This window comes from Heliconius melpomene, unplaced genomic scaffold (assembly GCF_056956725.1).
Source record: "Heliconius melpomene rosina isolate 202511_hmr_F unplaced genomic scaffold, ASM5695672v1 ptg000031l, whole genome shotgun sequence".
Lineage (NCBI taxonomy): Eukaryota > Metazoa > Arthropoda > Insecta > Lepidoptera > Nymphalidae > Heliconius > Heliconius melpomene.
In genome coordinates this window covers 622,056-686,353 of record NW_028181865.1, presented here as the reverse complement: position 1 = coordinate 686,353, position 64,298 = coordinate 622,056, and the positions used below count along the sequence as shown (strand labels likewise).

Here is a 64,298-nt window from a genome sequence, read left to right as displayed (position 1 = left end):
CTTACCTTTAAAAAACGCCTAAAAAAACACTTTCTAGCCCTTTAAATCTTTTTCACCGTACTTACTTAAGATAAGTGTATTTTTTTTTTTTTTTTTTTTTTTCTTTTTTTCCTTGTTTCTATACTATTAGTATGTATCCATATGTTAACATAATTTATAAAGTGTGTGTATGTATGAATGTATGTAACTATGTATGTATTTATATATATGTATGTATGTATTTATGTATATATGTATCTATCTTTGTGTTGGTTTATTTATTTATTTTATTTTATTTATTTATTTTTATATAGTTAGTACTATTCACACCCTACTCACTATTTATTTGTTTTTTGCGATTTCCAATGCCTCAAGGTTGCCTGGAAGAAATCGCTATTTCAGCGATAAGGTCGCCTATTGTACCATTTTGTTTTATTTGTATTTTTCTATTTCTTTTTTGGGTGTACAATAAAGAGTTTTTATTATTATTATTATTATTATTATTACAACACTAATATTACAAATACAATCTTATTTATTAAAAATCAAAATAACTATCAATTGAAGTTTAAATAACTAGAAACTTATATAAAACACCAACAACATTCGAAAACACATATAGGTATTTACTCAGTGTTAATTATAGCAGCTCTTTTAACCAATTCACAATATTTATTAATTAAAACATTTAAATTACTTTATAACTTGCTAATAATGATTTAATTTTAGATTTAGAAATGCCAGGTACTCTCGTACGCTGTTTGAGACAGCCACAAAGATGCTTCACCTTCCAGTGCCTTACTTACAGCAAGCTCGAGTTGACTGCCTCTCGGGGAGTTTGTCAAAAGCACAAGTCAGCCGTTGCGCACCACGATCTCGCGTCCGTGTCTTCTTTGTCAGGATCATAAGTGGGTAACCACATATACCTCCCTGAATTAGCCTCGGTGTATACAGGGCTTCGAACATAGCACGCCAGTGGTTATCTCCATTGTTCTCTGTGCCAACACCGATCGCACTTCTGATGTCGGAGTTGGGTGGATTTCCCTCGCACATAGTTTTGAGTGCCCGGTCTACTGTGTGCTTTAGTGGATAATGTTGGCATGAGTAAACACAATTTGTGATATTACGAATTAATTACAACACCGTAATCAATACACAAGAAAGCAGCTACCGCTATCCCAGTAGGTAGATACACAACACGGAACGCGGGACAGTTTCAGTGTCGTCTGCACCGGCCGACTGCCAAACACAAAGTGAGTCGATGTCCGTCGGCCACGCTTCGACTCGCCCCTTCCATACCAATGCATAACACTAATTCTGTCGTCACTTACCGCCGGCACCTTCCCGCGCATTCCCGCGGGTTGTATACCACCTTGAAGGCCCCTCGGAGCCCGAACGATCGACACCAGTTTCAACTGAATCCGAGCGGGGAAAACTGAAAAAATCGGTTTTCGCCACTTACCGCCCGCACCTTCCCGCGCATTCCCGCGGGTTGGAAAAAATCGGTTTTCGTCACTTACCGCCGGCACCTTCCCGCGCATTCCCGCGGGTTGTATACCACCTTGAAGGCCCCTCGGAGCCCGAACGATCGACACCAGTTTCAACTGAATCCGAGCGGGGAAAAGTGAAAAAATCGGTTTTCGCCACTTACCGCCCGCACCTTCCCGCGCATTCCCGCGGGTTGTATACCACCTTGAAGGCCCCTCGGAGCCCGAACGATCGACACCAGTTTCAACTGAATCCGAGCGGGGAAAACTGAAAAAATCGGTTTTCGCCACTTACCGCCCGCACCTTCCCGCGCATTCCCGCGGGTTGTATACCACCTTGAAGGCCCCTCGGAGCCCGAATGATCGACATCAGTTTCAACTGAATCCGAGCGGGGAAAACTGAAAAAATCAGTTTTCGCCACTTACCGCCCGCACCTTCCCGCGCATTCCCGCGGGTTGTTTACCACCTTGAAGGCCCCTCTTTCAGTTTTCCCCGCTCGGATTCAGTTGAAACTGGTGTCGATCGTTCGGGCTCCGAGGGGCCTTCAAGGTGGTAAACAACCCGCGGGAATGTGCGGGCGGTAAGTGGCGAAAACCGATTTTTTCAGTTTTCCCCGCTCGGATTCAGTTGAAACTGGTGTCGATCGTTCGGGCTCCGAGGGGCCTTCAAGGTGGTATACAACCCGCGGGATACCGACAGGCATGCTACTTTACGACAGTGTTCGAGGCTTTACAGCTTTGCCTCAACAATCGCTGTGTCGCCAATGATCTTCTTGGCGCGATTTTCAATCGCGTCTAAGGTCGCTAGCTGATATTTAGCAGATCCGTCCCATAGGTGACAGCAGTACTCCATACACGATCGGACTTGAGCTTGATAAAGTTGAAGAAGCTGTCCCGGTGTGAAATACTGCCTAACCCTTGAGAGGACACCTAGTTTTTTAGCTGCTGTAGTAGCCAGAGACTCGATATAACGTCCAAAGTTCAGATCTGACGTAAGGTTCATGCCAAGAAGCTCAAGATGGTCAGCTATCGGCACGGGTACATCTCGGAAAGTCGGAGCAAGATCGAAGGGGCTCCGTTTTGTAGAGAATAAACACGCCTGAGTTTTGGTAGCGTTAAACCTGACAAGATTAGCATCACCCCATTCGGAGACGCCCTGAAGTGCCAGATTCAGACGACCGATCATAGACTCCCGACAAGACCGGATTTGGTTCCGGTTGGCCTTCGCATTAGACAGATATTTGTCAACAACCGTGCTGTCATCAGCGTACCCAACGATACCGGGTGCTAACATATCGTTGATGTGCAGCAGGAATAGGGTTGCGGACAGAACAGAACCTTGAGGAACACCGGCATTTATAGCCTGTTGATCAGATACGCGGCCATCAAGGACAACTTGTATCGATCGCTCACTCAAGAAGTCTGATATCCAAATGCAAAGGTCAGGCGGTATTCCGTATGCGGGAAGCTTACTTATGAGGCTTGCGTGCCAGACCCTGTCAAATGCTTTAGAGATATCGAGAGACACGGCAAGGGCCTCGCCATATCTCTCGACAGCCTCGCCCCAAACGTGAGTGACATACACAAGGAGATCTCCCGTCGATCGTCATTTACGAAATCCGTACTGGTTATCGCTTAGGAGATCATTATCCTCCAGATATGCCACAAGCCTTTTGTTCAGTACACGCTCCATAGTCTTGCAGAGTATGGAGGTGACCGATATCGGCCTGTAGTTGGCAGGGTCAGCCCGACTGCCTTTTTTGGGCACAGGTTGCACGTTTGCAAGCTTCCACAACTTGGGCACTACCCTAGTCTCTAGTGAGAGTCGAAACAGGCGTGTCAGAACAGGAGACAACTCAGGTGCACAGTTTCGCAGCACAATCGCAGGAATGCCGTCTGGGCCGCTCGCCTTATTCACGTCTAGATTTTGCAGGGCTACGCGTACCTCTTTTTGGCGAATGTGGACAGCTGCCATAGAGCAGTCGGCGCGGGGTAATGATGGTGGTGTTTTACCAGCATCATCTAGACGCGAGTTATCCGCAAACATAGAAGCGAACAAGTTCGCTTTCTCTTCCGCAGTGTGAGCAAGCGAACCATCTGGCCTCTGCAAGGGCGGCAAAGAGGGCCGACAGAAGTTAGTTTCGACCGCTTTCGCAAGTGACCAAAATGCCTTACTACCCGCTGGGTACGAGGCAAGCTTAGCGTCTACTTTACGAATGCGGTCGAAACGAGCTCTGCGTAGTTCTTTTTTACCTAACCTGGAGGCCCTGTTGAAGTTTTTCTTCAGTTCACGAGTATTCGGAGCTTTGCGCGTGCGAGCATCAGCCCAGGCAGTGTACGCCTCCTGTTTCCGCGCTTCTGCACGGTCACAGTCAGCGTCAAACCATGGGCGAGCTTTACCACCAGAAGGAATATCAGAGTATGGTATGAAATACTCCATGCCCTGCCGTAAGACTTCGGTTATGGCTTCTGCGCAGCTCGACGATTCTCCTGAAGAAAAACAAGATCTCCAAGGATAAGCTGAAAAGAAGTGGCGCATCTCATCCCAGTCTGCTGACTTGTATCGCCACACCCGTCTTATACCGCAAGGGCCCTGATCGGGTGGTGAGTACACGGATACAGACTTCACCAGACAGTGGTCAGAGGAGCACAACGGGGCCGTAACTGCCACAGAGCATCGGTCTGGATCTGTAGTCAACAGAAGGTCTAAGCAATTAGCTGTGTGGGACCCAACATCGGGGACCCGCGTCGCACAATTGACCAGCTGGGAAAGATTTTGCAATAGTGAAAATTTGCGCGCTTCACGTCCAGCGTGGTTAGTCGTCTGGTATGGGAACAGCCACTCTTTGTGGTGAGCATTGAAGTCCCCCAGGATGAATAACTGTGCGGCTGGATACCTCTGCTGAATCTCCTCAGCAGCTTCGTTGAGATGACCAAAGAGCCTGGTTGTCTCCGAATCCCCACTGTGCGAGCGGTAGACACCAGCATACACATTTTGTGTTGCTCCAGTATCGACCAGTACCCAAAGTACAGACAAACCCGGTACCTCAAGGTTTTTGAGACGCTTGATGCATGCTTCATGTCATCGCGAACGTTCACGCAGACCCCTACTCGCAGTTCGAACCTGTGTTCCAAGGAGTAGCCAGGATAGTTGACGTACGAAGCGTCAGCTGGACATTTGATCTGCGTCTCAGTTAGGAACAGAAAATGCGGTCTTTCGGTCTCTAGGTGGTGGTGGACGGCGTTGATATTAGACTGCAAGCCTCGAATATTGGTGAGGTGCACTTTCAATGGGCAACCGCTGCAACCACTGTTTAACCTTGTTTCTGTTTCTGTGAATAGGGAGGAAGAAGGCAGTTGTGCGAGGCATCCTGACTCGTTTAGCCAAAGGAGCGAGCTGACTGCGACCACACACAGAAGAGGCTGACTTGGAGACCGCGGGGACGCCCGAACCCCCCCGGGGATGCTCATCTGGTCCTCCCATCCGGTCGCCAACCGGCAAGGTGGAACAACCCGGGATTTTTCGTCAGGTGGCGGGGCAGCCTTTCACGGGTGGCTTTCCCGCTACTTGGGCCCCCAACTGCCTACGGTCGGCCAGCGGTGCACCGTGCTTCGGATCCCGCTAGCCTCCAGAGCCAGACACCCGGTGCCGCGACAGTCAGGCGCTCCAAACCGCTTACTGTCAAGATGCAACTGCACAGACCCAACCTCCATATGGCTACTACTAGGTGCGTACCGGAACGCGGTGATACCGTTTGGCGGTACGATTTAGTTAGTAGGGTGGTAACCAGCCACGGCCGGAGCCTACCACCGGAAAGAGTGTTGTCCATTTGGCACTGCCCAGGGGTCACGTGTAGGGTAGGTTTAGTGTTGCATGACCTGATACCCTCTTCTCCTTTCCTATCAGCAGAGCACTAGACGTAGGCTGGGGTTTCACCCAAATGTTATCGATGTGCCTGCTTCTCGTACGCAGCGCTTCGCGTCCACTTTCCTAATGCGAACAGCTAAGGAGTGGAACTCCCTGCCTGCTCACCTGTTCCCCGTTAAATATAACCTGGCCGTCTTCAAGGAAAGAGTGAATAGGCATTTTCTGGGTAAGCATGCTCCACCATCGTTCGCATCGTCACTTACCACCAGGTGAGATAGCGGACAAATGCTTACCCATCTTGAATAAAAAAAAAAAAGCTGTACGCCGATCTCGGCTCAAGAGCACCGCCCCGGGCTTGGATGGCATTCCCGGCCGGGCGCTAACTCTGGCCCTCAACACCTTAGGGCCCAGAGTGCGAGGACTATTCACTGCCTGTCTGGCTCAAGCCATAATTCCACAGCGGTGGAAGACAGGCAGGTTAGTCCTCATCAAGAAGGAGGGTCGCCCGGCGGATTCAGCCTCCGCCTACAGGCCCATCGTGCTCTTGAGCGAGATCGCCAAGCTCCTTGAGCGTGTTGTAGCCAGGAGGCTACAACACCATTTGGAGGGGACAGGTCCGGACCTCTCGGACCACCAGTATGGCTTCCGTAGGGGGCGATCGACGGTGGATGCCATACTGGAGGTAAAGTCCTATGCGCAGGATGCGGTGGCCCGAGGCGATGGAGTCTTGGCGGTGTCTTTAGACATCGCCTTCAACTCCCTGCCATGGCCCTGCATAAAGGAGGCACTGTTATACTATCGTGTGCCTCCATACCTGCGCCGCGTCAACGGGGCTTACCTGTCCGGTAGGTCTGTGACCTTTCCAGCTCCTGGAGGAGGTTGGAAGGAGTTCGTTGTGTCGGCCGGTGTTCCACAAGGATCGGTGCTGGGTCCGATCCTCTGGAACATCGGATACGACTGGGTGCTGCGGGGCGGCACCCTGAGGGGGATAAAGGTCCTCTGTTACGCCGATGACACGCTGGTCTTGGCGCAGCAGAGGATCTATCGAGAGGCGGCGGTCCTCGCGACTGCTGGAGTTGCGGAGGTAGTCGGCCGCATAAAGCGGCTGGGCTTGGAAGTCTCCCTCAACAAGTTGACGTTGAAAATTGACGTTGCCCGGAGCATGAAGTACCTCGGACTTGTTCTGGATGGTCGGTGGAGTTTTCGGGGCCGCTTTACATCTTTGGCCCCGAAACTGTTGAAGACAGCGGCGGCACTGGCGCGCCTTTTGCCCAATGTGGATGGGCCGAGCGCCTCTAGCCGTCGGCTGTACACCGGAGTGGTCCGATCCGACCGGCACAACATCACTCTGCTGCGACGTGCGCAGAGGGTGATGGCCATCCGGGCGATACGGGGGTACCGGACCATCTCCGGTGAAGTGGCGTGCGTGCTGGCTGGAGTCATGCCGTGGGACCTGGATGCTCTTTCTCTGGCGTCAGTCTATTGCCGGCGTCGAGGCCTAGCGTCCGGGGAACCGGCAAGCCAAGCACGCACTGAGGAGGCGCGGGTAGCCGCGGTTGAAATGTGGGAAACTCGGCTGGCAAATCCATCTGCCGGCCTGAGGAAGATCGAGGCTGTTCGTCCAGTGTTCCGCCAGTGGTTAGCGCGGCGTCACGGCGTCCTAACCTTCCGCACGACACAGGTGCTCACGGGGCATGGCTGCTTCGGGGGTTACTTGTGTCGGATCGCCGGGAGGGAGCCCGACGCTCGCTGCCACCACTGCGACGACTGCCTCGACGAGACGGCCCAGCACACGTTGGAGGTGTGCTCAGCCTGGGCGTCTCAACGTCGCGCTTTGCGCGACGTCATAGGGGACGACCTTTCCCTGCCGGCCGTGGTCAAGGCTATGGCCGGCAGCGAGACGTCGTGGGATGCGGCAACTCCTTCCTTTCTGCCTAACCACTGGCGGAACACTGGACGAACAGCCTCGATCGTCCTCAGGCCGGCAGTTGGTGTTGCCAGCCGAGTTTCCCACAACTCCATTGCGGCTACCCGCACCTCCTCAGTGCGTGCCTGGCTTGCCGGTTCCCCGGACATTAGGCCTATTATTTCTTCATTTGGTTCATATATTTCATTATTTTCCATAATTTTAATTATTATTATTATTTGAGAATCAATAATTAATCAACGAATAATCCTATTTTCATTAAATATACCATCCTCTATTGAATGATATCAAAATTTACCTCCTTCTGAACATTCTTATAATGAACTTCCTATTTTAAGAAATTTCTAATATGGCAGATTATATGTAATGGATTTAAACCCCATTTATAAAGGAATATCCTTTTTTTAGAAATGGCAACCTGATCTAATTTAAATTACCAAAATAGAGCTTCTCCATTAATAGAACAAATTATTTTTTTTCATGACCATACATTAATAATTTTAATTATAATTACAATTTTAGTAGCATATTTAATAATAAATTTATTTTTCAATAATTATATTAATCGATTTTTATTAGAAGGTCAAATAATTGAATTAATTTGAACTATTTTACCAGCTATTACTTTAATTTTTATTGCACTTCCATCATTACGATTGTTATATATTTTTAACCGACTTCTGTAAGAAAAGGAGGTTATCAATTCGACTGTATTTTTTATTTTTTATTTTTTTTTTTTTATGTTTGTTACCTCATAACTTTTGACTGGGTGAACCGATTTTGATATTTTTTTGAAAGGTGAAGCTTCCCGAATGGTCCCATTTTTTTTGGTCCATGTCTGACAATGGTATCCATGAGAAAATCACATAAGTCTTAAATTTGCATTAGGTATGTGCGCGACAAATAGACGCATAACTTAATGTCGCGCAAACTGATTTTGATGATTCTTTTTTTATTTGAAAGGATACACTTCAAGGATAATTTGGTGAAAGTTTGGCTAGGTTCCGATTATGGAATACGGTGAAATTTGAGAAAGTTTGTTTTTTTTGGTAAAAAATTGATTATACTGTAATAGTTACAAGCAAAAACTTTTTAACTCGATGTCAGAAGTGAGATTCCTGATCGTCACATTTCTTTTCAACCAACCTTAAAAAAGAGAATGATCTCATTTTCAACCAACTTCAAAAAAGGGAGATTCCCAATTCGCCCGAATACTTTTTATGTATGTTCTTGTCAATATACCAAAATGTTACTTTGCGCAAAAATAATACCTAATTAAATGAAGTTTTACATGGGACAACCACAACCACTCGTTGACAACCACTACCACCACCATCACCACTCGTTCAAGAAGCATCATTTTAAGATCTACCCATCACTTAAAATCGTAAAATAAATTAATTTTTAACAAAAACAAAAACCGACTTCTAACAACGAACTAAAAAGTGAAAAATAATTTTACAAAGATTTTATAATTTTGAAGTCGGTGCTCAGTAGAACAAACAGGCTTAGTAATTAGATATTGTAGTAAAGGTGTTGTGTTAGCATTAGCTTGACACCGACTTCAAAATTATAAAATCTTTGTAAAATTATTTTTCACTTTTTAGTTCGTTGTTAGAAGTCGGTTTTTGTTTTTGTTAAAAATTAATTTATAGATGAACTTAATAATCCTTTAATTACATTAAAATCAATTGGACATCAATGATATTGAAGATATGAATATTCTGATTTTAATAACATTGAATTTGATTCATATATAATTCAATCTAATGAAAATTTAAATAATTTTCGACTTTTAGATGTTGATAATCGAATTATTTTACCTATAAATAATCAAATTCGTATTTTAGTTACAGCTACAGATGTAATTCTCTTCTCTTGAACAATTCCATCATTAGGAGTAAAAATTGACGCTAATCCAGGACGATTAAATCAAACTAGATTTTTTATTAATCGTCCTGGAATTTATTATGGTCAATGTTCTGAAATTTGTGGGGCAAATCATAGTTTGCCCTATTGTTATTGAAAGAATCCCTATAAAAAACTTTATTAATTGAATGAATAATTATTCATTAGATGACTGAAAGCAAGTACTGGTCTCTTAAACCATTTTATAGTAAATTAGCATTTACTTCTAATGATAAAGAATTAGTTAATAAATAACATAAATATGTCAAATTTAAATTATTACTTTTTGTAATATTCTTTTATTCCTCAAATAATACCTATCAATTGAATAATTTCATTATTATTTTTTTATTTCTATTTTTATTAGTTTTATAATTATAAATTATTTTATTTTTAATTATAAAATTAATTTTAATTTTAAAAAAAATAATAAAAATAATTTCAAAAAAAATTTTTGAAAATGATAAATAATCTTTTTTCAATTTTTGATCCTTCAACAAATTTATTTAATTTCCCATTTAATTGAATTAGAACATTTATTGGATTATTATTTATTCCTTTATCTTTCTGATTTTTTCCTAATCGTCATTATTTATTATGAAATTTTATTTCTAATAAACTTCATAATGAATTTAAAACTTTATTAGGACCAAATAGAATTAATGGATCAACTTTTATTTTTATTTCATTATTCTTTTTTATTTTATTTAATATTTTTTTACGTTTATTCCCATATATTTTTACTAGAACAAGTCATCTTAATATATCCCTTTCATTATCTTTAACATTATGATTAAGATTTATAATTTATGGATGATTAAATAATACACAACATATATTTATTCATATAATTCCTCAGGGAACACCAACTATTTTAATACCTTTTATAGTACTAATTGAAACTATTAGTAATATTATTCGACCTGGAACTTTAGCAGTTCGATTAACAGCTAATATAATTGCAGGTCATTTACTTTTAACTTTATTAAGTAATACAGGTATTAATATACTTAATTATTTATTAATTATTTTAATTATTGTTCAAATTTTATTATTAATTCTTGAATCTGCCGTAGCAATTATTCAATCTTATGTAATTTCTATTTTAAGAACTCTTTATTCTAGAGAAGTAAATTAATGTCTAATCATAATCATTCCTATCACTTAGTTGACTATAGACCTTGACCCTTAACAGGAGCTATTGGAGTAATAACCTTAGTAACTGGTTTAGTAAAATGATTTCATAATTTTAATATAAACTTATTATTTATTGGATATATTATCGTATTATTAACTATATTTCAATGATGACGAGATATTTGTCGAGAAAGAACATTCCAAGGAAAACATACTATTATAGTATCAAAAGGTTTACGGTGAGGAATAATTTTATTTATTATTTCTGAAATCTTTTTCTTCATTTCTTTTTTCTGAGCATTTTTTCATAGTTTCATGATATAAAATTATCTGGGTAATCAGAATAACGACGGGGTATACCAGCTTATCCTAAAAAATGTTGAGGAAAAAATGTTAAATTAACACCAATAAATATGGAAATAAATTGAATTTTTAATAAATAAGGATTTAATAATAATCCAGTAAATAGAGAATATCAATGAACAAAACCCCCTAAAATAGCAAATACAGCTCCTATAGATAAAACATAATGAAAATGGGCTACTACATAATAAGTATCATGAAGAGTAATATCAATTGAGGAATTAGCTAAAACTACACCTGTTAATCCTCCTACTGTAAATAAGAAAATAAATCCTAAACTTCATAATATTGAAGGACTATAATTAATTTGTGTTCCATGTAAAGTTGCTAATCAATTAAAAATTTTAATTCCAGTTGGAACTGCAATAATTATAGTAGCTGAAGTAAAATATGCTCGAGTATCAATATCTATTCCTACTGTAAATATATGATGAGCTCAAACAATAAATCCTAGCAATCCAATTGCTATTATAGCATAAATTATCCCTAAACATCCAAAAGTTTCCTTTTTTCCACTTTCTTGAGAAATAATATGGGAAATTATCCCAAATCTAGGTAAAATTAAAATATATACTTCAGGATGTCCAAAAAATCAAAATAAATATTGATATAAAATAGGATCACCTCCTCCTGCAGGATCAAAAAATGAATTATTTAAATTTCGATCAGTTAATAATATAGTGATAGCTCCAGCTAAAACTGGTAAAGATAAAAGTAATAATAAAGCTGTAATACCTACGGCTCAAACAAATAAAGGTAATTGATCAAATGATATATTATTAATTCGTATATTAATAATAGTTGTAATAAAATTAATTGCTCCTAAAATTGAGGAAATTCCAGCTAAATGTAAAGAAAAGATAGCTAAATCAACAGAGGAACCTCCATGAGCAATATTAGATGATAAAGGGGGGGTAAACAGTTCATCCTGTTCCTGCTCCATTTTCTACAATTCTTCTTGAAATTAATAAAATTAATGATGGGGGTAAAAGTCAAAATCTTATATTATTTATTCGAGGAAAAGCCATATCAGGAGCTCCTAATATTAATGGAACTAGTCAATTTCCAAATCCTCCAATTATAATAGGTATAACTATAAAAAAAATTATAATAAAAGCATGAGCTGTAACAATAGTATTATAAATTTGATCGTCTCCAATTAATGATCCTGGATTTCCTAATTCTATTCGAATTAAAATACTAAGAGATGTCCCAACTATTCCTGCTCAAATTCCAAAAATAAAATATAAAGTTCCAATATCTTTATGATTTGTTGAAAAAGGTCATTTTCGCTAATAAAATGGCTGAGTATATAAGCGATAAATTGTAAATTTATTAACGAGAAATTTCTCTTTTATTAAGTTTTATATTCAAATATGATTTAAAATTGCAAATTTTAAGGTATAGTAAAAATTATTAAAATTTAATAAATTAATTTAAGGCTTAAAGAATTTCTTTATAAATAAGTTTGAAGATTATTAGTTTATTTAACTTAAAACCTTAAATTAAATAAAAAATAAAGTTCTAGTAATTATACCTAATAAAGAAAGAAAATTAAAAAAATAAATTAAAAAAAATAAATTATTTTTAATAAAAATTTTAATTCATTTTAATTTAAAAGAAAAAAATATAAATGAAAAATAAATAATTCGAATATAAATAAATAATATTACTAATCTACTTATAATAAAAAAAAAATTAATAATAATAAGATTATTATTAATTAAAAAATTAATAATAATTCATTTAGGAAAAAATCCTAAAAATGGAGGTAATCCCCCTAATGATAAAAAATTAATTATAATTGAAAATTTAATTAAGAAATTATAATTAAAATTAAATAATTGATTTATATAAAAAATATTAGTAATATAAAATAAAAAACATGAAATAAATAAAAATATTGAATAAAATAGAAAATATATTAATCATAAATTTTCTCTAATTAATAAAGCTGAAATTAATCAACCAATGTTATTAATTGAAGAAAAAAGCTATTAATTTACGTAAAGAAGTTTGATTAAATCTTCCTACAGCTCCAATTATTACATTAAAAATTATAATAAAAATTAAAAAAATAAAATTTATATTATAAGATAATAAAATTATTGGTGAAATTTTTTGTCATGTTATTAAAATAAATCTATTAAATCATGATAATCTTTCTATAATATTAGGAAGTCAAAAATGAAAAGGAACAGAACCTATTTTTATTAATATTGCAGAATTTATAATAATTGATAATAAATCATTAATAAATATTTTTATAAGAAATAAATTCAATAGGATAGAAAATAAAAAAATAATTGATGCAATAGATTGAGTTAAAAAATATTTTAAGGAAGCTTCTGAATTTAATAGATTATTGGGGGAAGAGATTAAGGGGATAAATCTAAGTAAGCATCCTAATCATGAATTTGATGAAATAGAAATTATAGTTCTGAAAAATAAAATAAATAAGAAAAATATTTTATTGGAATTATTAATTAATAAAATAAAAAATAAGAATAAAATATTCTAAAGATGAATTTAAATTCATTATAAAAAAAATATATTTTAGTGTAAAATGCACAATAATTTTTGAAATTATTAGATATAGTTTAATTCTATAAAATATAATAAAGGTAAAATATTACATTATTTATCCTATCAGAATAATCCTTTTATCAGGCACTTTATTTTTAAAAAAAAGGGATTTCCTTTATATTTGGGGTATGAACCCAAAAGCTTTAAATTATATATATATATATATATATATAATATTTAATATAAAAAATATTAAACATGGTTTAATATATATTTAAATAAAATTTATATTTAAATAAAAAAATAAAAAATATTCAAATATACACGTGTGTGTATTTATAAATATATATAGTTGGGAGACTTCTGTGCTACAAATGTCAACTGTCAAATATAGTACTGCAATGTGTCAATGTCACTGTTAATGTCTTCCGCTCCCGCTCTTTTCATTTTCGTAGTTTTCGCTGACGTTTGTTTTGGTTAACACACGTGTTCGTGAAAATATCTTTTTTTAGTACTGAAAATGTTTATTTTACATAGTGGAAACAATATATAATAGTGTAAATAGGTCCATACTAATAAGGTGATTGGTAATAGTAAGTAGTTGTGTTGTCTTATAGATTAGATTAGTTTTAGTTAGGTTATTTTTATTCTAAGATGGATCCTGATCCTCCACCTGACCCCCCTGATCCTGGGGGGAGTAATGTAAATTCTACAGTTAATAGAAAAAGACAAGTTGAGGAAACATCCTCAAACCAAGATGTTATTAAAAAAACGATCATAGACCCAGCCACTGCCACTCCTTCCATCCAGAATGTATGGACCCACCCTGCCTTATCCGATGCTCCAAAATCCTATATTAGTACTGATAAAGGTCCCTTTATTGTGTATGTGTCAAGGGAATCTCCTGATCCATCTGCAGGGACCTCTATAAGAGCCATTAAATTTGGTCAATTTCTCCATACTAATAAAATCACTGATATAGTTAATGATGGAGTTAAAAATGTGGGTCGCAATAAAATCAGTGTCCAATTTACATCTGCTGATGCAGCAAATAGATTTTTGAATAACCCTGTTCTTAGTCTATGTAAATATGTTTGTGTAATCCCGACATTTAATATTACAAGGATGGGAATTGTAAAAGGAATTCCCGTTGAATGGTCTTTGGAAGAGTTTGTTGGCTCACTGATATTCCCTAGTGCATGCGGAGAAGTTATAAAAGCAAGACGAATGAACCGCAAGAATGTAAGTGAGGGTGTAGTTACATGGGTTCCAACTCAAACTGTTGTAATTACTATACGTGGCCAACAATTGCCTGAAAGAGTGTTCTCCTATAAATCTGTCCTTAATATTGAACTTTATAAATATCCTACAATCCAGTGCCTTAATTGCTGTCGTTTTGGTCATGTTAAGTCACAGTGTAGATCAAAGCCAAGGTGCTATAGGTGTTCCCAGTTTCATACTGGTGATGCATGTGACATCCGGCAGGAAAATTCAACCTGCATCCATTGCACAGCTAAACATTTTGCAACTGATAAAGGGTGCCCTGAGTTTGTAAGACAACAGAACATTAAGACGGTTATGTCGCAAGAGTGTATTTCCTATATGGAAGCATCCTCTCGGTTCCCATCTGTCCAACGTTCCTATGCAGATGTTGCTATAGAAATGTTCTCACCTCCTGTTTTCACAAACTCCCAATCCCAACAAAGCAGACCTGCTACTTCCTCTAAATCCTATTGTAAAACAGTTTTCCAAGCTCCCCGTCCCCACGCTCCTATGGCAAAGGGATACAATAGACAAGCTCACCAGTCCATTATTAGCAATTGTTCCCCGTCCCTTCCTAATGGTTGTGCTCTAAATCAAGGTTCTGACAGTCCAGCAGAATCTACAAAGGATCTGTTAATTGCTTTGACTGACACTCTTGTGAGCATAATCTCAACTGCTGATGAACTTCCTTTACCGTCCTACGTTGCCCAAAACCTACTCAAAATCTTTAAAATCCTTAACAATGGCTCCACTATTCTTCCTGCAGTGGAATAGTAATAGTATTCATGCTAAAAAGCATGAACTACTTTCTATTATTTCTCTGCATAATCCTGTCATTATTGCCCTCTCAGAAACATGGCTGGTGCCTGACTCCCGATTCAGGGTGCCAGGTTTCGCCTGTTTAAGGGAGGACAGAAATGACGGGTATGGAGGTAGTGCTATCCTCATCCAGCACTCTTCTCCATATTCCCGTATTCCTCTCCCTTCTCATAGTCAACAGTTGAATGCTGTTGCTGTGAGGACCCTTGGTATTTCCTTCCTTTCTGTTTACATCCCTCATCCTTCCCCTTCCATCTTTCTAGAGCTTAAGTCTATTATCTCTTCGCTTCCCGGCCCTGTGGTGGTCCTGGGTGATTTTAACACCCATCACACTTTGTGGGGGTGTTACTACTGTGATGGATTCTCTCCTTCGTTGGTGGAAATGATTGATGATGTGGACCTCTGCATTCTCAATGATGGGTCACCGACTCGTAGGGTTAATCCAAATCAGAACCCTAGGTCTGCTATTGACCTTTCCTTATCTTCTCCTTCTCTTGCTTCCCAACTATCATGGTCTGTACTTCCATCTACCCATGGTAGTGATCATTTCCCGATTTTGCTGTCCTTAAATAATAGACTTCCTCCCACTCCTACTCCTTCCCTTCCCCATAAATTTAATTTAAAAAAGGCCAACTGGAACGAGTACGCCGACTCTGTGGATTGCATGTTGTGCAATCTTTCTGAGTCTGGTAATTATGAGAGTATCTCTGTTTACTATGAAGGGTTTGTCTCTGCTATTATGTCTGCTGCTGACCTACATATCCCCAAATACCGCTCCATTCAGAATTGGATGCATTTCAATCCCTGGTGGGATCAGGAATGCTCTGATTCTGTCCTTTGGCGAACATCTGCCGAGGAGTCATACGCAGCCTGTATGACTATGGAAAATTTTATCGACTACAGACGCAAGGATGCGAAGTTTAGAAATTGCATTTGGAAAAAGAAAAAACGTGGTTGGATAAGTTTTTGTGAATCCCTTAGTCCTCGTTCCTCGTCTTCCCTTGTTTGGACAAATGTTAAGAGATTTCGCCGATCTCTTAACAATGTCAGCAGTCCCAATTCCAATAATCCTTCTGTTTGGCTCAACGATTTTGCAAACAAATTGGCTCCCCCTTTTGTCCCATCCCAAGATTTATTTATATTCACGCCGGTTGAATCTTCGGAGGAAATGGATCTTCCTTTTTCCTTTGAAGAACTTTAAAACGTCTTAACGGATTTAAAGGATACCAGTCCAGGTGAGGATGGTATTTATTACTCCTTTATTACAAAATTAAATGATAACTCTAAACACCATTTTCTAAACATGATAAATAAAATATTTCAATCAGGCAATATACCCAACTCATGGAAGTCCCAAATTGTTATCCCTATCCTCAAACCTGGAAAATGTCCTTCAGATTTTAATTCCTATAGACCCATTGCCCTGGCATCTACTATATCTAAGATTGTTGAACGGCTTTTGAAAAATCGACTGGAATGGATAGTGGAAAGTAGGAATATCTTAGCGCCCTCTCAGTTTTGCTTTAGAAAGGGGCTAAGTACTATTGATAGTCTCAGTATTCTTACTACAGATATTCGACGAGCCTTTGCCAAAGGAGAGTATTTGGTTGGTGTCTTTTTAGATGTCGCATCTGCATATGATAATGTTCTTCTTCCGGTGCTCAGGCAGAAATTGCGTCAGCTGAGTATTCCGCCGAGGATGTCCCATTACATATGTAATCTGCTGACCGGGAGATCGGTATCTGTAAGACATCCGCTTCTTACTATACCTTCCAGACTTGTCTGGAAAGGTCTTCCTCAAGGTTCAGCTCTTAGTCCGCTGTTGTATAACATATACACACATGACCTTGAATTATCTGTTAATAATTTCTGTAACATCCTTCAGTATGCTGATGACATCGTCCTCTATTACAGCTCAAATTCTGTGGAGGACATAACTTTTCGTTTAAATACTGCCTTGCACTATCTTAACCAGTGGCTCTCTGAGCATGGCCTGGCATTGTCGGTAGATAAATGTCAAGCGGTCGTGTTTACAAAAAAGAGAGTAATTCCAAATTTTAAAATTGAGTGTGATAATATTCCCATTCATCTAACAGAAAACGTCAAATTTTTAGGCATAATACTTGATAAACGATTGAACGGAGTTGCTCATTCTGAATATCTCAGCAGGAAATTTGAAAAAGGCATTAATGCTTTGAGAGCTGTGTCTGGTGTGTGGTGGGGCGCACACCCTTATACTCAAAAACTGCTGTACAATGCTATAATTCGCAGTCATATTGACTATGGATTATTTGTGTTAGACCCCTTTAATAAATTACCTAATGAAAAATTAAACCGAATACAATATAAATGTCTTCGGATTATCCTAGGTGCGATGAAGTCTACTCCTACCAATGCATTGCAGGTGGAGTGTGTAGATCCTCCACTTCCTATCCGCCGACAATTCCTTTCCGATCGATTTGTGAGTAAAATGTTGCAGCTGTCTTCCCATCCTCTACGGTCTAAGCTATCTAAGCTAGCTGATCTCATCCCACAAGGCAAACTTTTACCATACCTGCTTGATAGCTTCCTTAGACTTACCTCTCTCCCTAATCCTTTGACTTGTTTTCCTTCTAATCCACTATTCCTTACACCGTATAACGCCCTAGTTCATTCTCCTTGTATCGTCACAAATCTTGGCCTAACCAAGGGAGATCCTGGCACCAACACAAAATTTCAATCCATAGTAAATGAAAATTTTTCAAATCACATCCTCATCTTTACAGATGCATCAAAGCTTTCAAAAGAAAGCTGTGTTGGTGCAGCTTGCTGGATACCAAAATTCAAAATTATATTACAATTTAAATGCCCTCCCGAATCATCTGTGTTCACAGGCGAGGCTGTTGCTTTGTTAGAAGCAGTCCTGTTTACACATTCCCACAATTTTAAACAGACGGTTATTTTTACGGACTCACTAAGCTGCTTAATGGCCTTAAAGGGAAGCCCATTTTATAGTAGATTGAGATCTTCAATTGTTTTAAGGATTCGTAAAGAATTGTACTCTTGTCATCTAAAGGGTTTGGATGTTACTTTGGTGTGGATTCCAGGACATTCTGGAATCAGTGGGAATGAATCTGCAGACTCCTGCGCTAAATCAGCTATTCAGTGTGGCACATTAGACCATTTTTCCAATTCCGCCCAAGATCTGATGTCCCTTGCGGATATTCATCTGCATAAGTCCTGGAATAATTCCTGGAGTGAGTCAAAATCCCATAAAGGTAAGTATTACGCCCTTATTCAACCTGATATTCCTAGGCGACCTTGGTTTTATTCTCAAAGGTTTATTGAACGGAGGATTATTACAACAATCTGTCGCTTACGTCTTGGGCATGCTTCTACTCCTGTACATCTAGCTAAGATCAGGGTCAGGGACCACTCTCTGTGTGAATGTGGCCTGGACGACGGCTCCCCTTCCCACATCCTTTTCTCTTGTCCTAAGTTAACTCGTCCCTTATATGATGTCCTCCCTCATAAAGTCCCTCGTCCTTTAAATGTTCAGTGTTTGTTAATGTTTGTGTTTAGTCCTTTATGTAAATTTTTATGTAAATATATTAAACTTAACAAAATAAAACTTTAAATTAACCCCCATGTAAAATATTATTTATTACTAATCTAATGTGTTGTGTATATATTGTAAATTTGTGTTTGTTTTGTTTTAGGTGAAGGCTGTACTAACACAGGATCTCTTTTGGTTACATGTATTCTATAATTGTGTATATTTATCTTTTTTATTACCGGTCAATTTCCTTCGTGTGTTTTCCATACAACGTGACATTGGCGAAATGAATTGTGCTCAACTGGCACGCTCGAAACGCCATATTTCGAGAAATCAATCAATCAATCAATTCATTTTCGTCAAACGTTTGTTTTGGTTGACACACGTGTTAGTGAGAGTTTCTTGTTTTTGTGTATATTATTCATAATTTTTTTTGTACAAATTGTAGTTTCTTAAATAAAAGATCTGTGTTATTAAGGTGGTAGGTTTGTGTAAGTGTTTGTGTTGTTTTTGTAGTTAGATAAGATATATTAAAAGGTAAGTTAGGTTAGCTAGTTTTAAAATGGATGCAGAGCATCCACCCGATCCCCCTGACCCTGGAGGTGGCATAGGTGATTTGCAAACGACTTCCCGAAAAAGGCAAGGTGATGATACACCTATTAATAATAATGAAATTATTAAAAAAACAATTATTAACCCGGCCACTGCGACTCCATCCATTCAAAATTTATATGTCCACCCTTCCCTATCTGAAAGTCCTAAGTCCTACCTTGATACGGACAAAGGCCCTTTTATAGTATATGTGTCAAGGGAAACTCCAGACCCTGCAGCTGGGACTTCCATTAAACCCATTAAATTTGGCCAATTCCTTCACATAAATAAAATAACAAATATCACCAGCGATGGTGTGAAAAGTGTTGGTCGCAACAAAATTAGCGTTGAATTCTCAACAGCTACTGCAGCGAATTTGTTTTTATCCAATCCCATACTCAGCTTATGTAAATATGTTGCTGTTATCCCAACGTTCAATATTACTAGAATGGGTATTGTAAGGGATGTCCCAGTTGATTTTTCACTAGATGAATTTGTAAGTTCCTTGGAGTTTCCCTCTAGTGGTGTACAGGTGATGAAAGTAAGGCGTTTAAATAGAAAGTGTGTCAGTGAGGGTGTGACTACATGGGTCCCGACTCAGTCGGTTGTAGTCACATTCCGTGGTCAAATGTTGCCTGAAAGGGTCTTTTCATATCACTCATCCCTCCCAGTTGAACCCTATAGATACCCTACTATCCAATGTTTAAATTGTTGTCGATTTGGTCATGTAAAATCACAGTGCAGATCAAAGCCAAGGTGTTACAAGTGTTCAGAGTCCCACAATGGTGAAGCATGTGACAGAAGCAGGGAAAATTCTTATTGTTTATACTGTGAGAGCAAACATTTTGCCTCAGACAAGGACTGTCCTGAGTTTGCAAGGCAACAGTCCATCAAAATTACAATGTCTCAGGAGTGTATATCATATATAGAGGCTTCCGCTCGTTTCCCTCCTGTCCGCAGATCCTATGCCGATATGGCTAAGGAAATATCCTCCCCACCCACACTTTCTAACACCTTATCACCAAACTCATCTGCCCCTGTCACTCCATATAAATCCTACCGAAAGACAGTTTTCCAGTCTCCCTGTCCCCGCGCTCCTTTAGCAAAGGGATATAATAGACAAGCTCATCAAGCCCTAATTGCCAATTGTCCTTCTTCCCTTCCTAATGGTTCTGCTTTAAACCAAGGTGTTGACAGTCCAATGGAATCTAGAAAAGATCTATTGGTTGCACTAACTGAAACCCTTGTGAGTATCTTCCAAACCGCTGATGAACTTCCTATACCGTCCAACGTTGCCCAGAATTTACTAACAATTTATAAAATACTAAACAATGGAGCCACTGAGCTTCCTACAGTGGAATAGTCAAAGTATTCGTGCCAAAAAGCACGAATTACTTAACATTATTTCTCTGTATAATCCTGTCATTATTGCCCTCTCGGAAACATGGTTGGTGCCTGGCTCCCGGTTTAGGGTACCAGGTTTCGCCTGTTTAAGGGAGGACAGAAGTGACGGGTATGGAGGTGGTGCTATCCTTATCCAGCACTCCTCTCCTTATACCCTTATCCCTATCCCTCTTCACAGCCAACAGATTAATGCTGTTGCTGTGAGGGCTTTCAATATCTCCTTCCTCTCGATTTATATCCCTCACCCCTTTCTCTCTCTTTTCCTTGAGCTAAAGTCTATTATCTCTTCTCTCCCTAGTCCTGTGTTGGTCCTGGGTGATTTTAACACTCATCACTCATTGTGGGGGTGTTATTACTGTGATGGATTTTCTCCTTCGTTGGTAGACATGATTGATGATGTATCTCTTTGCATTCTCAATGATGGCTCTCCGACTCGTAGGGTTAATCCAAATCAGAATCCTAAGACCGCTGTTGACCTTTCCTTATCTTCTCCTTCTCTTGCTTCCCAGCTATCATGGTCTGTTCTTCCTTCTACCCATGGTAGTGACCACTTCCCTATACTCCTCTCTATACATAATAGACATTCCCCTGCTCCCCCTCTAAATTCTTCCGCTAAATATAATTTAAAACAAGCTAACTGGAAAGAGTATGCCGACTCTGTGGATTGCATGCTGGGCAATCTTCCTGAATTCGGTAATTTTGAGAATATCATTCTTTGCTATGATCGTTTTGTCTCTGCCATCTTGTCTGCAGCTGACTTGCATATCCCTAAAAAACACTCCATTCAGAATTGGATGCATTTCAATCCCTGGTGGGATCAGGAATGCTCTGATTCTGTCGATCGGCGAACATTTGCCGAAGAATCATATGCTGCCTGTATGATTATGGAGAATTACATTGAGTACAAGCGCAGTGATGCGAAATTTAGAAACTTAACTGGGAAAAAGAAAAAACTTGGATGGACTAATTTTTGTGAATCCCTTAGTCCTCGTTCTCCTTCCTCACTTGTATGGACGAATGTTAGGAGATTTCGTCGTTCTCTTAACAATAGTTCCAGTCCTACTTCCAATAATCCCTCCCTATGGCTTAATGATTTTGCTAACAAACTTGCTCCTCCCTTTGTACCATCTTATGATTTATTTGTATCCCCACTGATTGAATCTTCGGATGAAATGGATGCAAATTTTTCGTTCGAAGAACTCAAAAATGTCTTAACGGATTTAAGAGATACAAGTCCAGGTGAGGACTGTATCTCTTACTCTTTTATTGCTAGACTAAATGAGAAGTCTAAGAGGCACTTTTTAAATTTAATCAATAACATATTTCAATCAGGTAACATCCCCGAATCTTGGAAGTTCCAAAATGTTATTCCCATCCTAAAACCTGGAAAATCTCCTTCTGATCCTAATTCATACAGACCCATTGCTCTAGCTTCTGCTTTATCAAAAATTATGGAACGGCTTATAAAAAATCATTTGGAGTGGATAGTGGAGAGCAGAAATATCTTAGCACCCTCTCAGTTTGGCTTCAGAAAGGGGTTAAGTACCACAGATAGTCTCAGTGTTTTTACTACAGACATTCGACGAGCGTATGCCAAAGGAGAGTATTTGGTTGGTGTTTTTCTAGATGTTGCATCTGCATATGATAATGTTCTTCTTCCGGTACTCAGGCAAAAATTGCACCAGCTGAGTATTCCGCCGAGGATGGCTCATTTCGTATGTAATCTGCTGACCGGTAGATCAATATCTGTGAAACATCCACTTCTTACTATACCTCCCAGACTTGTCTGGAAAGGTTTGCCTCAAGGTTCTGCTCTAAGTCCTCTGTTGTATAATTTATACACTCATGACCTTGAATTGTCTGTCAATAGTTTTTGTAACATTCTTCAATACGCTGATGACATCGTCCTTTACTACAGCTCAAAATCTGTGGAGGACATAACTTATCGTCTGAATACTGCTTTACACTATTTAAACCAATGGCTCTCTGATCATGGCTTGGCACTATCAGTAGCAAAGTGCCGGGCGGTAGTATTTTCCAAAAAGAGAGTAACTCCTGATTTTCAAATTTATTGCGGTAATAATATTATCCAATTAGCAGAAAATGTTAAATTCTTAGGCATGATTCTCGATAAAAGACTGAACGGAATTGCCCATGCTGAACATGTGAGTAAAAAATGTGAAAACGGCATCAACGCTTTAAGAGCTGTGTCTGGTGTGTGGTGGGGTGCACACCCTTATACTCTCAAACTACTGTACAATGCCATTATCCGTAGTCACATTGACTACGGATTATTTGTTTTAGACCCCTTTAACAAAGTTGCTACTGAAAAACTCAATAGAATCCAATACAAATGCCTACGAATTATTATAGGTGCAATGAAGTCTTCTCCCACCAACGCACTGCAGGTTGAGTGTGTTGATCCTCCCTATCCTATCCGTCGCCAATTCCTGTGTGATCGGTTTGTTGGTAAAATGTTACAGCTGTCATCCCACCCTCTATGGTCCAAGCTATCTGATTTAGCGGACCTCATTCCTCCGGGCAGGCCCCTACCCTACTTGCTCAATAGTTTCCTGAAATTTACTTCTCTTCCCCATCCCTTGTCCTCTTCTCCATCTAATCCTTTATTCTGTACACCTTATAAAGCTTTAGTGCACCATCCTTCTGTTATCACTAATCTTGGTCTAACCAAGGGAGCTGCTGACACCAACACAAAATTTCAATCCATAGTAAATGAAAATTTTTCAAATCACATCCTCATCTTTACAGATACATCAAAGCTTTCAAAAGAAAGCTGTGTTGGTGCAGCTTGCTGGATACCAAAATTCAAAATTATATTACAATTTAAATGTCCTCCCGAATCATCTGTGTTTACTGGAGAGGCTGTTGCTTTGTTAGAAGCAATCCGTTTCACAGACTCCCATGACTTTAAACAGACTGTTATTTGTACTGACTCTTTAAGTTGCATATTGGCTATAAAGGGAAATCCATTTCATAGTAAACTAAGGTCTTCAATTATTTTAAGGATTCGTGAAGAACTGTACTCATGTTATTTAAAGGGTTTGGATGTTACTTTGGCATGGATTCCAGGTCATTCTGGAATAAGTGGGAATGAATCTGCAGACTCGTGCGCAAAATTGGCCGTCCAGTGTGGTAATTCAGATCACTCTTCTATTTCGGCCCAGGATCTGTTGTCTCTTGCATTAACTCATTTGGATGTGTCATGGTCTGAATTCTGGGAATTGTCAAAATCTCAGAAAGGTAAATTCTATGGTGCTATTCAACCTAATATCCCCAGGCGACCTTGGTTTTTCTCCCAAAGATTTACTGAACGGAGGATTATATCAACTATTTGTCGCTTGCGCCTAGGACATGCATGTACGCCTGTGCACCTAGCTAAGATCAGGGTCAGGGACCACTCACTGTGTGAATGTGGCCTAGACGACGGTTCCCCTCCTCACATCCTTTTCACTTGCCCGAAGCTAATCCGTCCCTTATACGACGTCCTTCCTCATAAAGTTCCCCGTCCTCTTAATGTTCAATGTTTGTTAATGTTTGTGTTTAGTCCTCTTTGTAAATTTTTATGTAAATATATTAGATATAACAAAATTAAATTATAAGCTAACCTTTGTATTATATTTCTTATTACTAATTTCTGTGTTATGTATATAATGTATTATACTAATTTTAACTTTATTTGTAGGTGAAGGCAATTTTTAACTGGATCTTTTTTTTTCTACATGCATTTTCCTATCGTGTAACATTGTCTATTTTTTACCGTACAACCTCCTTCGTGTCTTCTCCATACAACATGACATTGGCGAAGTGATATGTGCTCAACTGGCACGCTCGGAACGCCAGATTTAAAGAACCATACCATTTTGTTATTAAGTTACTAATTTAAGCGGGAAGACATATTTGGCCCTCATCAGGCCCGGTCGACTTCCTCAGGAGCTTGGGCGACATACCTACGGGGGACCCGTGTCCAGTTGCTATATTAAAGTAAAACTACTAATTAGTAGTTTTTCTAAGAATATTTTTCTAAGAATTTAATTTTAATTCAAGATTTAGTTACTTAATGTTTAATAAATAACTTTCTTCATAATATTTCATGTATGTAAGGCACCGTGATAAAATGTTTTTCGATATGAGAAACATTTTATGTAACCGGTATTTAAAGTACAGTAGTAGGATTATGTTTTGATATGGCAATGGTATCATTAGCATTTGCAAATGGCGAACTTACTACTTGTTTTCGGCGCTTAAACAAGGAACCTGTTTTTAGCATTTTTGTTTCTCATTGCTTTTATATTCCCATTTCTTTTAGAAAAAGTACACAACTATATCGAAAATATATTGTTAGTTTTTTAGGTAAATGTTAGTGATGTGGGTGATAATATTATACTGGATACATTAAAGGATGAACCTCAACCGGGCCCTTCTGGTGTGTTAAATAAGAAAATAACAGAACTAGATCAAAAAGTATGTAGATCATCTTCTTAGTGTTTTGTTCTAATCTACTATTCTAAATAAATATTTTATTACAATTTCCTTTTAAGTACACGGATTTTTTTCAGACATTGCCTGTTAATGATCAATCTACAATGAGTAAAAAGAATTATATTATATATAAAAAATGCAGAAATTATGTGAAAAAAGTGCATAAGCTGAAAAACCAAATTAAAAACATCAAATTAAAGCATATGTTAAACATCCTAAACGATAATGAAGCAGTACAAGGTTTAATAAAACACCTAACCCCATCACTAGCATTACTTCTACAAGGGGAACTAAAGAATGCAAAGAGAAAATATGTAGCTAGAAGATGGGACACTGATCAAAAAATTATTGCACTAAGGCTTTACAAGAGATCACCATCCACTTATCAATTATTGCGACGACTTTGGTGCCTTCCAGCACCATCCACATTAAAACACATTTTGAGAAAATTTCACTTGAATGTGGGCATAAATGAAAAAATTTTTCTTAATTTAAATAAACATTCTAAAAAACAAGACCCAGTTAATAATGAATATGTGTTAATGTTTGATGAAATGTCAATAAAAAAAACATTTGTCATATAATGTTAAAGAAGACAAAATAGAAGGTTACCAAGACCATGGCAAACATGGTAGATCTCCAAATGAAGTTACACATGCACTTGTGTTTATGCTGGGAGGCATAAGAAGGAAAATTAAACAGCCTGTTGCATATTATTTGTCAGGCTCCAATGTGACAGCAGATAGATTATCTGTTCTAATAAAAGAAGTAAGTTCTAATTCTCATATATCAAATATGCCTATAAGTGAGAACTTGATTTATAAAATTAGTTGCTTTATTTATTATTTGTATTTTTGTTTCTAGATTATACAAAAATGTTTTGAAAATGGTTTACATATAGCAGCCACAGTTTGTGATATGGGCGGTGTTAATAGAAGATCACTAAAGATTTTGGGAGTTTCAAAAGAAGCTCCTTATTTTATGTTTCAGGGAAAAGAAATTATAACAATATTTGATCCACCTCAGAAACCTTCAGAAATTTATTTTTAAAATACAATATAAAATGTAATACTAATATTACATCAAACAATGTTGAAGGACAAGGTAATTTTATGTTATCATAATTTACATAAAAATTACATTTTTTTTTAAATTTATTACTATCAAAAATATGCATAAAGCACAAATATGCATAGTCCTGTCAAAAGTACGAGTTTCTAGTTACTAATAGTTAAATGAAAGTTGAAAAAAATATTTTTTAACATAAAGTCTCATTTATTACATTATAGGTATAGCCAAATGGGAACACATAGTAAATTTCTTCCAAATAGACAATGGTGATGGAAATTTTGTATTCGCACCCAAATTAAAACAGGATCATATGTGTCCAAATGCTAAGCAGAAAATGAGGGTGAACCTTGCTGCTCAAGTACTAAGTCACTCAGTTGCCGCGGGGATGTTTGCCAAAACATCTCAAGGTATTGTTTTAACTTTTTTTTCTGTTTATTGGTTCACAAAACAAATAACAATCTAAATAAATTCACATAAAGAAGAAATCACAAACATGGTAATTACACATGAAAACCTAAAATAGATAGATATATATGTAAAAATAAAATATTAAATATTAATTAACATTTTTAAAACATAAACACAGAGAGAAATTTAAAAAAATCTTATAGTTACGACTAAAATTGAATTAATCTTAAAACTAAACCATTTCTTTAATTTTCTTTTAATTGCTTAAACAAGAAGATTCATCTAACAATGACATGTTGATTTTAGTTTCTGTAACATGATCTTTATTAGCTCTTGTAATTTTCAGGATTGCTACCTGGAGAGGCAACAGTCACTGCAAATTTAGTATCAAATATGGATAAATTATTTGACTGCTTAAATAGTGATTCTGCAGATCGAAAGAAAGGAAAGCCACACTGTACCAACATGACTGACAATTCTCCCCATTTGGATCATTTGAAGAAAATGTATGACTTTTTTGAAAATTGTACATTTGTAGGATGTCATAGCTCGCCCCCATCTAAGGAAGGTTGGATATGGACAATTAAAGGTATCCTAAGGTTGTATAATAATTTAAAAATAAAACATAAAATAAAAGCTTTATGTACTCGCCGTCTTCAGCAAGATTCTTTAGAAGATTTGTTTGGCACTATTAGAGGGAATTGCGGATCAAATTATAATCCAACTTCAGAGCAATTTGTTGCTGGCCTGAAGACGGCGATTTTATCCAATCTTGCTCATTTGGGGTCAGGAAACTGTAAAATAGATGATTGTAGTTCTATGTCAGATTACAAGGAATTTTTAACCACAACCTCTCCCACAGGCACATGCACAGAATCAGAAAGTCAAATTGTTTCAGAGATGCTCTCATTTGTGGAGTCATCCTTTCAAGAAAGTGTATCTGATGCACAAGAATTACAAGCTTGTGCATATGTCTGTGGATTTTTATTAAAGAACCTTGGCAATAAATGCAAGGTTTGTGATTCAGTTTTAAAACTTAAACATACCGATAATGTATTATTGTACACTTTCATGGATTTCAAAGAATATGATAATGCTAAAAAGAAGTTAAACTCTGAAGATTTTATTAGATGTGTTGAGAACTGTGCCACAATGTGCAATAATTTATTCGAAACATTATCATATTCTTTAAACCTCAAAAAACTGGTAATTTGTAAATTGGAAGAAGATGTAAATTTTAGTTTTCTTGCCCAATGTGAAGAACATTTTAAAGAAAATGTTCATTTTATATGTAATAGTGTCTTCCACATAACAGTAAAAAGATTTTGTACAGTTAAAAATAGACAATTTGCAGATTATCAGTAATCGTTAAAAAGGAAAATAGATATATTAAAAAATAAGTAATGGTATATTAATGTTAGATTTAAATCAAATCAGCTTCACGCTGTATCCCGCACATAGCAGGGTAAGCAGAGGGAACCTGGTGTTAAGACACTTTGTTCCCCACTGTAGAGTGACAGAACGCAACGCCGCGCTTTGCCTCGACTGTATTAAATTCATTATATCTATTTTATTATTTTTATCATTATCTGTAATTGTTTTGTTATTGTTTCTAACATGTAAGGGCAAGTTTGTCTTGTTGCAATATTGTTATCATTAGCAGTTTATTTTAATTGTTTTAATTGTTGTCTATTGAATATCATGCAAGATAGCTGCCAGCTAATGTAATAGTTAAATATACTATTGACTCTTCTCAGCAGAACTGCCTTCCGAACCGGTGGTAGCTTTTTGTTTATATGTCGACGATTCAAAAGTGCTTATAATTGTCTATTTAAATGTAAAATATATTGAATTTGTTTATAAGCAATAAAAAACATTTATAGTATTTATTCGTTTCATTTCTGCATTATTTTTTTATTATTGTACCATAAATTATTCAGACTCTTTCAAAATCATTTGGAGGTATTACATAATTTAAATAATAATACTTCCAAATGATTTTGAAAGAGTAGTAACTCTGGCTTTTGAATAAAAATCGATTTAAAGCCAAATTTTGAATTTCCCGCAAATTGTGTTTTGGGGGCACGCACAGAGATGGCAGCAGCATCGTTTTGTCACCCATTTTTTAGTATGAAGTAGACATGGGCCGTAACGTCTTTTAAGCATAACCGGTGATCACTAGTTTCGGGGTTACGCGTAGCTAGTTTCAGAAACTAGTTATTTCTGTAACTAGTTACAAATGTTTCATAAGCAGTTGGAAGTTTAATACAATTACTTTTATAGTTATGATTGAAAACGTTTTAGGTTAAATTACAATATCTTGCTACTAAAATGTAATTATTTATTAATTTATTTTATATACAATTATTTTTATATATTTTTTTATATACACTTTATTATATTATATATTTTTAATATATAGAATTTTATATAGTTTTTTCGCTGATCGTTTTTTAATAATATTTGATATATTTCATTACGGAGTGAAATTAAAATTCCAAATAAAGTGAAAACAAAAAATTTACACACAAAATACATTCAAAAAGAGTAATTTTACACTTACAGAATGGAAAAAGAAATTTAAAAATACAAAAAATAAAACATAAACGCGAAACTGACACGTAATAGCAAAATATTATGGTTTAAAATTGGATGAAACTTGAGACCAAACTTGAGGTAAAAACCAGATGGTTATGGGTTCAATCCCCACTCGAGGAGATGAAATATTTATTTAAATTAATATTTTCATTTCTTCGCTCTGGTGTCGAGGTAAAGCGCGGAGTTGAGTTCTGCCACTCAACATGCAATGCCTCCAGAATTCGGCAGAAAGTGGGGAACCTAGTGTAACAGAGTGTTACACTAGGTTCCCTCTGCCTACCCTGCTGTGTGTGGGAAACAGCGTGAAGTTGATTTATTTATCTAGTATTTAAATTAAAATTAAATTTTAAAATTTTACTACTGAATATAAATAAATAATAAATAAATAAAGCCTTTATTCGCTGACCATTTCAGAATTTTTGTTTGCATAATTAACATAAAGTATACAATAAAAATTTAAAAGACTTAAAATTAAAAACATTTAAAAAGTAATTAATTTTAGCAGCCTGCATTATTGCTATATAGCTAAACATAAAACAAAAAAAAATAACAAAATACAAAACCAAAATTAAGATCTTAAAAAAAGTTAAAAATTGTAAGCTCAGTTATGGATTCTTTATTACGTATATAAAATATTTTTTCTGTTGAGCTTTATACAAACGTAAGGAATTATTAAAAACATCAAATTCAGATTTTTGCGCTAATTTATTATCAACATTCAAAGTTCTATTAAGTGATGGGTGTAGGCCTCAATTTTTTGTAGCGAACCTCGTTTCTCGGAATTCTTAAAAGTCTTAGTAGATCGCATAAAAAATCCCAATGTGCTTAAGATATACGAGTGTGAAGTGAACGTCGCAAGCCATTGTAACCGAACCTCTTTTAATAAATAATAAACATTAGGAAAGCTACGTCACGCTAAACAAAAAAAACTCGGAATTGGTTAAAATCCACCGTCGTGGCGCAGCGGCACAAGGGCGTGGCTGTAACGCGACGGTTGCGGGTTCGAGCCCCAATCGAGGAAACTAAATATTTATTTACATTTATTTTTTCATTTCTTCGCTCTGGTGTCGAGGCAGAATTTATTTTTTAATTATCGATATAAAATAATAATCGATCAAATTGCATTAATGCATACATATTAAATTACTGTCGTCACTTTTTTTCTTGCGGTACGTACTAAAATAGAGCAAGATGCAACTACATAAGTGTCAATGTAGCTAATAAAAATAATATGGTTTTTTCTTGGAATTTTCATAAAACTATAAATAATATAGCTTAACTTCTGCGTTTAGTTTAGAATCGCTTTTTAGTTTCATTGGGTGTATAATACAAAAAAGTACGATGTTTGTAGCTTTTCAATGAAATTCGCCTATTCTCGTCTCTATTTTTGTTGCGGTACGTACTATAATAGAGCGAGATACAACTGTGCTAGTGTCGATGTAACTTGATTAGTGCTTACTGCTTACTCTGATGAAACTACGTATGTGAAATAATGGCTATGTGTACAGACACATAACCATAACGTAACATGTGTGTAGTTTCGAATAGCCGCGTAGCTCCGAATCACGGCATAGCTAGTTTCGACGACAGCCCGAAACTAGTTATGCCGTGATTTGGCTTGTAAGCAGTTTCTGAAACTAGTGACGCTACGTAACGCCCATGTCTAGTATGAAGTGAACATTCTTTGAGTAAATGTGTTCTGTGGCCCTCATATACTTGAGGTTACACGTGTGGTAGTCGATGTGATTTGTTACTAGGTTGTTAATAGATCATTATTAGCAAGTTATAAAGTAATTTAAATGTTTTAATTTATAAATAATGTGAATTGGTTAAAAGAGCTGCTATAATTAACACTGAGTAAATACCTATATGTGTTTTCGAATGTTGTTGGTGTTTTATATAAGTTTCTAGTTATTTATACTTCATTTTATAGTTATTTAGATTTTTAATAAATAAGATTGTATTTGTAACATTAGTGTTGTGTAGTTTTATTTTCATATTTCACTTCTGAAACCTAATTTCAGAAGTGGGATACCTATCTAAGCCCATCAGGCCAGATCCTTGTACCTTATAATTTTGTTATTTTTGTGAAAGCAAATAAAGCACCAGTTTCATCATTTCTCTTTTCTTAAATTATTTATTGCCTATAATAGAAATACAGTGTTAAATATGGGTGATGCTGGAAGTAAATCACAAAACAAATCACATCGACCGGTCACGACACGTGGTCGCGGTTAGCGAGTTAGGTTAAGTCATTTGTGTTGGACGAACCAACGAATCAGACACAAAATCCAGCTTTTGCAATGACTTTATTTATACTTGTTCTTCACAATTCACTTCGCGGTTCGGAAGGCAGTTCTGCTGAGAAGAACCGGCAAGAAACTCAACAGTTGCTCTTTTCAAAATATATACACTCGTAGTTACAATATTTAAATACTAATTCTAACAACAAGTTGCCTTGACAAAATCTTAGAACGTAATGGGCCCGGGACTTCTTGAATTTCTTTCCTCCAGCGCCATGGCGCTGGGAAACGGCAGCTGGGCGGATGCCCTCTCGCCGTGGTTTCTGGCGGCGGCCATTACTATGACCGCGTCATTGTGGTGGGCACTAGGCCCGGTGGAGTTGTGTCTGCCAGGGCAGGCACAGTGCAGAGGAGGCAGGGGAAGGGGGGATGAGCATATGCCACCTGGGCGGTCAGCCCAGCCAGGTGAGACTCGCGGTTACCCGCGAGAGGCCCAGCTTAGGCGACCAGCGACCGAGGTGACTGCTCAGGAATTGGAATGGGAGGGAGGGGTGGGGATAATATCCCTCGGCAGGCGTCTTCTCTCGTCTGGCGGTCGGGTGTGGAGTGGCGCGATGCTACGAAGATGCAGATGGTCCGATGCATCGGCACGGCGGAATGCGTTGGACGCGAGCCGGCCGATGTGAGCCTCCAGGCTTTCCATTTTGAGGTCTTTATGGAGTGTTGAGTTGCGAACATAATATGGTGCCTGGGTCACTCGCCGTAAGGCGAGGTTCTGGACCACCTGCAGGATTCTTCTCTGGTTCTCGCTGACGAGGGCGTACCATGCCGGGCTAGCGTACGTCAAGTGAGGCCTGACATACGCCTTGTACAACGACAACTTTGTTCTTAATGGCAATCTTGATTGGAATAGCGGGCGCAACAGGATCAGCGCGGTTTTCGCTGCGGTGGCCGCTTTCTTGACATGCCCTGTCATGTTGAGTCTCCTGTCTATCACAACCCCCAGGTAGGTTGCTCGGCTGCTCCAGGGGACCTGCTGGCCCTGCAGGATCAGCGGAGGAGGCTGTCTCCGGGTACCAAAGCTGATCGCTTGGGTTTTCGCGATGTTCAGCTCTAGCCTCCACTCCGCCAGCCAGTCCGGCAGCAGGTCGAGGGCGCGCTGTAGCTTCACGGCTGCATGTTTGGGGTTGAGCGACTTCGTAAACAGGGCGATGTCGTCGGCATAAAGTGCCAGCGTTGTGTCCTGTTGGATGGGGATGTCGTCGGTGTACAAGGCGTAGAGGGCTGGTGAAAGAATGCTGCCCTGTGGAACTCCGGCGGCTATTGGGTGGCTGGATGACCTCACACTCTCCACCCTTACCCTGAAGGTCCTGCCGTGGAGATAATCGGCCAGGATCTGCGCGACGTAGTGGGGGATGCCTGCGTTCAGCACTTTGTACAGCAGCCCCGGATGCCACACGCGATCAAACGCGCGCGACACATCGAGGAAGGCTGCTGTGGCACTCTCCTTCCTGTTGAACGTTGTGGTCGCGTAATGCACCACTCTGGCTACCTGAAGAGTGGTGGAGTGCCCGCTACGGAAGCCAAACTGTTCGTTGCGCGGGTGGAAGTGCGCCTGGAGAAGCGGTAGTAGCAGCTTCTCGAACAGTTTGGCCACCGCACTGAGGAGGGTTATGGGCCGGTAGCTGTCTGGGATGCGGGGGTTCTTCCTTGCCTTGGGCAGCATAATGACCAGGCCCTCTTTCCACGCCCGGGGGAAGTATCCAAGGCGCAGAACGGCGTTGAAGAGCCTGGTCAGGGCGGCGATAAACTTGCGGGGTAAGTGGCGTAGAGCGCTGTTTGTAACGCCATCCAAGCCTGGGGCCTTCTTCAGCTTCAGCTTCTTCACCGTTTTCATGACGAGCTCAGGCGTGAAGAACGGAGGTGCAGGGAGTGGTCGCTCTGGGTTGGCCAAAGTGCGGGCGACGTCGGCCTCCATCCGCGCATGGTGGGCGGGTCGTTTGCTGGCGTTTGGTTGGAACGTGGCTGCCAAGTGTTCCACCAATATCTCTGCTCTCTCCTCCGCGGAGTACCGGAGAGAGCCGTCTGGGTGCACCAAGGGATGAGTAGCAGGCTTCTTCTTGGTGAGTTGGCGACACAGACGGTTGAGGGAGGGCTGGTCCTCATCAGCCTCCTCAATCCGGCGCTCCCACGCGTCGGCACCGACGTCGACGAGCGCTTTGCGCACGCGCTCTACGAGGCGGTTGAGCCGGGTTTTCACTGCTGGGTCCCTGGTTTGTTGCCACTCAGAGTGTACCTTCCTCTTCCGCTCGATGAGGGCGCGGACGCGTGCAGGGATGGGCGGCAGAGTACGAGGGGTGGCGGGCGTTGAGGCTTCCTCCATCGCTTGTTGTATGGTCCCGGTGAGCCTGGCCTCGAGCCGGTCGATGTCCGCAGAGTCAACGATTGGCTCAGAGATGGGAGGCGTTAGGTGCTGAAGCTGCTCTTCCATGTTGACTTCGAACCGCACCCAGGAGATCCGCCGTCCGGGTGGTGGGCCGCTGGCCAATGTCAGCCTGCCCCTAAGTGTAACTAGGACAGGCTGGTGGTCGGACCCGAAGGCATCTGGGAGGGTCTCAATGTCCATCGCGTCGAGCCCTCTGTGCACTACCAGGTCAATGGTGGTGGGCTGGTGGGTGCTGGCGTGGGAGTAGTGAGTCGGCTCGTCGGGACCCACCACTTCGTAGCGATGGCGGATGGAGTCTTGATGCAGGCGGCGTCCGGTGGTGCAGGTCGTCCAGCACCTCCATGCGGGGTGCTTGGCGTTCCAATCCCCGGCCGCGAGTGTGGGGATGGAACTACCGAGCAACTGGTGCACCTCGCTGACTCGTAGGCGGTTGTTTCCGCCGGGGCGGTAAATGGCGTACATCCGTATGGCTTTGGAGCCGATGTGCACCTCGACGCCCAGAGACTGGAACGACTGGGCGTCGAGGTTGGGCAGCTGGTGGAACACGAGGTTGCGGCGGACGGCTACCAGCAGCCCGCGCCATGGATTTTCTGCCGGCGCATCCAACCGCAGGACGTGATACCCTGGCAAGTTGGAGGGGAGCGCTGGGTGGAGGTGCGTCTCGTTGATCAACGCGACGTCAACGCTGTTGTCGCGTAGAAGGTGTCGGAGAAAGGGCAGGCGACGGCGGAGTCCTGCGGCGTTCCAATAGAGTACGCGGGGGGCCTCAGGCGTGAAGGAGAAGGTTGCTCATCCCGCTTAGCACGCATTGGACAGGGTCACGACCCTCCTGCAAGGCAATGAGAACTTCCTTGAGGGTGTCGATGGCCCTGACGATGATAGCGTGCGTCGGCTGGCGGGTTGTGGCCGATGTGGTTCTAGGCGCGGCATCAGGGGCCGCGGCTGCAGTCTTCAAGGGGGCAGCGAGGGGAGGGGGGGGTTCGCTGGCCTTTTGTCTCTTTGTCCTCTTCCCTCCCCTTTTCTTGAGTCTTCTGCCACCCTTCTCCGTAGCGGGATTGGCGGGGGCCATGAGAGTGGCGGCTGCGTTCTCCGCTCCGACCGTGTTGGAGGAGACTAAGGGAGCTGAGGTCCTGGGTTTGCGGGTGGAATCTTCTTTTGTGAGGGCGACTGTGCCCGCCCTCTTGTTCTGGAGCTCCCTCTTGTATTGGGGGCAGGCTGAGTAGTTGGCGGGATGGGCGCCGCCACAGTTGGCGCACGTGGCGGGAACATCGAGGGCCCTCGGGCAATCGCGCGCGAGGTGCTCTTCGCCGCACCTCACGCAAGCCAGCCGCCGGTGGCATCCGTGGCTGGAGTGCCGGAATGCCTGGCAGCGGTGACACTGCGCCGGGCCCCTCTTGCTCCTCCAGGCTTCTATTTTGATACCTGGCATGAATAACAACTCCGTCACGCTGTAGATGCCAGGTATCAGGTCCGGGGTGTTCTTCAGGATGGCGAGGAAGATGCACCCGGGCCTCCCCTTCCTCGCTTTAATTGGACGCACGTATTCGGCAGTGAAGCCGAGTTCCGCCAGGGCATCGGTTATTTCTTCCGGGGTAGTAGTGACGGGTAGCCCCCTGATGGCTACCTTCTTGCTTTTCTCCGCCGGGAGGGCATAGGAGAACCAGGATATGGCCTCGCTCTTCTCGAGCTCGGAGAGGTACCGCTGTATTACGCGGTACTCATTCTCCGAGCTGGGTGTAAAACGCACCCCTCTACCGAAGGGGCGCGCGTTAGGTGCTTGTCCCAATTTGTTGTGGAGCGACCGGAAATGAGTCGCCCAATTTGGCATATTCTCCACTATCAGCGGGGGATAGCGCGGCTTGGGTGTTACAGAGGTCGCAGTGGTTGGCGCATCCTGTGTCACCCGGCTTGGGCCAGGTGCCCGGAGCGCGTCGGCGAACGTTGAGCTCGAAGTGGTGGTCGCTGTGGTTACGGTACCCGATGCCTGGTCCGACGTGGAAGCAACTGTAGTTGGAGGAACGAGGAGTGGCATGTCCTTGCCGACCCTGCCTCCCTCTGGGCGTTTTCTTGATTCAGGCCGGCTGGCCTGGATGGTCACCGGGCAGTGGCGCTTTCCAGTGCCTGGGGTTTCGTACTCTGCAGTGCGTTGACGGCGCACCGGTGTCAGGTACATGGGCTGCGACTGCGTCTGGTCCAACGCTCGAGCACGGTCGTTTAGGAACACGGCCATGTGTTCCATCAGCTCCCGACTCAGCGCGCCATTGTGCTTGAGTTCTGCCAAAACTACCATGTCCCTGTTCAGTGAAGACTGCGGGGACATGGTATTGTCCAGCACCCTGGAGGGCGCGGAGGGGGAGCGCTTCTTCAGCTCCTGGTGTCGGTGGGCGCTGCGTGAGGCCCTGGGTGCCTGGCCTGGGGAAGGCGAGGCGGCTGGTGCGGGCGTCGATCCCGCGAGGCACGGCGCGCCAGGTTGCGCCGCGGAGAGAGAGGGCTCCCTCGACGTGGTCCCATGGTCCATTGCCTGCACGGGTACGCCGTACAGCGCAGTGGAGCGCGGGGGCCGGGTGCCGCTGGTTGCGGCGGTGTCTGCGGCCGCAGTAGGGGACGCTTGTGTCCCCGCACGCGGCGGCTGGTGGGTGCTCATTCCTATGAGCACGGGAGGCGGCAGCAGTTGACTGTCCTCACAACCCTTCTGCCCATCTCGGTCCGGGCAGGGAGTCCAAGGGGAAGGGGTTCCCCTCCGCACAGGCCAGTGCGGGCGAAGTTCCTCCTTATTTGGTCACAAATAAGGTGAGAGCTTCTTGGTGTGGTCCTCGGGTTCGGGTGAGCTTGCTTCGGTCCGGTCTTCTTCTGGTAGTGATGAGTACTTGATCCTTAGCAGGTAACAGTCAGGCTGATCCAAGGGGCTGGGCCCGGGAGCCGCGTCGCTTGTCCTTTTATTGGAAAACCCATCGGAACAGACGCAGCACACTAGCGCCACCCAATACAATCGGTAATGGAAACAATATCAAATGACGTCCCCGCAATGACAGCGACACCTATTGTATAAATTATGCTAACAGCTCGGCCATCCTGCTAACCGCAAGTCCCTTCGCGGTTTAAGAATAGCTCACAATTTCTAATGTCCTAATTTGAATAACAATTTTTGTTTTAACAGTTACATAACAATTATACTCGTATTAATTCGGATATATTTACATGTCATAATACGTATATCCACCATTTAAAATACATTTACTTTTCATCAAAGTAATTTTACACATAAATGAATACATCAAACTCACAGATTCCTAAATTGCTAGTCCTATATCTTTTAATAACGAATACATTTGTTTTCATTATTTACATTACTCTAGACATTATATAAAACTAGACTCATGTGTTGCTCGTAAAAGATTCCTGTACACATATTTAGTTTGATTTTAAATTTATACAATTCAATATTTCTCGTTAACACAATGAGCCGTCAGTGTTCATATTCATGTTATAATATGAATATTACATATATTTTTTTCACAAGAAATTTATTCAACAACACCAGCAACACTACATGGAATATTCCTACTTTGTGTGCGTGCGCTCATATTCAAACCATATTATCACAACCATAATGATTGCCCTTATCGTCACCATAATCCTCATCCTCGCCATGATCCCCTCACTATCGCCACGGTCCTCATCCTCGCCATGATCCCCTCGCTATCGCCACGGGCCTCATCCTTGCCACGATCCTCAACCGCGCCACGATCCTCAGCCGCGCCACGATCCTCAGCCGCGCCACGATCCTCAGCCGCGCCACGATCCTCAGCCGCGCCACGATCCTCAGCCGCGCCACGATCCTCATCTTCGCACCACGATCCTCATCTTCGCACCACGATCCTCATCTTCGCACCACGATCCTCATCTTCGCACCACGATCCTCATCTTCGCACCACGATCCTCATCTTCGCACCACGATCCTCATCTTCGCACCACGATCCTCATCTTCGCCACGATCCTCATCTTCGCCACGATCCTTATCATCACCAAGATCCTTATCATCACCAAGATCCGTATCATCACCAAGACCCTTATCATCACCAAGACCCTTATCATCACCTCGATCCTTATCACCTTGATCCTTATCATTACCGCGATCCTTATTATCACCGCGATCATCAGCCCGTCCTCGCCCACTACTGGACAAAGGTCTCCAATGACACGCCGCGTTGCCATTCACATGTAAAAAAATAATAAGTGCTTAATACCTGTACACGCTTATGCATAAGGTCTCGTCTGTACATACGTCTGTCTACCTCACAGGACTAATTATCGAAAGACGTGGAGATATCAAGCTAAAATTAATATGAAACATCCCCATCAACAATAAACTGTATCTGAGGAAATCAACATAAAGGAGTTGGTGGACAAAACACGTGTCGCACTCAATTGGCTTTTTCTTTTTTTTTTTTAATTTAATTCAGATCAAAAATATTTGTAACATTTAACTTTCATAACTAATGCTACAGTACACCTACCTACGTATGTATCTATTGCTACACCGTGATCATCTAAACCACTTGCCCAAAAAGCCACAACCAATAGCCATTATGTCACATCGATTTAAAAGTTTTATTTTATAATAAGAATTATGATTGATGTCTCATCGCGAACATATTTATATTAATAAATCTGTTAAAATGAATATGCTGAATTCTCGCAATTTGGAAACAACTCACTATGAATTTGTTCCATCCCGGTCAATTACAACAAAGTTGAAAGAATACACTTTAATACCAATTCAAATTTCGTAAAATGAATTAATTCTTATTCATCACTTTTTAATATGTCAATTTTATTACTTTACGTTAATTTAACTATAAAATAATATTGCTTCTCATGAGGTCAAAATTTAATGAGACTTTCTGTACTTTTTATGTCTTTTATTATAGATAGATATTACAACTCAAAAATGATTTCACTAACCTGCTTCTTGCTTAAGTTTCCTTTATCCTTAACTGCGAGTAATTTCCATCCATTACATTTAACCTTTGATATTATCCGTCCATTACCTTTAACCACGGGTATCATCCCTTCATCCATTTCACTCAACCCTTAACCTCAGTATAATCCATCCATTACCCTTAACCTCGGGTATAATCCATCCATTCATTATCCTCAACCCGAAAAAGAATCCACCTGAAAAAGAATCCATCCATCACCCTTAACCTCGGGTGTAATCCATCCATTACCCTTAACCTCGGGTATAATCCATCCATTCATTATCCTCAACCTGAAAAAGAATCCACCTGAAAAAGAATCCATCCATCACCCTTAACCTCGGGTGTATTCCACCCTTTACCCTTAACCTCGGGTATAATCCATCCATTACCCTTAACCTCGGGTATCACCGATGATGAAGATGAATGATTAAAGACGAATGATGTGAAACGGATGATGAGGGACGAACGATGAGGGATGTATGACGTGGGACGACTGATGAAGGATGAATGCTTAACTCCTTAACCTCGGGTGGCATCCACCCTCAAACCCTTTCCTCGGGCACCACTCGCCCCCAAACCCTATCCTCGGGCATCATCCATCCCCAAACCCTATCCTCGGGCACCATTCGCCCCCAAACCCTATCCTCGGGCATCATCTTCCCAAACCCTATCCACGGGTATCATTCATTCTCAAGCCCTATCCTCGGGCATCATTCACTTCATTTCTTCACTAACTGCACCATTCACATCACAATATGGCCCTTGACCTCGGGCGATATGTGTCCATGTTTCTGAAAACTTTGTGAGCGTAGCAGGAAATTTTGTATATCCTGTCGTAATCCCGCTTCTGATCTGTTGGACGAACCAACGAATCAGACACAAAATCCAGCTTTTGCAATGACTTTATTTATACTTGTTCTTCACAATTCACTTCGCGGTTCGGAAGGCAGTTCTGCTGAGAAGAACCGGCAAGAAACTCAACAGTTGCTCTTTTCAAAATATATACACTCGTAGTTACAATATTTAAATACTAATTCTAACAACAAGTTGCCTTGACAAAATCTTAGAACGTAATGGGCCCGGGAGCCGCGTCGCTTGTCCTTTTATTGGAAAACCCATCGGAACAGACGCAGCACACTAGCGCCACCCAATACAATCGGTAATGGAAACAATATCAAATGACGTCCCCGCAATGACAGCGACACCTATTGTATAAATTATGCTAACATTTGAAAGCCATGTTATGGGACTCGAGCGCTAAGGGTGTCTCGAGCGCTCGCGCTGGTGCTTTCTTGGTGCTGTTGCAGGACATTCATGCCGCCGCCGTGCCGCTATGAGGTGCTTCTGCTCCCACGACAAGTGACGCGTCCCCGCGCGTCTCTGTGCACCTCTGCTGGCGATGTGCAACGCTTACCTGGGCGTCTTGGTGTGCCTCTGCACGCCCTCAGCTCGCGATGTGCGACGCATTCCTGCGCATCTTGGTGTGCGTCTGCACACCCTCTGCTCGCAATGTACGATGCGTCTGCGAGACTGCTGCGATGCGGTCCCCGCGCATATCTGCGCGCCACTGCTCTCGATGCGGTTCCCGCGCGTGTCTGCGCGCCTCTGATACTGATGAGCGACGCGTCCCCGCACGTGTATGCGCGCTTCTGCTTGCAATGCGCGACGCGTCTCTGTGTGTCTCCAGGTATCTGAGTGCCTCTACTGGTGAGCATTACAATGCATTTCTTTGGAGATTAGACAAACTTGAAAAAGGTACACAAAATAATATTTCTTCTCATAATTCAACCTGTCATGCTAGTTTGTTTAAAACAAATTTAAATGATTAACTGTTAGATTTGATACTTTTCCCAAAGGTGCATTATCTGAAAGTATGGCCTCTGATACCTCATCACCTTCTCAATGTACTTCAGGGGTTACCAAGTTATCTTCACGTAATCTTTCTGATGCAATAAAATCTTTAAATAGTTGAATAATACAAAACTATTTTATATCAAACTGACTCTGTTATCAATAATATTGAACTATAGTGTGAGGAGGTGGAGAGGGTTAGAAGTGCTAATAACGGGAATGATTCAGAATGTTTATCACATGACTCTGGGCGCCTTAAGGGTGATGTTCATGGTTGAATGAGTGAGTGATTACTGGTGATCATAGGTGGTTGATGTTCTATGCAGGCTGATTCTGAAGAGTCCTGTGGTTGTGCTTAGTGTGCTAGAGGAGAGACGGGTGCCAGTTTGCCTTGAGATGATTCTTGTCAATGTATATAGGGCTTAGTGAATTGAATTAAATTCTTGATATATGGCGTTTCGAGCTTGCCAGTTGAGCATAATTCATAGTGACTAAAAAAAAAAAAAAAGAAAGACAAGAGATTCATAGCTTAATAATTGGGCGTCCGTTACACAATTCTTTTAGATTGGAACAATTTTATGGTTGGTGAAGGGGGTGTGAGTAACATTGGATAAGGAAACCTAGAAATGGTAGCAGTATGACTTGTAACCTTTGTTTGTTCTGAAATGTTTGTTGTGTGAGGAAGAACCAATAAACTGTACCTTAGAGAGTGAGTAATACTGTTACTTTGTTGGAGGGAAATGGTTTTGTTTCCTTGGCTATTGATCAGCTCTCACTTGGAGGGTGAGTAATACTGTTACTTTGTTGGCAGGAAATGGTTTTGTGCCCTTGGCTATTGATGAGTTCTCACTTGGAACTGACTTGATAGTTGTTCCGAGATCTTGCATGCCTGTTCTAGTTATTATAGATGCTAATGTTATTGTATGTAGAATGTGTGTGCTGTTATGTACATTTGGCTTAAAGTTGTTTTTAAAAAAAAAAAAAAAGATTTAATCAATTAAAAAGAGATTTGGTAATAATTTAAAACATTAATTAAAGTCTCAATCATAAAACAAATAGAATTGAGTCACAGTGGAAATAGAAAAATGTGTGGCTGTTAGGAGAGTTTCAGGTAGACTAATGTTTGTTTATGTTACTAATGTATGTTTTATACTAATGACTTATTAATGCATACATAGTATTGAAGTGATGCAATGCTGCAGATAAGGGTGCAAACCTTGTATATAACTTAGGATTTATTAAATCAAACAAATTAGGATTATTAATATTTTTAATTTATGTGCAATTGCAACAAGTAAATATAAAAATTGTTAATTTTATGTTAATAAAACCAAATGTAATATTTTCATGCCTAATGGTAGAATGTATATGGAGACTAAATATTAATAATTAATTAATTACATCTGTAACATATGTTCTACAACATATGAGTAAATAAATTAACATCTGAGTAACATCTGAGTAAATAAATTCAGCTTCAAAGTTAAAATTCCAGTGTCAAATAAAGTTACATTGAAATCATTGTTATTACAATTAACATGCAATTTAGTAGATTTGAATAAATAAAGACCCATCAATTATTACCTAGTGATTGACAAAAATGTAAATTTCCTAAAATAAAATTTGTTTTACAAATAGTCAAATAGGAAGTGAATTAAAAGCCATAACATACATAGACATAATTTCGGTTTCACAAATAGGATTACATCAAGTTCATTAAGATTACTACATAAATAATTTTTGCTAAGACTAACTTTACAACTATTACTTATATAACTGAGGATACAATATTTAGACTTACCTCTATTAATAGCTATATAAGTAATTAGCGGGAGAGATTATTGTAGTAAAAGATTTCTGTGTACTACTATTATGAGGTTAAGGAGTTTGAACTATTTTAAACAGATTAAAATGGGAAATTGAAACCAGAAGAATGTTTATAGTAAATAATAATTTATTGTTTATGAAATAGAAGACAAATTCAGACAACTTAATTAGTGAGGAGTAAACAATGCCTAGGAATATCTATTGTCCTGGTCTGAAGTGTGAAGTGTGTCTGTATTGAAGTGTCTGTCAGCACATTCAGCGTTTGGCAACACATTAATGTACCACTTAAGTTAATAGCTGGATTCTCTTATGTACATAATAAATAAATTTTCACATTATTCGGTCGCTGGTGCCATTAAATGTGCAAACAACGGTAAATATGGGAAAATGCTTATCTTCCCTATGGGGTGGGGAAAAGCTTAAAGTATATGAAATTGTCAGCTATCTTGAAGAGAGGAGTGTAGTATGTATGTTGTAGGGTGCAATCCAAAGTGTGTATATGTGTTGATTGTGGGGCACTGAAAGGGTTGAATGTCGGAGGATGCTATCTTCTCCCTTTGATTGATGATCACACACGGATAATTTGGTGGTGGTGGTGGTTATGAATATTTTATGTAAACATGTGTTGAATGTTGTCATATTTTATGTAAACACATATTGAATGTGGTCATGTTTTAGAATATGTTGATGACGTGTTGATAATGTGTTATGATGGGATTCAGTTACTATTAATACTCAAACAAAAAAAAAACCGATTTTCCCATAAAATTTCGTATATGTTTATTACTTCAACAGAAATTGAACATGTTGGTTGAATTATAAATAGAGGTCAGGTTAGGCCAAGCTTCTATAAGACTGAGGCAATTAATTATTGAGTGGTGGTAGTTAAACCACTTGAGGAGCTCTAACATGGTACAATGGCATGGGGATTAGTGACTGGAAATTTGTACTGCCTTTTTCATTGACAAGTTATTTTAACTGTATTGCACTAATTCTTGCTTTGTTGTCTAGCACAATTTCTTTCTAAATCATTACATGTTTACATACATACAGACTGACATTTTATTTTTTCTCTTCCTCCATTAATTCTTTTTCTAATTGTTTAATTTTTGTGTGACAATCAAGGTGGGGCTTAGTGTACAATACTGGTATAATGTGGCAGTTTGTTTATTGAGTTCAATTGGATGTGTGGTCCCTTTGGGCACAGACATGGGGTTGGGTTGGGTGTTTTGACTTTGACTTGTAACAGACGTTAGGTCTGATGAGGCATATGGCCTGAGAAATTTTGACGGGTGTGTGGCCCTGAAAGATTTTGTGAAGAACGTTTGGTTCTTGTGGATATTTGGTCAAGGTGGACATTTGGTCCTTGCTGACATTATGGCCTTGTGGACCATGTGACATTCATGTGGACGTTTGGTCCTTGTAGACCATGTGACGCCCATGTGGACGTTTGGTCATTGTGGATATTTGGTCAAGGTGGACATTTGGTCCTTGCTGACGTTTGGTCATTGTGGACCATGTGACGTCTATGTGAACGTTTGGTCATTGTGGACCATGTGACGTCTATGTGAACGTTTGGTCATTGTGGACCATGTGACGTCTATGTGAATGTTTGGTCATTGTGGACCATGTGACGTCTATGTGAACGTTTGGTCATTGTGGACCATGTGACGTCTATGTGAACGTTTGGTCATTGTGGACCATGTGACGACTATGTGAACGTTTGGTCATTGTGGACCATGTGACGTCTATGTCAACGTTTGGTCATTGTGGACCATGTGACGTCTATGTGGACGTTTGGTCCTGGCAGACAGGGGGGACGCCTTCTGACTGTTCTGTTCACAGGTTCCAGAGTTTGCTGCACCGGACTGAACATACTTGGATATGAAGATTTTACAGGGTTAAAAATGAGAGCTCTCAAAACTTTTTATTTTTATATCTTTTGTCTGTACATTTTGATTGCCTATTCATTTATGTTGTAATGTTTAGACATTTATTAACTTTAAATTTTAGATGATGAAGACAGCGAATATGGTACTACTGTAGAATTTTCATCAATACAGCCATGAAACGACGCTGATGACTTTGGGGCTAATCGGGATGCACCAGCATGTGATCAGGCAACTGGATCAGCTACGTCGGGGACGACGCAGGGTCAGAATGGCCGAGTTGGGAGACTTTTGTGCTACAAATGTCAACTGTCAAATATAGTACTGCAATGTGTCAATGTCACTGTTAATGTCTTCTGCTCCCGCTCTTTTCATTTTGTTATTAAGTTACTAATTTAAGCGGGAAGACATATTTGGCCCTCATATACTTGAGGTTACACGTGTGGTAGTCGATGTGATTTGTTACTAGGTTGTTAATAGATCATTATTAGCAAGTTATAAAGTAATTTAAATGTTTTAATTAATAAATATTGTGAATTGGTTAAAGGAGCTGCTATAATTAACACTGAGTAAATACCTATATGTGTTTTCGAATGTTGTTGGTGTTTTATATAAGTTTCTAGTTATTTATACTTATAGTTATTTAGATTTTTAATAAATAAGATTGTATTTGTAACATTAGTGTTGTGTAGTTTTATTTTCATATTTCACTTCTGAAACCTAATTATATATATATAAATTAATTTATTAATTATTAAATTAAATATTATATTAAATAATTTAGTATATTATTATTTTTAAAATTAATTAATTATTATTTAATTAATATTATATTTATAATATTTTTTTTTAATTAATTAATAATCGTTTATTATATATTTTAATTTTTAATATGAATATTATAAAAATAGGAGAAAGAAAAATATAAAAAAAATTATAATTAATATTAATATTAATATATATATATATATATATATATATATATATATATTAATATTAATTAATGTATATATATATATATATACATTAATTAAATTTATTATAATATATATATATGTCGGAGTTGGGTGGATTTCCCTCGCACATAGTTTTGAGTGCCCGGTCTACTGTGTGCTTTAGTGGATAATGTTGGCATGAGTAAACACAATTTGTGATATTACGAATTAATTACAACACCGTAATCAATACACAAGAAAGCAGCTACCGCTATCCCAGTAGGTAGATACACAACACGGAACGCGGGACAGTTTCAGTGTCGTCTGCACCGGCCGACTGCCAAACACAAAGTGAGTCGATGTCCGTCGGCCACGCTTCGACTCGCCCCTTCCATACCAATGCATAACACTAACTCTGTCGAGCGCCAATAGATGGCGCTGGCGTTCCGGAACCACATCAATACTACAAATTCCGACACGGCCATCCTGCTAGCACACGTCCTCGTGTGTTGGTTAGACTAGAAGAAAAAGCTACAACAGTACCTCGTACCGCTCGGCCAACCTACATCAGAACTGTAGTGTTTGTACACCATGTCACTGTCACATGACACTGTCACATGACACTGTCACATGACACTGTCACAATGACACTGTCTCGAGCTAAGGGGTGCGGGGTGCGCGTCATTACCGCGCGAGCCACGGGCGAGAGCGGACGCGGCGCTTGCGCACATCCTTAGTTGGCGAGCCAGTGCATCATAGACGACACTACAAGTGGCGACGAGGACAAGGGTTAGTCAAAAGATATTATAATACTAAAAAAAAAAAAAAAATTTTTAATAAAGACAAAGTAATATATGTTTGGTCAGTGAAAAGCGAAATTAGCAAGATTGTTGTTGTTTACGGTTAAGTTTCAATGTAATACAATTAAATAAATCTTTTACCTCTGCATACCATGGTGATATTATAATTATCTTTGGTTGCAGCATTTATAAGGTTTTGATAAATAATTATTAGAAGTGGGGTAGATTCTTGTTGAAATCATATTTTAAAGTGGGTGTAAATGTGACATTATAGAAAGACATCTTAAAATTAGCCACATCTTATTATCAGAAACTTTACGGAAGCGACACTAAACAAGACAAAATTTACTTGGAAGAAGACTCAGATATTCCTAATATCCTTCATGCTGAAGTTGAAAACGCCATAGACACCCAAAAAGAGAATAAAGCACCAGGACCGGATGGCATATGCAACGAGATCTTGAAACAAAGCAAAGAAGTCCTGATACCTGTCCTCACAGACATGTTTAACGACATCATAAACACGGAAATCATTCCGCAACAATGGACAGAATCTATCATTACTCTACTATACAAGAAGGGAGACAAACACGACATTGCAAACTATCGCCCTATCAGTCTAATGTCCAATATATATAAAATTTTTGCCAAGATCATTTTAAAAAGGCTGGAAAAACCCCTTGACGAAAATCAGCCAATTGAGCAGGCAGGATTTCGTAAGAACTTTTCGGTGATTGACCACATACACGTGGTTCGTCAAGTCTTGGAGAAGTACAATGAATACCAGCTCACATACTACGTTGCATTCATTGATTATAGCAAAGCTTTTGACTCAATAATACAAGGAAAGATATGGGAGGCCCTAATAAAACAAGGAATAGAACATAAATACATTAGATTAATAAAAAACGTCTATAGTCACATGACATCGAGAATACAGTTAGAAAAGAAAGGTAAGCCTATCAGAATAGAAAAAGGTGTCAGACAGGGTGACCCCCTGTCACCAAAACTGTTCTCGGCAGTATTGGAGTCAATCTTCAAGGAACTTCATTGGGAAAATCTCGGAGTTAATGTAAATGGCGAATTTCTAACGCATTTAAGATTTGCTGATGACATAGTTCTCTTTGCCAAAACATCAGAAGACATCAGCAAAATGATAAATGAGCTCGCAACTGAAAGCGAAAAGTTAGGCTTAAGACTAAATCCTGAGAAATCTAGAGTAATGACAAATAAAAATAAAGAGACAATACTATTAGGAAATATCGAATTATATTACTGTGATGAGTACATCTACCTGGGACAGCTCATATCCCCAAAAGAACATATGCTTAAAGAAATGGAAAGAAGAATAACAAACACCTGGAAAAGATACTGGAGCTTAAAAGATGCTATGAAAGACAAAACACTTCATATAAACATAAAAAGCAAACTATTTAACTCCTGTATATTGCCCGTCCTTACATATGGATGCCAATCATGGACTCTAAGTCAGGAAATGATAAGCAAAATTGCAATCTGCCAAAACGCAATGGAAAGGAGTATGTTACATATAAAAAAACAGGATAAAGTGAAGAACGTTGTAATTAAGAGTAAAAGTAAAACACAAGATGTAACATATAAAATTCGAAGACTTAAATGGAAATGGGCTGGGCACATGATGAGAGGTCAGGACAAATGGTGTAGGAAAGTAACAGGATGGTACCCCAGGGAGGGTAGAAGGAAAAGAGGCAGACCCCAGAAAAGATGGGACGACGACATTAGAAAAGTTGCTGGCGTGATGTGGAATAGAGTGGCCCTGGAGAGAACTGAATGGAAAAGATTGGAGGAGGCCTTTGCCGATTGGCAGACAGATCTACAAATAATAAGGAAAAATCAAATATTACAATTAAATTAAATAAGTATGTGTATTGTGTTGTAATTCTCAAAAATGTTACTGTTTGATCTGAATAAAAGGCTAAATTATTATTATTATTTATTATTATTAAATGTGAAATGATATTATACTAGGATGAATTCAACTCGAGTCACATATATTATTCAATTATTGATCAATAAATGAAATGAATGAAATATAAAAATAAATGTATTATATAATGAAATAGTGTGATTGCTATATATTTATATATTTCTCATGCATAATATGTCATGGTGATATTATCTTGTAGCAATAGATTAGTAGTAATAAGTAATAGTATTAAATAATTTACAGTAATTTTATTAAAAAAATAATAATTGTAATAATCAGGAAACAAAAGCAATTAAACATTAGGGTATTATAACAATTAAAATGTATTTATTATATGTCATTATTGTAATTCTATTTATCTAAAATTTTAATTTAAATTAAGTATAAAAAATAGCGTTTTAAGAAGATATTTTGATTAATTGTATTCAATTGGTTATTGGAGAATTACCCCAATTGAGTGGTAAATACTTGGTACAAATGTACCCTCATTAAATTGGAAATATTTGGTACAAATGTACCTCCATTAGATTGGAAATACTTGGTACAAATGTACCTCCATTAAATTGGAAATACTTGGTACAAATGTACCTCCATTAAATTGGACATATTTGGTACAAATGTACCTTCATTAAATGTAAAATATTTAGTATAAATGTTCGTTCATTCGATTAGGTGCTTTCAATTTTAGGTCACCCCACACTGTCATCATCATCATGTCTGGCAACTTACCGTTATTAGAAAAACTTGATTTAGAGGGTGATAATGCATCATTAGGACAGCGATGGGAAAAGTGGAAACGGTCCTTAAGCATATACTTAGAGGCAACAGATATCACGACACCAGTAAAGAAAAGGGCGACATTGCTATTACTTGGTGGGCCAAGCCTACAAGAAATATTCTATAACTTACCAGGGGCTAATACGGAACCTACTAATAACAACAATGTTTTTGAAATAGCGATACAGAAGCTAAATGATTATTTTACTCCTAAACAGAGCAAGGTTTACGAAAGGCATGTCTTCCGCCTAATTAGGCAAGTGGAGGGAGAGAAATTTGAAAAATTTATTGTGAGGTTAAGGAATCAGGCGGAGAAATGTCAATTTGATAAACCAGAAGAGCATTTGATAGACCAAGTAACAGAGAAATGTCTATCAACAGACTTAAGGAAGAAAATATTGACAATAGGTGACAGTATAACGTTAGACAAGATAATAACTGAAGCTAATACGCTAGAAACTGTTAATAGACAGTTAGAAGAATATGGACAGCAAAACAAGAACCACGACGTTAACGCTATTATCCCTGCCAAAGGGAATAGAGATACTTCGAGATCCGACATCACAAAATTCAGAAATTTTCCAGACAAAACGTGCGGAAGGTGTGGTAGTTTTAAGCACACATCAGAAGGAAAGAACTGCCCAGCCATAGGAAAAACTTGTCATTTATGCGGCAAGTTAGGACATTTTCGACAATACTGCAAGACACAACTACAAAGAAAGCGGAAAATAGTTGAGCGCGATACACAAAAAGAAGGGAGACTATCGAAACAATGGAAGAAACGGAAAGAAATTGATAATGTTATAGAAGAAGAAGAAGTTGATTACGTTTTTAATATAATCGTATTAATTTTCGTTAATAATCGATTAACATCTTTATTTTTTAAAAAAATAAAGATGTTAATCGATTCTGGCTCAAAATACAATTTGATTACAGATCAGACATGGACAAAGTTAAAAGAAGAAGGAGTGACATACTTGAGTCAAAACAATAATCCTGGGAAAACCCTTTTGGCATATGGCAGTAAAACTCCCCTAGACGTTTTAGGGTCATTTGAGACAACTATTAAGGTTAATAACCGTGAAGAGAACGCTCATTTATACGTTATCACAAATGGATCCAGAAACTTACTGGGTAAAGATAGTGCCGTAAAACTTGGTGTCCTAAAGCTAGGGGTTGATGTAAATCAAGTGAAGAATGAGCCGTTTCCGAAATTTAAAGATGTTTTGGTACATATACCAATCGACGACTTGCAAAAACCTGTTTCTCAACCGTATCGACGAATACCTATACCAATTGAAGGGAAGATTGAACGGAAAATCAAAGAATTATTAGAAAATGACATTATAGAAGAAGTTCATGAACCATCAAAATGGATTTCTCCTATAGTGCCAATACTGAAAGATAATGGAGAATTACGTCTATGTGTAGACATGAGACGTGCCAACACGGCCATAATGCGGGAGAACCATCCCTTACCTTCAATGGAACACCTTTTGCCAAAGATTAGGAAAGCCAAGTTCTTTACTAAGCTGGATATTAAGAACGCTTTCCACCAATTGGAACTCCATCCAGACTCAAGGCACATCACAACTTTTATTAGTTCTAAGGGTCTTTACCGGTATAAGCGCCTTATGTTTGGTATTTCCTGTGCTCCTGAAATATTTCAAAAGACTCTGGAAAAAATCCTTCTAAAATGTGATGGTGCTATAAATTTCATCGACGATATTTTGATTTATGGACGGACAGAACAAGAACATGATTTGCGTCTTCAAAGAGTATTGCAAGTATTAAAGGAAAATAATGTTCTGCTTAACAATGACAAATGTTTATATAAGGTTAAACAAGTCAGTTTTCTGGGACATGAATTGACTTCAGAGGGTGTCAGGCCCTTAAACAAATATATAGAGAGTGTAGCCCATTTTAGGGTTCCGAAAACCGTAGAGGAATTACAAAGCTTTTTGGGTCTTGTAAATTACATTAACAAATGGATTCCTAATATGGCTACAACGACTGAACCATTAAAGCAGCTATTGAGACAAAAATTTGGCAAGAATGCAAATATAAAAGATTTTTGGACTACGGAACAAGACCATGCTTTCATCTCATTAAAAGACACATTATCGGAAATTAAGACACTTGGTTATTATGATGTCAATGATAAAACTCAAGTCATAGCTGATGCTAGCCCAGTAGGATTAGGTGCAGTCTTGGTACAAATTGATGATAAAGGTCCTAGAATTATTGCATACGGAAACCGCACGTTGACAGACTGCGAACGAAGATATAGTCAAACTGAAAAAGAAGCTCTTGCTTTGGTATGGGCTATAGAACACTTTAATGTGTTTTTGTTTGGTAAAGAGTTTGACCTTATCACGGACCATAAGCCGTTGGAGATTTTATTTGGAGCCAAGTCAAAACCATGTGCTAGAATAGAGCGATGGGTTTTAAGGCTTCAGGCTTACCGATATAATATTAAATATAAGCCTGGTAAGTCGAATATAGCAGACCCGCTGTCGCGGTTGTGTAAATATGCAAGTTACCCAAAGACCAAAGGTGATGAACATGTTCATCAAATCGTAGAGAATGCAAGACCTCGTGCAATTTCTATGAACGAGATTAAGATACACTCAGAAGGAGACATGGAAATACTCAAAGTGAAAAGAGGCATTTACAATAATGAATGGGACGATAGTATAAAGGATATAAAATATTTGAAAATGAACTGTGTTTCTTTAATAATATACTTTTAAGAGGTAATAGGCTGGTTATACCATCTCGGCTTCGGAAAAACGTTTTAGATGCAGCACACGAGGGGCACCCAGGGATCGTGGCAATGAAGGGTCGTTTGAGATGCAAAGTATGGTGGCCAAGGATAGATAAGGATACAGAGACCTTAGTGAAGAGTTGTAAGGGTTGTACACTGGTTGGGTTGCCGAATCCACCTGCTCCTATGAAGCGTCGTGAACTGCCGGAAGCACCGTGATTAGATATTGCCATGGATTTGCTCGGTCCGTTACCAAGCGGTGACTATCTTTTAGTGGTAGTGGATTATTATAGCCGCTATAAGGAACTGAAAATCACTAAAACCATAACCAGCGCTGTTATAATCAGATTATTAAAAGAAATATTTAGCCGATTAGGCTATCCTTCATCAATCACAGCGAACAACGGACGACAGTTTGTTAGTGACGAGTTCAAAACTTTCTGTAAAGATTGTAACATACTGCTATTTAATACTATCCCCTAGTGGCCTCAGCAAAATGGCGAAGTTGAAAGACAAAACAGAGACATATTAAAGCGTTTAAAGATTGGCAAATTCGAAAATAAAGACATACAAGAATGCCTAAACGAATACCTCATGATGTATAATTCGACACCTCATTCAGTGACCGGAAAAACACCGACAGAGTTATTCTTCAAAAGACTAAACAGAGATAAGATTCCAATATTTCAAGACATAAGTAATGAAATTGATGACACAGAGATAAGAGACAAGGACAAACAACAAAAAGAAAAAGGAAAAGATTATAGTGATAAAAGAAGGAATGCCCGGGATTCAGATTTAAATGAAGGAGACAAAGTGTATATAAAAGAAATTAATAAAACAAATAAGCTAACTTTAAATTATAATCCAACACTACACATTGTGGAGAGTACAAAAAATGGAGACACAACAATTAGGAACGAAGAAACTGGACAAACTCTAAGAAGGAACATATTACATTTAAAAAGAATAGAAGGACAATGGAAAACTATAGGTGAGAACCAAGAAGACGGAATTGTTGACTCTGGAGAAAGTGGAAGACAATAAATTAATGAAATTGGAAACGATTTAATTAATTATATATGGTTGATTTAGTGTTACTAATTAAATTGTAATATGACTAAATTATGTACACTTGCTAAGTTATATTAAAGTTTTGATAAGGAAGGGATGTAGTGTTTGTATACCATGTCACTGTCACAATGATACTGTCTCGAGCTAAGGGGTGCGGGGTGCGCGTCATTACCGCGCGAGCCACGGGCGAGAGCGGACGCGGCGCTTGCGCACATCCTTAGTTGGCGAGCCAGTGCATCATAGACGACACTACAAGAACCTTACCAACCCAACTTCCAGAACCGTACACTAGAATTGTAATAGACGTACACTAGTAATTACACTAGTAATTGTATACCAGAACCTTATACCTGAACTGTATATCTGAACTGTGTACCTGAACTGTATACCTGAACCTTATACCTGAACCTTATACCTGAACAACTTGACCCTCGACACTAGATCAACTCGACACCAGATCAACTCGACACCAGATCAACTCGACACCAGATCAACTGGACACTACAATTTGACACCAATCTGGATCATAATTGTAACTAACCACTACACACAAATACCACAGCCATGTACCATCGACATCATAACCAAAACTTCACTTTACTTTACTTTACTTCACTTTACTTCAGCAACAAGTTACAACCAAATTAACAGAAACCTCCGAGTAAAGACCTCTAACGCCACAGCTCTCCAGCCGAACAGCAATCAAATTGCTCTCTCACATCTCAATACGCATATCAATCGAGTGGATCGCCCGTGTACGTCACCTCTGCGACAACACGCTACGGTCTCTGCAGACCACGACCTCCGCCAGAGTTAAACGCACACCGCGCACCCACGGACTACTTGAGTTGCCCCAAGAGATACCGATTTCTACCGGGCTACGACTACGAAATAACTACTGGTACGGTCGAACACATTACGGCCGATAGAACCATTTACTCGAGTCTCTTCAACTACTTAAGCTTGAACACCATCATATCATCAACAACATCATAAATTACACATTGATTTCGTCGGGTACATGACTTGCTGGCATTTTCCTCAACCTATCGTGAGCAAATTTGTACGTTACAAGACGTTTACAATTTACAGAACCAAAACTGACAACCTTAAATGAACCTTTAAATTTTGAATCGAATTTTTACACTTATTAACTTTACAATATTAACAATACGCCAACAGAAAACTTACTTACTTTCGTTTTTGTCATATCAAAACGGGACCTACCATATTCCGCACACTTCGTAATAATGTCTGATGCTAGTTAAATTACTCAGGCGAGAAAAAGGCTTTTTAAAAATTATTTATTTAATTTTATAAACAACCTTTCTGTTTTAAAGCAAGTTGAAGACAGAGAATCTTTATTAAAATGTTATATAATTCAAAACAGTTAAATCAGCAAAATACTACAACACTATTGTTCGATTCCGCGAGGTGCAAGTGCGGCGTCATGGGAATGTATCCTTATGCTTATGTAACTCCTCCCTCCTTAAGATGGAAGCTGGTCCTGCAGGTTCCTGAAGCGTCCTCGCTGCTGGTTTCCTCCGGGACTCTGGGAAAATGCTCGTAGATTTTCCAAAAATAACATTTATTATAGTAGTATATAATAATCATAGATAAGCTTGAAACAGCCAGGATAAAACTCTATTTATTTTCTCCTCTTCTTCTAGGGTTTGGATATTATATGCAAGTTGATGTATATAATCGAGAGGTATATATTCTAAATCCTTCTTTTAGGTAAGAGTACCCTTTGTTACCAAGTATAAGGGTTGGAATAAGGAATAACTAGGTTATATTTATCATTAGAAATGGAAGGAATTTCTAGGATGGAAATTAGGAAATGTTCTGTACTATATGCTTTCATCATAATAGACACTTTGATTTATTTATTTGAATAGGTTTAATGTTTACAAAATTAAAAACTACATATATTTTTTATGAATTAATAAATGTCCTTATTATAATTATAATTATTAGTATCGAATTACTATCGAAACTAAACCATTTATAATACTATGTTTAACTCTAGGAATATGAATAATAAGTCACCATTTTGTGCTCTATCTATAATGTCCTTTAAATCCCAACTTAAAAAATATCTGCTCGCAACCTTAAACTCGTAAACTTCATATTGTGATTACTTCCACATTTTCATCTCATATATCTATGTTTTTTTTTTTTTTATTATTTTATATTTTTATTATATATCTATATGTATATACAATATATGTGTATGTATGAAACATCTATATATTTTATTTAGTATGTATATGTATATCGACTTATATATTTGTTTTAATTATGTATTTATATGTTATAATATAATATGTGTATTTTGTTTTGTTTGTGCTTAATTAACTAAATGTTTAAAATAATAACTTAATTGTACTATGGTCTCACCCGCTACTTGTAACTCATCCACATCCACTGGTTGGCTGGAAGAGATCTCTTATAGAGATAAGTCCACCTTTGTCAACTAATTTGTATCTTATTGTTTTCTTATGTATATTTTGTGCAATAAAGAATATTATAAGTTATGCGTCTATTTGTCGCGCACATACCTAATGCAAATTTAAGACTTATGTGATTTTCTCATGGATACCATTGTCAGACATGGACCAAAAAAAAATGGGACCATTCGGAAAGCTTCACCTTTCAAATAAAAAAAAATATCAAAATCGGTTCACCCAGTCAAAAGTTATGAGGTAACAAACATAAAAAAAAAAAATAAAAAAAAAAATACAGTCGAATTGATAACCTCCTTTTCTTACAGAAGATGGAAGTGCAATAAAAATTAAAGTAATAGCTGGTAAAATAGTTCAAATTAATTCAATTATTTGACCTTCTAATAAAAATCGATTAATATAATTATTGAAAAATAAATTTATTATTAAATATGCTACTAAAATTGTAATTATAATTAAAATAATTAATGTATGGTCATGAAAAAAAAAAATTTGTTCTATTAATGGAGAAGCTCTATTTTGGTAATTTAAATTAGATCAGGTTGCCATTTCTAAAAAAAGGATATTCCTTTATAAATGGGGTTTAAATCCATTACATATAATCTGCCATATTAGAAATTTCTTAAAATAGGAAGTTTATAAGAATGTTCAGAAGGAGGTAAATTTTGATATCATTCAATAGAGGATGGTATATTTAATGAAAATAGGATTAATCGTTGATTAATTATTGATTCTCAAATAATAATAATAATTAAAATTATAGAAAATAATGAAATATATGAACCAAATGAAGAAATAATAGGCCTAGTGTCCGGGGAACCGGCAAGCCAGGCACGCACTGAGGAGGTGCGGGTAGCCGCAATGGAGTTGTGGGAAACTCGGCTGGCAACACCAACTGCCGGCCTGAGGACGATCGAGGCTGTTCGTCCAGTGTTCCGCCAGTGGTTAGCGCAGCGTCACGGCGTCCTAACCTTCCGCATGACACAGGTGCTCTCGGGGCATGGCTGCTTCGGGGGTTACTTGTGTCGGATCGCCGGGAGGGAGCCCGACGCTCGCTGCCACCACTGCGACGACTGCCTCGATGAGACGGCCCAGCACACGTTGGAGGTGTGCTCAGCCTGGGCGTCTCAACGTCGCGCTTTGCGCGACGTCATAGGGGACGACCTTTCCCTGCCGGCCGTGGTCAAGGCTATGGCCGGCAGCGAGACGTCGTGGGATGCGGTCTCATCCTTCTGCGAGGCAGTGGTGCTCGAGAAGGAGTCGGCGGAACGGGCGAGGGAGGCTTTTGCCGAAGTCGCCATCCGCCGTAAGAGACCGGGTCGCCGGAGGGCGGCACACGACCGCCGCCTTCCGCCCTAATGTGCCAGAGGGCGGTCAGCTTGGGGAAGCTGGCCGCCTACCAACCTGGCCCGAGTAGGCGCGCGCAGGTTGCTCCCGCGCGCTACTCCGAGCAGGCCGTCGAGGGTGCCCACACACCCTTGACTCCGCGACGTGCCTAGCAGGCTCCCGCCGCCGCGTTTCGTGGACGATTCTAGTCCCCGCGTCTCGCGGCCAGTGGCGGTCGAGGAGGAGCACCGTGAGGTTTTAGTGGGTATTGGGATTGGCCTTCAGCCGGTCCATGAGTCCCACATAACCCGCTCGAGTCCCCACTCGGGCCGGTATCCGTAAAAGGATTTCCTCACGTTAAAAAAAAAAAAAAAAATGTCAGGTTAGGTTGGGGTGCTTGGTCGGATGACCTCCTCGTGTGTTCGCCCGCTGTTGGCCCTTTCTCGAATGCTTGTCGTTCAGGGGGGACGAACAGTGTTGCGGACCGGTGCACCCTGGGCGGCGAGTAATTGGTGCCTACAGGATTCGTCCTTGGGTAATGATTGCTCGCTGGCTAATAATCCGGCGTGGTTCTTCGCGTGTCCTCTGTCATGCAGAGGTCACAGTGTGAGGAACCGGAGGGCGTGCGTGGTGTGTACTCACCCTACCGCCACGCAGGTGCAGTGATGTGCCAGCGCCGAATATATCGGAACTCCACTCTTGGTTGCGGTCATGTCTCGTAATCAGGAGTGGAACTGAGGGCCTTGCCTTTACCGGCCGGGCTGCGAGGAAGAAAACCTCTATAAAAAATTACCCCAACCCAAGCGGCGAAGCAGCGCGAGGGGTTCATGGCTGATGGGGAGATCAGTCGCTACTGCTGGTCCCGCCAGGGTACCGGCCGACACCCTGGCGTAATAGGCTTATCCTAGTACAGGGGGCACTGCTCGGATGGACCGTTTTTCCCCCACACTCGTGGGAACAAAATGGAAAATGTTAACTTAAAAACCCAAAATGATGACGTAGGGAGGCCCGAGGAGGGCGGTGATCTGTTGTTGCCCGAGATGGGCGGAGTAGTGGTTGTGCCCGAGAAAGGCGTAGGGAGTACTTTGCTCGTGAGGGGCAAAAGTCCGGCACTTGTGCCAATAAGAGGGGGGTTGAAGGATGCGCGAGTCGTGTTAGAGCGTCTGGACCATGAGGAGGTTGCCTCTATTATAAGAGGTAGGTCCAGGTCGTCACTTTCGTCGCGAGGCCGTTTCTGGGCGGCTTCCGAGTCAGACGCCGATAGCGTGATGTCTGTTGGGTCGAACAGCTCCAATGCTATCGAGGGGGCTAAAGCGCAGTTCCGAAAGGACAGAAAGAGGCGCCATCACAGGAGGATGCGGATGGGGAGACAGAGAAGCCGAAAGCGAAGGCTGCTTCGGCCAGAGGGAGTCGTGGTCCACCAAATATTCCTGATGAGAATATAGGCCTAGCTGCTGGAAAGAAGGCGCTAAACGATGCCAAGCGCGAGGAGCGCCGGCTGAGGGCGGAGGAGGAAGTTGCTGAAATCTCCGCGGCGATACAAACTAGAGCAAGTTCTAGGCTCTCGGATGTGCCCCTGGAACTTTGCGGTGAGGAGCACATGGTCTCCGACTTGCGTAGCCAAGTATCTGATAGCTTGGCTATAATCAACAGAGTCGCCTGCAAGTCGGGGAATCTGAAGGGCACATTTACTAGGGCCCTTAAAGACGCTGCCGGAGTTATCTCTTCTGCCGTTAATACTCTGGCAAAGAGGACGGCATCAGAGGAAGTGGATATCCTCAAGGCAACAAACTCGCGACTGCAGTCGGAGTTGGTGGAGTTGCGGAAGGAGTTTGCCCTTTTGAGAGCGGAGTTGGAGCGGTCTAGAGCATCGGACTTGCGACCCACTCCCACGGAGTCTATTGCTGTGGAGGACATAGTGGGCACTATGGTCTCCACCAGGCTGGAAGCCTTTAAAGATCGGCTACCACCGGAGAGAAATCTGCGACCTCCGCTAGCGGCGGACAAGCGCAAGGTGGATAGCCCAAAGCAGGCGCAAGTGGACCCTGTCGCATCCACTTTGATGGCGCCGGCTAATCCGGCACCAAAGGTCTAAAAAGGCCAAGAAGAAGAAAGGCCCGGTGAAGACCGCATCTACTGAGCCTCGACCTCTGCCACCCGCTCCGGCTGATATGTCTGAGGGCTGGACTGTAGTAGCCCGGAAGGGGGCCAAGAAGAGAAAGCCAGCTCCTAAACCGAAAGCGCAAAAGGCTAAAGCGCAAAAGGAGCCAAAGTTGCGTCGTCCTAGATCGCAAGTTGTGACGATTAAGTTGCAGCCAGCCGTCGCCGACAAGATGTCGTATAGCGATGTCCTTACCCGGGTCAAGGAAAGTATAAAGTTGGAAGACCTGGGTATAGAGGACCTGAGATTCCGTGTTGCGTCTACTGGCGCTAGAATGCTAGAGTTGCCTGGCGCCAACACTGCTGAGAAGGCGGATGCGCTAGCTGAGAAGTTGCGTGGGGTTCTCAGCCCCGAAGAGGTCCAGGTGTCGAGGCCAATGAAATGTGCGGAATTGAGGGTGTTTGGCCTCGATGACTCCGCCACTGCTGAGGACGTGACGGCGACAACAAGCCGAGTTTCCGGCTGTGCTGCGGGTAATATAAAAGTCGGAGAGATCCGACAGGACCGGCCGGTCTAGGAACAGTATGAAACCGATGTCCTGTCGGCGCAGCGCAGAAGATTAGCGGGGCGAGACTACTTGTTGGCTTCGTCTCTGCTGGAGTGAGGCTGTTGATGCCCCGTGCGCAACGTTGTTTCCGTTGCCACGAAGTGGGCCACATGGCTGCGAAGTGCAGTAGCCAGGTGGACCGCAGCAAACAGTGTTTCCAGTGTGGCCAAACCGGGCATCAGCAGAGATCGTGTTCGGCAGAGCCTCATTGTCATGGCCCTGCATAAAGGAGGCACTGTTATACTATCGTGTGCCTCCATACCTGCGCCGCGTCATCGGGGCTTACCTGTCCGGGAGGTCTGTGACCTTTCCAACTCCTGGAGGAGGTTGGAAGGAGTTCGTTGTGTCGGTCGGTGTTCCACAAGGATCGGTGCTGGGTCCGATCCTCTGGAACATCGGATACGACTGTGTGCTGCGGGGCGGCACCCTGAGGGGGATAAAGGTCCTCTGTTACGCCGATGACACGCTGGTCTTGGCGCAGCAGTGGACCTATCGAGAGGCGGCGGTCCTCGCGATTGCTGGAGTTGCGGAGGTAGTCGGCCGCATAAAGCGGCTGGGCTTGGAAGTTTCCCTCAACAAGTCCGAGGCAATCTACTTCCATGCTCCTCGAAAGGGCCCACCGGCAGATGTCCACATCGTCGTCGGTGGCGTCAAAATTGACGTTGCCCGGAGCATGAAGTACCTCGGACTTGTTCTGGATGGTCGGTGGAGTTTTCGGGGCCACTTTACATCTTTGGCCCCGAAACTGTTGAAGACAGCGGCGGCACTGGCGCGCCTTTTGCCCAATGTGGATGGGCCGAGCGCCTCTAGCCGTCGGCTGTACACCGGAGTGGTCCGATCCGACCGGCACAACATCACTCTACTGCGACGTGCGCAGAGGGTGATGGCCATCCGGGCGATACGGGGGTACCGGACCATCTCCGGTGAAGTGGCGTGCGTGCTGGCTGGAGTCATGCCGTGGGACCTGGATGGTCTTTCTCTAGCGTCGGTCTATTGCCGGCGTCGAGGCCTAGCGTCCGGGGAACCGGCAAGCCAAGCACACACTGAGGAGGCACGGGTAGCCGCGGTTGAAATGTGGGAAACTCGGCTGGCAAATCCATCTGCCGGCCTGAGGACGATCGAGGCTGTTCGTCCAGTGTTCCGCCAGTGGTTAGCGCGGCGTCACGGCGTCCTAACCTTCCGCACGACACAGGTGCTCACGGGGCATGGCTGCTTCGGGGGTTACCTGTGACGGATCGCCGGGAGGGAGCCCGACGCTCGCTGCCACCACTGCGACGACTGCCTCGATGAGACGGCCCAGCACACGTTGGAGGTGTGCTCAGCCTGGGCGTCTCAACGTCGCGCTTTGCGCGACGTCATAGGGGACGACCTTTCCCTGCCGGCCGTGGTCAAGGCTATGGCCGGCAGCGAGACGTCGTGGGATGCGGTCTCATCCTTCTGCGAGGCAGTGGTGCTCGAGAAGGAGTCGGCGGAACGGACGAGGAAGGCTTTTGCCGAAGTCGCCATCCGCCGTAAGAGACCGGGTCGCAGGAGGGCGGCACACGATCGCCGCCTTCCGCCCTAATGTGCCAGAGGGCGGTCAGTTTGGGGAAGCTGGCCGCCTACCCACCTGGCCCGAGTAGGCGCGCGCAGGTTGCTCCCGCGCGCTACTCCGAGCAGGCCGTCGAGGGTGCCCACACACCCTTGACTCCGCGACGTGCCTAGCAGGCTCCCGCCGCCGCGTTTCGTGGACGATTATAGTCCCCGCGTCTCGCGGCCAGTGGCGGTCGAGTAGGAGCATCGTGAGGTTTTAGTGGGTATTGGGATTGGCCTTCAGCCGGTCCACGAGCCGGTATCCGTCAAAAGGCCTTGGTGAAAGTTCCTTTAAGGTTGCCCGATCTGCTGGCAACCTTCCTTATCACCGCTAGGCTGTCCACCACCTGATTTTGTAGGTCAGACGCAAGTATGGCTTCGTCCTGCTCTTTCTCGGATGGTAGAGACATGTCCGAGAGCCTGGAGCTAGCCCTGGCCAGTACGGCCGCAGCGCTGTCAGACACCTCCTGTTCTGACCTCAGCGGCAACTCCTTCCTTTCTGCCTCACCGAGACCTTTCCGTCTCCTCATGGCAACCACTTTTGGCGCCGGTCTATCTGGCTCTCCTTCACCAGAAGACCCCGACTGATCGATCGGCTTCCGAGGCCTCTTCCGCCTGTCCTTCAGGTATTGTGCCCGTGTCCTTGACTTCTCCGACACCATCGACACAAAACTTTCAGTATCTCAGTCCTTTGACTCCAACGCTCCCCACAACCGTCCATATGATGATCCGGACCCTCGTCTCGACCTGACACTACCGACAGTCGACATTCCGTCATCAACGTCCAATCTGGTCAGAACCACTCTCGGCCCCTTCCACACTCCTACGTTCTAAGTTGCTTTCTCTTGAAGTTATACCTTCACGAACAATTTTAAAAGGATTTTCTGGAGGTTTCCTTACAAGCCACGGTGAAGTGAAATTCGACCTTGATATCGATAACATTCTTATACCATGTAGCGCATACTTGACAGATGTTGAGATGGGAGACATTGACCTATTGATCGGACAGCCAGTGATTAACTCTGATAATATGTCGCTTATTGTAAGCAACGGTACAGCTACACTACACAGACAAGATCCTGACTTCACAACTGGAATTAATGTCGAGGAAGATCCTCAGAGGTTTAAAGTGTTGACATCATGCCAAGAGACATTGTCACCCGGAATTTCAATTATAAAAATTCTTGTCCCTGGAAATGACGAGAATGTAAATGTCTGCACGGCCGCACGTCATCATGATTTGCAAGGCGTGTGTTATTCATTACCCGCCACTTTACTCCGAGGAAGCCAGGGTTATATGAAAGTCATGAACAACGGTGACAAGGACATTGTGTGGGAAGCTGGACAAGTTCTGACCCGAGCAGAACGGTGTGAGGAGCCTACTACAGCCAGCCAGGTTAGTTGCAAAGCCATGCTATTATTTTCTAGTTTGCCTATTTTATCTCACATGCTTAGTTTGTGTAAAGTGTCCAGTTTGTCAGATAGGGATAAATCAATAAATATGTTAAATATTTTTGATAGTAGTAATAGCAATACTTGTATAGGCGGCGTATTATTAAACGATATAAAAATAGGGAATGTACAAATGATAACCAACGTCATAATTTATTAAATATTTTATTTCAATATCGAGATAGTTTTCCAAGTAGTATTAAAGATCTCGGCTGTACTAAATTAATACAAATGGAAATAAGACTTTATCACGATCAGCCTATATATCGTCAACCGTATAGGTATTCCCTTAGTGAGCTTCTGAGCCGTGTGATCCCGGCCTAGAATAGGATCACCCTGGTACTGATGGTGTCGTAAGAGGCGACTAAAGTACGTGTGGTAGAGTCACGTCGCCAGCAATGGCAACACGCATGGGCAGACTCGACCGGATCATTACCACCCCCGGCATTTAAAACCTGCGTTAAGTAGTGGCTTTATGCCACTGCGTTTCGCACTAGGTAATGCCGGGCTCCGGAGCCCAACCCCCACCCCTCCCTAGAATATGAAAGCGGCACTTAAAGAGAAACTACCCCAGGAGGGTACCAGCACCTCCGGTGCTGGAGAATCCCTCCCTGAGTCCTCAAACTCAGGCTGCCCTTCGAATTCTGGGGAGGGCACAGTACCGCGCACAAGTCAAATTCGCAAACAAGGCAAACGAGACGTACGCTCCACGGCAACCCCTTCCACACTAAACGTGGACTTCTGTAACATCCATTCCAACCTGAATGCCGTCCACCACCATCTTGAGACGGCACGGCCGGCCTTGTTATTTCTGACGGAGACTCAAATTATCCGACCGAGCGACACAGCCTACCTCCAATACCCCGGCTACAAAATTGAACACAACTTTCTGCCTCATGCCGGGGTTGCTGTGTTCATAAGGGAGGATCTAAGTTTCCGTCGTCTTGCAAATTTTGAAGGTCGGGACCTGTCGACTATCTGGCTCCGTGTTGACTCGGACGATCGAACCCGTGTCTACGCATGCCTTTACAGGTCCCACAGTGGCAATGCGGAAACGGATCGGCTCATGGAGCACATGCAATCGGCCATCGACGATATGCTCTCACAGATCCCCTCTGCTGAGGTCGTGATACTTGGAGATTTTAACGCGCACAATGCCAGTTGGCTTGGATCACGCACCACCGACCACGCTGGGAGGGCCGTTTTTGACCTTGCTACGGCGAATGGATTGTCCCAATTGGTTGAGTCGCCTACGCGACTCCCGGACGTGGACAACCACAATGCCTCCTTACTGGACCTTCTGCTGACTTCGCACCCGGAACAGTACCAGGTTGTCGTCGATGCTCCTTTGGGGTCTTCTGACCACTGCCTGGTACGGAGTTTCGTGCCCATTAAGCACGGCAGTCGCAGAACACCCGCAACTCGTCGCGTCTGGCACTACAAGTCAGCAGATTGGGATGGGATGCGTACATTTTACTCATCTTATCCCTGGGGCTCGGTTTGCTTCTCTTCTGATGATCCTAGTACCTGTGCCGCTGCTGTTGCCGACGTGGTTCTGCAGGGCATGGAACTTTATATTCCTAGCACTGTAGTGCCCATCGGTGGCAAGTCACAGCCTTGGTTTGATACGTCTTGCAAACTCGCTGCCCTTAGCAAACGCGAGGCATATCAAATCTGGGCCGAGGCACTGGTTACTAAGGATCCGAAGGTGAAAGCCTCAAAAAGAGAGTATAACCGGGCCTCTAGGTCCTTTAAGCGGCAAATTGCCAAAGCAAGGTCCGAGCATATCGCCAAAATCGGCGAGAAGCTTGAGAGCTACCCATCCGGAACTCAC

The 64,298-nt window shown here is 41.2% G+C and overlaps 1 protein-coding gene and 2 long non-coding RNA genes across 3 annotated transcripts; 2 read left to right on the top strand and 1 right to left on the bottom strand.

Moving 5' to 3' along the window:
- Positions 1 to 13,546: 13,546 nt before the first annotated feature.
- Positions 13,547 to 21,320, top strand: LOC146526513 (uncharacterized). The gene is made up of 2 exons (XM_085207046.1): positions 13,547 to 13,788; positions 18,976 to 21,320. Exon 2 carries the CDS (start codon positions 19,375 to 19,377, stop codon positions 20,764 to 20,766), a length of 1,392 nt encoding a protein of 463 aa, XP_085063172.1. The 5' UTR covers positions 13,547 to 13,788; positions 18,976 to 19,374; the 3' UTR covers positions 20,767 to 21,320.
- Positions 21,321 to 25,033: 3,713 nt separating this feature from the next.
- LOC146526512 (uncharacterized) lies at positions 25,034 to 26,266 on the bottom strand. The gene is made up of 2 exons (XR_014879405.1): positions 26,203 to 26,266; positions 25,034 to 25,522 (listed from the first exon to the last, which is right to left on the bottom strand). It is a non-coding gene; the product is annotated as an uncharacterized LOC146526512 (long non-coding RNA).
- Positions 26,267 to 42,326: 16,060 nt separating this feature from the next.
- Positions 42,327 to 45,303, top strand: LOC146526511 (uncharacterized). The gene is made up of 2 exons (XR_014879404.1): positions 42,327 to 43,379; positions 43,412 to 45,303. It is a non-coding gene; the product is annotated as an uncharacterized LOC146526511 (long non-coding RNA).
- Positions 45,304 to 64,298: the final 18,995 nt, after the last annotated feature.

Coding starts and splice junctions, on each gene's coding strand:
- LOC146526513 (XM_085207046.1), top strand. CDS start 19,375: ATGGATGCAGAGCATCCACCCGATCCCCCTGACCCTGGAGGTGGCATA.